Genomic DNA, 60,948 nt, shown 5'->3' with positions numbered 1-60,948 from the left:
TTTCATTTGCCATCTCTCACACAAATTATTTTTCTTTGTTGTTTCTCTTTTGCTGTTTTTGTTGTTGTTTTATTGTTCTTGTGTGGTTGGGTTGGTTTTTATTTTTGAAGTGCTAGAGCTTGATCTTAATGCCATGGCCATGCTAAATCAGCACTCCACGAACTGAGCCATGTTTTGTGTCAATTTAAGTGTTTACCCAGATCATTTCAACAAAATGAAATCATTTGAGTCTTTTGAAATCAAATCATTTGAGTCACATCAACTTTAACACAGATCCCAAAATGTGTTGAACTGAATAAAAGTGAAAAACAAGCTACCAAATTCAGGTATGAGTGAAATTTCAGTAACAGACAGGAGGGAAAAGACAGATTTTTGAGAGCTGAGAATTTACTTGATGTCCCTGGTCTTAGGAAAAAAAACTCTTAGCTTGACCTATGTGTTTTTTTATAGCTGCTTTTATCTCTTTATTTCTCAGACTATAGATAATGGGATTGAAGAAGGGAGACAAAACTGCAAAGGCCAGGGCAATAGCTGTATCCCAGAACAAAGAATAGGTGGCAGAGAAGCGTAGGTACATGAGGGCCACACTGCCAAAGAACAACAAAAAGACGGTGAGGTGGGACACACATGTGGAAAAGGCTTTGCGGCGGCCTTCAGCTGAACGAATACGTAGAATCACAGCCACAATGCCAACGTAGGACATGAAAATGAGCATCACTGCTGTAATAATTTCCACAGCATGGACAATATCCACTACCTGGATCATGATGATGGTATGTGTGTCTGTGCAGGCCAGGCGCAGCACTGGGAGGAAGTCACAGAAGATATGCTCCAGGTGATTGGAGCCGCAGAATGGCAGTGTGGCGATCCAGGCAATCTCAGGGAGGGGTGTGATAAAGCCACAAATGCAGCAACCTAAAGTCAGTTGGACACATAGCTTAGGGGTCATGATAGTAGGGTAATGAAGAGGGCTGCAGATGGCTAGATAGCGGTCAAAGGCCATAGCTGTCAAGAGACAAACTTCACTGATGCCTGTGGAATGGAAGAAATACATCTGCAGGAGACAACCGTTTAAGGAAATGCTTCGTCTTTTACTAAGCAGGCTAGCGAGCATGGCTGGGATGGTGGCTGTGGTGTACCAAATCTCCAGGAACGAAAGGGCACTGATAAACAAGTACATGGGCGTGTAGAGGTGAGAATTCAGCTGGACCACAGTGATGATAACAAGGTTTCCAACAATAATGAAAGAATAGATGAAGAGCAGCAGAATGAAGCAGATGACAGAATTTCCCCAGGAATCAGGGAAAGCTGAGAAGATGAACTCTTGAGCAGTAGTCCGATTGCAGTTCTCCATCTCCAAATGGGAAGTGAGGTTTTCTAGAAAGCATCTACTCTAGGTCTGAGAGGAATTACACTTACCAAAAGGCAGCCTTTTGTTAGACCCCTGAACTGGGGATGTAGAAGAAGAGAAATGAGAAATGAGATTTTCTGTATCCCATGTTGATGTAGAACTAAAGTCTGGTATGGGGGAGAATGCAGTCAGAAAATACAACTAATGTTTTGAACCAGTGATTCTCAAACAGGAGCATGAGTCAGAATCAGTAAGCGTGTTTGTTAAAATTGCTGAGATTTTCAAACTCAACATGTCTGAGAATATTTTAATGCTATTTTATCTTTTTTAAATGGAACATTCTACCTTCTTTTAGACTTTACCCACTTTCAAGGTAGAGTAATTTCAAAAGTACTTTCTACTAGAAACACTTGATCAAATGAAATAATTTATGGAAGAAATATGTTAAGCTATAACTGATGGGCTACACTAGTAGAATCATATGGCATGGCTTAGTGGGAGTTTAGAGATAGAGACTTTAACTGAGTACAATATAAATATCACATATAGCACTGTCCTATTCATTTATGCCCATTTCACAATTATTTGTTTCATTTTATTATCTTCTGCCACCAACTATATTTATATCTTATTTTGGAGAAAAACACATCTTTTTAGCATCTTTTTCTAATGCATAACACATATGAACTTTCTTAATTTCACCCTGAATTTCTTTAAATAAATTACTTACCCTCAACTTTCATTATTGCTTCCCCAAGCCTCAAAATTCTCTCTATCATTTCCTTTTCCATTTTCTACCTTCCAGCTATGAAGATAACTCAAATTCTGTTTTCATTTTTTGCTTCTCTTTCTATAGTTCCTTCTACACACAGAAGACTTGTTCATTTCAATATTACATTTATTCAAAACCATCCACTTCTATTGGCCTTTTATTAATCTGAGTTAATGTGACTCTAGAATTCCTTATTTTAGATCTCTTCCTTGAGTCTCACATTTTCTTCAGGACTCTCATACTTACAAGCTACATTTTGACCTAAACTTCCTATTATGACCTGACTAGAATCTTTGAAAAGATAATTCAGTTGAAATAGGGCATTAAGGTAAGCCCTACTTGTTCAGTATGACTGGTGTTCTTCTGAGAAGAGATTGGGATGCAACCAGCTTCAGAAGTAAGGCCATAGGGGCACACAGGAAGAAGATATAAGTCAGGGAGAAAGGCCCCAGGAGAAAACACCCAATCAAAACATTTATTTCAGGCTTCTAGTCCCCAGGATAATGAGGGCATAAATTTTGGTTGTTTAAGATACACAGTCTGAAGTACCATGTTATGTACCTTCTGCACTCAATGAGTTTACTGCCTTTCTGATTTTTATTCACTTATAAACTAATTTCCTCCTTTTTATGTCTACTGCCTCCTCAGTTTCAAACCAAATGCATCATCCAGGTTGTTTGAACTTAATTTTCTTGCTACATCAACAATATATTTTATCTACACTCTTTATCCTAATTGGATCTCTAGTCATAACACTAGTAGGGTGTTAATGCAAGCCCAAAAGTCTCTGCTTGAAAATCATTGTCTCTACACAAGCCTCCACTGCCTGCCTTAAGGTCAATCTTACAAATGCATCAGTTTTCTCCTTTGAGCCCCTTCCACAATTGTTTTTTTAATATATATTTTTCTTCGTAAAGATACTATACAGAGGGGTTACAGTTACATGAGCAAGGTAATGAGTCCATTTCCTATTGAGCATTGTTACACCCTCCTTTATATTTATATTTCCCCACCATCTCTTTCCTCCCCACTTCCCCAACTCCTCCCTCTCATCTACCCTCTCTCCCCCTCCCCCCACAAAGTTGTAAAGTTCATTTTCAACATACTGTCTTATACATCTCATTGTTACAATGGGTCTCCTGTAACCTTATTTCAGCATTTTGTTACTTCCCTTCCCCTTCCTAAATTAGAAAAAATGTATATACAAGATGCAGGGCACCAGAATCAAACACACTGACAACAGGGGTTGTACCATGGGGGAAGAACATACAAAAAAAACCAAAATATCACAAAATTTTACTTTCTTACCATTATCTTATTGCAGACTTAGAACACTCTCTCTCTCTCTCTCTCTCTCTCTCTCTCTCTCTCTCAAATTCTCTACTAACATTCTTTGCTTAACAATGTAGCCTTTTATTTATTTACAATCATCATCTTATTTTTTATGTGCTATAAAAGGATTTTGCTTGTTTATTTATATTTAGCTATGTGAACTTAGGGCCATATTTACTCATTTTTATGTCTGTTATCTTCTCAGTTTCCAAACCAAATGTATCATTTTTTCTTTATTTTTTCTTGCCAAATCAGTTTCTATTTCCACTATCTTCTTTATTTGTTAATTGACTATGTGATCAAGTCCCCATTACACTCTTTACTTACAAGCCATAGTAAGCAACATCTTTTAATATTATACTGGTTTTATTTGGCTACATTTTGTAGAAAACAAAGCCATCTCCGGTTGCTATGACAACATGCTACTTACCCATCCAGTTAAACAGAAGTGTTATTATTCCATGCCTGTAACTTACTTACTCTTTATTTCCCTTCCAAATTCTGCTTCCTAGTTCCTAAACAAGAACTATACATTTTTTTTAATTGTGAAAATACCGTACAGAGGGGTTACAATTACATGAGCAAGATATTGAGCACATTTCTTATCAAGCATTGTTGCCTCCTCCTTTGTTTCCCCTTCCTATCTCTTCCCATCTCCTCCCCCCCCCAATGTTGTAAAGTTCATTTTTTGACATAACTACATCTCATTGTTGCAATGGGTCCACCTGTATCCCTATTTAAATGATTTGTTTTTTTCCCTTCCCCTCCACAAATTATACCAACATCAAATACAGTGAAAGCAGGTGTTATGGAAGAAAGACAGTCTCTTCAGTAAATGGTGCTGGCAAAATTGGTTAATTACTTGTAGAAAACTAAAGCTAGATCCTTATATATCACCCTGCACCAGAATCAACTGCAAATGGGTCAAAGATCTCTGAGTCAAAACAGACACTCTGAAAACATTTCAGGATGGTGCCCTTTTTAATCTCTAGAGATGCCTTTAAGCCAAAGACAGAAGAAGGAAAATCTGAACTGAAAAATTAGCTTTGCCCATTGAAAGCGCTTTTTGTCTTCATCCAACATTAGCTAACGATAAGCTCAGTGAAATTGGAGCATGTGTTTCTAATCATTTCAGAAATCAGACTCAATGATAATTTGTGGTTTTCAAGCAACCCTTGGAGCTTTAACCAAAATCTTCCCAAGTAATACTTAGGCTATGTACAGATCTATTGTGACTGTCTGTTGGGTTATGATGCATATATATTGTTCTTTCTCCATTTACTTTTCTGCAGCTCACTGACCTTGCAGCTGTTGGGATCCAGAGCTGGAATGAACATGAGTGAAGACTCTACCTTCCCTAATGTAGGCTATAGAGCTGTTCTTCTGTTGTGTGTCTACCCTGATTCCTCTGTCTAAACTGAATTTCCTTCATCAACAGACAGGTTGTAGTCTCCTTGGACACACTTTTACTCTCCTCCTCTTGGTCTTTTAAAATATTTATTCATGTCTTTTCCTGAACATAAGGAGATTGCTAGAATGATACAATAGACTCTCTTGGGAATTCTACAGGAATGACTCAAGTAGAAAAATAACCATCCAATTAGGAAAAACATCTCAGATGAGTAATTAGGGAAACCCCAATCCCCAGAAACTCCAGTCCTGTCCAAATGAAATATCTTGGGACCTCTAGGCAACAGAATAACACTAGTTTTCATTGTTTGTTTTTATTTCTCTTTCTCTGGCACTTATGGTTGAATTGATTTTTTTTAATGAATGAAAATACAGAAGACCCAAGGGATGTTGGTATAGTGAAGGAGTAGAAACTCATAGATCAATGACAAGAGGGAGTTAGGCTTGCATTCTACTTCCTGAGTTATTCAGCTTACTTTGAAGAACATGATTGGTCTTTTGAATGATCTATTTGGTGTCATTGTAAGGTTTAGAAATAATACTTCAGCTAATGATGTTGATTTTTCACGCATTTTTAACCTTTTTTCCTGATTTACTACTGTTTTATTTCTTTGAGAAAAGATGTAATAAACGTTTGAGGAAGACAATCCTCAAACAAAGTGAATTAATAATTTTATGCCACTCCCATCAAGATTGTTTCTATATCACTCTCAACCTTTATTTAATTGACTTATAAGTATTATATCATTCTGAGTAAGTCAAATTGTGTGCGTTAATTATCTGGAATGAAAAAGTGGCTAAACAGAATTATTTTGGTTATTTTTATGAGCACACAGAATTCATGTTTATTTTTCAATTTTTAAAAATTCTCATTTATTCTTTCACATTTTGCTCTGAAACTTTTGAAAATGATTTTGTTTTCAAGCTGAAAGGTACCCTATTCTCCACTAGAATTTCCTTGACTGTGTGACATGAAATGATTTGCAAACTTATTCCAAAGTTTCTAGCTATTTTCTACCCAGTTGTAGTGTTAGGAGATCACCATACAGAAAAACAGCTGACATGGTACTCTGTTATTTTTTTAAAAAAAAGCAAAATTGGAAGATGTGGAAGGTAATTTTCTGATAATATCAATATTGTAAGTTAAAAAATGAATAGAACATGGAATTATTTCATTAAAGTTTGTTAGTTCAAAGATCTTGGTAATTTAAGAAAATGTCAAATCTTGTCTCTGAAAATATTCACAAGGGCTCTGTCCAAATCATGTTTAATGATTCTGCTGAAACTCTTGAAAATTTCTAATTTTTCACCACAAAGTAATGAAAGGTTGATTTTTTTCATCAAAGGTTGACAGTTTTTATGTTACTTTCTCCCATCTCCTTCTTAAACTTCTGTAATTGCTCCTGCTCCCCTGTCATTGATTCATGATCTTTGTCATCACATTAATTTTCCAGCAAATTTGAGTGATTTTGTGTGAGAAGATTTGTTATCATATACCATCATTTGTTCTTATATAACGCTGACAGTAAAGACTGCTTCTGAGGACTCTCATGAGAATTGGACTGGAGGCCATTTTGGCAAAAGACTTGCCTGCAGGTTATCTGTGCCCTTGGTGAGAGGATGAGTTAAAAAATGATACATGAATGGAAAGATCTGGAAACTCTTAAGTTTGGGCAAAAATAGCACATTGAACATTATAGTGTTATATTTTACAAGGTAATTTTTACAAAGAGTGTTATATTTTACAAAGAACACCATGAAAAAAGAAACCAAGTAATTGGCTTTGGGACAACAGAGAAAATGCTTTGCAAACACTTTATGAACCAGTGTGAACCTTTCCAATGCAGGGCCAAGGCTGAGAAGGTATAAATTTATTGAAAAGGTTTTCTCTTAAGAAGAATGTGTCACTGAGGCAGCCCACTATCATAGGGCTCCCCTAAGGATTATTTACCCATGGTAAAACGTTTAGACGTTCAAAGACTATGGGAGTTGCTGTCTAAGGAGGCACAGCTACTGCTTGAGTTGGCAGCCAGATGTGGAGCATATTAGCATGATCCATGTGATTGATGATGGTTTTGAAGCAACGCAGAGTACATGGAGGCTTTGGCCCAGATTTCAAAGCAAAACCTAGAATGCCAAGGTGTGTGTATGAGTGCAGGAATCCTTGGAAGATGTTCCTGAAAGGATAAAGTGTGAAGCTGTGAATGTGAATCTAAAACTATAGGAAGGGGGAAGATGCCAGGAACATGGAATAAATGTTCTGTGTCTGCTGAGGAAAGCCATAAGCAATGAGCAGAGCCTGCCCCAAAGAGAGAAGACCCATGAGGGCTACAATTGGAAAGGCTAAGAGTGGGACTTCTCAAACCTTTTGTAGCTCCATCCTGCCATGATGTACCCCAGATGGCAGACAATGGATATACAAGATTTTTGTCCATCATAACAAGTTTCAGGCTTGTTTTGGTCTCATATCTCCTTTCTATACCATCATTCTTCTCTAGTGTGATGGGAAGATGAACTCTATCCCACCATTGTATTATAGAGGAACTTAGCTTCTTTTCTCATTTTACAGGGATTTGTAGATAAGAGTTTTCCTTCAGCCTCAGAGGAGACTTTGAGCTTGGATTTTGGGTCAATACTGCAATGTTGGGACTCTGGGAAAGGAATTAACAGGTTTTCAGTTGTATGCAGCACAGTTACCTATCATGTTAGGTAGAATCATGACCTTGTCATTTATTTGGAGATTAACCAGAAAACATGTTTGAATGTCAGACTAAAACAAGGGTGAACTTGTGGCAGTTGATTTTAAGTGACAACTTGATTAGATTGAATGGTATCTAGAACATTAGCAATTTATACCTCTGGGAATACCTGTGAGGTAATTTTTAGAGACAAGAGGGAGAGAATTACCATAAATGTAGGCAATATTTTATTAGTCTAATAGGTTTAAGGCCCAGATGACTGAAACCTAAAAGGGAAAAGAAGAAGCTGGATAACAAAAACACACTTGCTCTCTGTGCCAGGCCAGGCTTTCCTAAGGTAAACAGCTTTGATCTCCTATGTCTTCTCCACTATGAAACTCTGCCTCACTACAGGTACACAGAATGGGGCCAAGTAATCAAGGATTGAAAATTTGAAAATATGCACCAAAATAAATCCTTTCTCCTTCAGTTGTTTCTCTGAAATAATTCACTCAGATATTTGTCACAATGTTAGCAAAATGGACTGAAACAGTTCCTATAGTTTTACTTGCCTCAAAATACTTTTATCTAATTTTGTTTTACGTTTTTTATGTAAAAATGCTATACAGAGGGGTTACAGTTACACGAGCAAGGTAATGAGTACATTTCCTATTGAGCAATGCTGTCTTCTCCTTTGTTTTCCCATTACCATACTTTCCCTCCCACCTCCATGACTACCCCCCCCCTCACTGAGGGTGTAAAGTTCATTTTCAACATAGTGTTTTCTACATGTCATTGTTAAAATGGGTCAACCTATATCCTTATTTAAGCATTTTGTTTTTTCCATTCCCCTCCCCAAATTAGAGGAGTGTATACCCAAGATGCAGGGCAGCAATATCAAATACAGTGAAAGCAGGGGTTATATCGGGGGGGGGGGGGTGAGGGGACAAACAATGAAACAAAAAAATCACATGGTACATTAAAAATAGGTTAGAAACAATAGCAAGAAAGGAAAAAGATATTTGTGTCCCTATCTTGGGGTTCATTTTGCTTAACATCATCTTATCTGGTCATATGTACATAGCTTTTGCCCTTTTCTGCTTGTCCTATACATGTATTAGTTATTGCAAATAAGGGAAACCATAGACCTATGTTTCTTTGGGCCTGGCTTACTTTACGTAATATAATTTTCTCCAAGTCTTTCCATTTCCTAACAAATGGGGCAATGTCATTCTTTCTGATGGAGGAATAGAATTCCAATACATATATATATATATATATATATGTATATATATTATATAGATATGAATTCTATATATATACATATATCACATTTTTCTTGATCCATTCATCTAATGAGGGGCATCTGGATTGGTTCCATATCTTAGCTATGGTAATTAATGCTGCAATAAACTTAGTTGTGCTGGTAGCCTTAGTATGGTCTTGTATGGTCCAAAAGTGGGATTGCTGGGTCATAGGGGAGCTCTATGTGGTCTTTTGAGGAACCTCCATACTGCTTTCCAAAGTGGCTGAACAAGTTTACACTCCCACCAACAATGAAGTAAGGCCACCTTCCCTCCAGCATCTGTTGTTATTAGAGTTCTTGATTATAGCCATTCTAACTGGGGTAAGGTGGTATCTCACTGTTGTTTTGATTTGCATTTCTTTTATGGCTAGGGAGGTTGAGCATTTCTTCATATGTTTTTTGGCCATTCGTATTTCCTTTGCAGAGAAGTTTCTCTTTAAGTCTTTAGCACACTTATTTATTGGGCAGTTTTTTCTTTGAGGATTTGTTGTTGGGGGATTTAATTTTTTGAGTCCCAAGTATATTTTAGATATGAGACCCTTATCCGTTATATGGCTAGTTAAGATCTTCTCCCAATCCATGGACTTTCTATTGATCTTGCTAGCTATGTCCTTTGCCATGTAGAAGCTCTGCAGCTTCATGCAATCCATGAAGCTTTGATTTATGTGTTTCTTGGTCTATATTAAGGATATTTTGGCCTGTGCCAAGGAGACCTAAGGTTTCTCCTATTCTGTCCTGTAATGTTTTCAGGGTATCTGCTTTGACTCCGAAGTCTTTGATCCATTTGGACTTGATTCTGGTACAGGGTGATATAGAAGGATCTAGCTTTAGTTTTCTACAGGTGATTAACCAATTTTGCCAGCACCATTTACTGAAGAGGCTGTCTCTCTTCTATTCTCTTTTTTAACTCCCTTATTGAAGATTAGGTGGCTATAGGTCTGTGGACGCATTTCTGGGTTTTCAATTCAATTCCATTAATCCTCAGGTTTGTTCTTGTGCCAGTACTAAGCTGTTTTGATTACCATGGCTTTGTAGTAGAATTTGAAATTTGGTATTGATATTCCTCCAGCACTGTTCTTTCTGTTAAGGATAATTTTTGCTATTTTGGGACTTTTATTGGTCCATATGAATTTTTGGATTGCCTCTTCTAGTTCTTTGAAGAATGAGGTTGGAAAATTGATAGCTATTGCATTGAATTTGTAGATAGCCTTTTGAAGTATTGCTATTTTCACGATGTTGATCCTTTGAATTCAGGAGCATGGGAGGTTTTTCTACTTCCTAAGTTCTGCTTTGATTTCCTTTTTCAGGTTTTTAAAATCTTCATCTTAGAGGTCCTTCACTTCTTTAATTAACTCCTAGGTATATTTTATATTTTGTGGGGCTATTAAAAAAGAAGTTGCTTTCCTGATTTCAGACACACGCTTCTCATTGTTGGCATACAGAAAAGCCACTATTGAGGGTTAATTTTATACCTTGCTAATTTGCCAAAGTTTTGACTCAACTTGAGTAATTTGGGAGTGGAGTCTGTGGGAATCTTTAAATAAAAGATCATATCATCTCCAAAGAGGGAGAGTTTTACTTCATCTTTCCCTATTTGGATCCCCTTTATGTTTGCATCTTGTCTTATTGCTGTAGCTAGACATTCTAATACTAAATTGAAGAGAAGTGGAAAGAGTGGACATCTTGTCTCATTCCTGAGTTTAGAGGAAATGGCTTTTCACTGTTAAGTATAATTCTGGCTGTGCGATTGTCATATACAGCCTTTATTATATTGAGGGATGTTCTATGGATTCTTAGTTTTTCCAGACCCTTCATCATAAAGGGGTGTTGGATCTTGTCAAATGCTTTTTCTGCATCTATTGATAATCATGTGGTTCTTATCCTTGCTCTTGTTGATGTGATGAATTATATTAATTGATTTACGTATATTGAGTCAGCTTTGTATCCCTGAAATGAATCCTTTTTGATCGTGGTGTATGATTTTTTCCATTAGTTGTTGAAGTCAATTGACCAAAATTTTGTTGAGAACTTTTGCATCGACGTTCATCAAAGAAATGGGTCTATAGTTCTCTTTCTTTAATGAGTCCTTGCCTTGTTTTGGGATGAGGGTTTTGGTGGCTTCATAGAAGGAATTCAGTAGTGAACTTTCTCTTTCAATTCCATTGAAGAGTTGGAGAAGTATTGGTGTGAGTTCTTCTTTGAAGGTCTTGTAGAATTCCATTGTAAATCTATCCAGTCCTGAGCTTTTCTTAGATGGGAGGTCTCTTATTGGTGTTTCTATTTCGATGCTTGATATGGGTCTGTTAAGTTGGTTTAATTCATCTTGGTTTAGTTTTGGCATGTTGATATTTGCTAGGAAATTGTCCATTTCTTCCAGATTCTCAAACTTATTAGCATAAAGGTTTGAGAAGTATTTCTTTATGTTCTGAATCTTGGTTGTTTCTGTGGTGATGTTACCATTCTCATCTCTGAGTTTATTTATTTGACTATGTTCTCTTTTTCTGATAAGATTTGCTAAGGGTCTGTCAATTTTGTTAATTTTTTCAAAGAACCAACTCTTTGTTTTGTTGAATCTTTCTATGGTATTTTTGGATTCTAATTCATTCAATTTTGATTTAATTTTAATTATTTGTTTCTGTCTACTGGATTGGGGTTTAGCTTGTTGCTCTTTTCCAGGGAGCTTCAGATGTCTCATTATTAACCTAATTTGTTGATGTAGGAACTCAGAGCTGTAAACTTGTGTCTGAGTACTGCCTTTGCTGTGTCCCAGAGGAGCTGGTAATTTGTGTGTTCATTTTTGTTGAATATCATGAACATTTGAATTTCCTTTCTAATCTCTTCCCTGACCCACTTGTGGTTCAACAGTGTGTTTTTCAGCCTCTATATGTTACAGGACTTTCTTTGGTGGCTTTTGGTGTTGAGTTCTAATTTTCTTCCCTTCTGGTCTGAGAGAATGCAGGGCATAACTTCAATGTTTCTTAATTTGGACAAGTTTGCTTTGTGACCTAAAATGTGGTCTATTTTGGAAAATGCTCCCTGCACTACTGAGAAGAATGTGTATTCTGATGCTGCTGGGTGAAATATTCTGTAGATGTCTGTTAAATCTAGTTGATCTATGCAGTTGTTTAGATCTACGGTTTCTGTCTTGAGTTTTTGGTGGGTTAATCTATCTAGTGGGGATAGTGGTGTGTTAAAGTCCCCAACAATTAATGTCTTTGGATCTATGTGAGATTTGAGGGAAAGTGATGTTTCTTGGATAAATTTGGGTGCCCCATTATTTGGTGAATAGATATTTAGAATTGTAATATCCTTCTGAAAGAGAGATTCCTTAATTAGTATGTAGCAACCTTCTTTATCTCTTCTCACTAATTTTAAATTGAAGTCTATTTTATCTGATATTAGGATTGCAACTCCCACCTGTTTATGGGGGCCTTTGCTTGGTAGATTTTATTCCAGCCATTCACTTTCAGAGTATGTTTGTTTTTATGGGAAAGGTGTGACTCTTGAAAGCAGCAGATAGAAGCATCTTGCTTTTTAATCCAACTAGACAGTCTATGTCGCTAAATTGGAAAGTTAAATCCATTAATATTGAGAGTGAGGACTGAGAGCTATTTGGTAGTTCCTGCCATGTTATTCACCTTCTTGGGGGCTGTGACAACTGGGTTCTTCCTATGGTTCTTGGATTCTCAGTTTGGGTGCAGTTTTTTGGCCTTTATTGTGGTCTTGTTGGTTTTCTATGTGTAGGACATCTTTAAGTATCATTTGTAGGGCTGGTTTGGTGGAGATATATTGTTTCACTTTTTCTTTGCTATGGAGGGTTTTTATTTGACCATCCATTATAAAGGAGAGTTTAGCTGGGTACAGTATTCTTGGTTGATAGTTGTTTGTCTTTAGGGTGTGGCATATATTATTCCAGGCTCTTCTTGCTTTAATTGTCTCTGCTGAGAAATCTGAGGCTATTCTAATTGGTTTCCCTTTATAGGTGATTGATCTTTTCTCCTTGATAGCTTTAAGGATCCTTTCCTTGGTCTGAATTAGTCCTGTGTGGATTATAATATGATGGTAGGATGTCCTGTTCTGGTCTGGTCTATTTGGGGTTCTAAAAGATTCTTGTATCTGAATAGGCCTATCTTTTTGCATGTTTGGGAAGTTCTCTGCTAGGATCCTGTTAAATAAATTTCCTAGACCATTGACTTCTGTCTCTAGGTGCTCCTCTACACCCATCATCCTCAGATTAGGCCTTCTGATGGTCTTCCAAATGTTGAATAGATCTATCATATTTCTTGGATTTGTCTTGGATAGTTGTATGTTCTTTCTCTATAATATCTAGGCTGTCTTCAATCTCCGAGATTCGATCTTTGCATGGTTTAACTACTGTCAAGACTTTCTACTTTGTTTTTTATTTCCTTTCCTTCTAATTGGTCAGCTTTGATGGCTTCAAATTCTTTGTTGGAGCTTTATTTTAGATCTTGTATGGACTTCTTTACTTCCTTAATTTCATTTTCTGTGTTCAATCTCAAATCCCTTAGTTGATTGGTTATGGTTTCATTGGATTCCCTTTCCTTCTGACAGGCTCCATTCAGCATTCCCTTTGTGGCTTCCCTGGATTCCTTCAGCTGTCTGTTTATGGATTCCATGAATGCCTTCATTGATCTTTGTCTCTTCTCATCCCACTCACACAATTCCTGCAATACTTGTTTAGCTTCCTCACACTCACCCAATTCCTGTATTACTCTTCAACTATTAGCCTTCTCATGCAATTACTATATTAATCTTTGATTAGCTTCCTCAAGCTCATGAGATTCCTGTATTAACTTTTGATTAGCCTCATTATGCATGCAAAGTTCCTGTATTAATCTCTGGTTTGTTTCCATCTTGCTCCCTATCACGCTCACACTTAGTCCTTTATAGGTTTTCAATCTTTTCATTCACCATGTTTACCAGTAGTGTTTGTAGAGCTTTTTGGGAACTCTCCTCTGGATTATTCATTAAGTGTTCTCTCACCTGATTATCATGAGTGGGAATTGAGATGCCTGGGACTTGCCATTTTTCTTGTGTTTCTCCAGCTTGTCCTGCTCATTTAGTATGAAAGTAACACCAATTTCACAATAGAACACTATTTTAAGGCAAGTATCAACCAGAGTCCTGTTCTTGCACAGATTGATTGACACTGTCAAAATGACCGCAGATACAACTTATTTCAACAGATACATTCTAATTCAACATTAAAAAAACAACTCTAGATTAATGGGCAAAGAAAAAAAAAAGGACCAAAAAGTTAAAAAGAGATTTAAAAAAACAAAAATAAAAACAACCCCCCCACATACATCTAAATTAAAAATTGTGAAAGAAAAGACAAAAATAGAAAACAATTCTTTAAAAAAATTTAAAAATTAGGTAGAAAAAAGAGTTCTTTGATTTTTTTTTTTGGGGGGGGGAAATCTTGTATCTCCCCTGTGTCCATAACCAGCCTCTTGGTGGAGTCTCTGGTTTGCTTGTAGTGTTTAGTTTTCCTGTGGCTTGATTGTTTTCTTTTTCTTTTCTTTTTTTTGGTCCGGTCGTGGGGCCTGAACTCTGGGCCTGGACACTGTCCCTCAGCTCTTCAGCTCAAGGCTAGCACTCTACCACTTGAGCCACAACGCCACTTCTGGCTTTTTCATTTTGCTTATGTGGTGCTGAGGAATCAAACCCAGGGCCTCAGGCATGCAAGGCAAGCGCTCTACCACTGAGCCACCTTCCCAGCCCTTGATTGTTTTCTTAAGTCAGTTTGTTTGAGCAGGCAAAGGCCTGCCTTACCCAGGACTTTGTGATCCTCCTCCCAGGCTAGTTCAGTGGGAGGGAGATCTGCTTTGAGTATCACAAAAGAGGGAGATGGCTGCTTCCTCTGGCTTGGAGTTGCTGTGATGAGGCTAGGTTGTGGATAAGGTTGAAGACTATCAGCAATCAGTAGCTTTTAGGGAAAAGCTACTGGAGCCATTCTCAGGATTTATTTTTACTGAGTTTCAATTGTTTTTCTTTTACCCCTCCTGCTGCTGAGTCTGCAGCTTAGGTTGCAGTGGGGAGGGCAGCCTCTGGCTCTGTTTACCCAGTGAAGAAAGTCATTCCTCCAGGATGGAGCTTTCTCTGCCTGGGAAGGGCAACTTCTCCTGGGTATAAGTGAGCAGAGCAGGTCAGGTTCCTGTGACCTGTTGAATGGCTCTTATTGTTGTCTTCCAAAGCCTGAATTGGAGCTAGTTGCTCAGGCCAGACCTTTGTCAGTATCAAAGATAGAGTTCTTCTCTGGTGGTGGGGGAAGGGCTACCTTCCCACCACTGCTCCTTGAGAAAGAGTGAGAATGTCTTGGGTATACTCCCACCAGTCTCTTGGTTTCTGGGTTGCCCATGATCTGTGATCAGCAGGATTTCTGCTCCTTGTCAGTTCTTGCTGGCAGTGAGTAGAATCTGCTCGCACCCAACATCTGGCACCTTTGACCTGGACTTACTCTGTTGATATGGTGCTGTTGTGGCAGACAACAACAAGTGATCAGATCTGTCTTCTTAACCAAGCTGCCTGGATTTTTCCTCTCTGGCCAAACTCTCTGTACTGTGATGGCACACTTGGTGCGATTCCCTAGCCTAGGACTGTTCACTGGAATACTAAAACTGCTTTCTATGGGAGAGTTGGTTTAGCCTCTAGCTTCTCCTCCACCATCTTCCTCTGGATCACCTTATCTTATAATTTTTAATAGAAATATGTTCAGCCAGGTGCTGGTGGTTCACATCTATAATCTCAGCTATTCAGGAGGTTAATGAGATCTGAGGATTGTGATTCAAAGGCAACTAAGGCATGAAAGTCCATGAAATTCTACTTTTTATTAACCACCAAAAAAACAAAACATTAAAAACAAAAGAAACAAAGCTGGAAGTGGAGCTGTGGCTTAAGTGGTAGAGCACTAGCCTTGAACAAAAAAATTATATTAAGTAAGCCAAGCCCAAAGAAACATAGGTCCCATAGTTTCCCTTATTTGCAGTAACTAGTACATGTGTAGGGCAAGCAGAAAAGGCCAAAAGCTATGTACATATGACTATATAAGATGACATTAAGCAAAATTAACCCCAAGATAGGGACACAACTATCTTTTTTCTTTCTTGCTATTGTTTCTAACATTTTAATGTACCATGTGATTTTTTTTGTTTCATTGTATGTTTCGCTCCCATGGTATAAGCCTTGTTTTCACTGTATTTGATGTTGTTGCTTTGCGTCTTGTATATATACTTCTCTAATTCAGGGAGGGGAAGGGAAATAGCAAAATGCCAAAATAAGGATATAGGTTGACCCGTTGTAACAATGAGATGTACAAGACACTATGTTGAAAACAAACTTTACAACTTTGAGGCGGTGAGAGGAGGGAGAAGTTGGGGAGGTGGGAAGGAAAGAATGGTAAGGGAAAAACAATGCTTGATAGGAAATGTACTCATTACCTTACTCATATAACTGTAACCCCTCTGTACAGTATTTTTACAATAAAAAACATATTAAAAGAAAGCTAAGGGACAATGCTTAGATCCTGAGTTTAAGCCCCAGTAATGGCACGCGCACACACACACACACACACACACACATAAAATTAGTTCATGGAGTATTCAAATTTATGTTGTGAGTTATTTTCTTTTAGCATTTTAAACAGGTTTTCCTGTGTCTTCTGGATTTATTATTTCTACTTGTAAATCAACTCAGTGCTACTTTAAAAATAATATATCTTGCCTGATATGGTGTCTTATACCTATAACCTCAGCTATTTGGGAGGCCAAAATAGGAGGATCACAATTTAAGGTCAGCCGAGGAATAAAGTTAATGAGACTTATCTCAAAGAATAATCTGGAAGTAGTGAGTCACATTTGTGATTTCAGCTATACAGGAGGCATACATTGCAAGAACGAGGTCCAAGGCTGTTGTGTGCAAAAAGGATATTATTTGAAACACAATTAAAGAATAAAGGGCTAGGGATGAAACTAAACTGGTAGAGTACTTGACTATGAGACCAGAAGTCCTAAATTAAAACCCTAGGATTGCCATAAAAAAGTAGATTTTGGGCTGGGAAGGTGGCTCAGCGGTAGAGCACTTGCCTTGCATGCCTGAGGCCTTGGGTTCGATTCCTCAGCACCACATAAGCAAAAAGAAAAAAGCCGGAAGTGGCGTTGTGGCTCAAGTGGTAGAGCGCTAGCCTTGAGCTGAAGAGCTGAGGGACAGCGTCCAGGCCCAGAGTTCAGGCCCCACAACCAGACCCAAAAAAAAAAAAACAAAAAAAGTAGATTTCATACCATAATCACTGCCCCTTCAGTGATTTCACAATTGTATCTTGAATGATTTTTTTTTTAAGGTTAACCCATAAAATGTTTCCTTCATCCTTTCTGAATATTTTTAAGGCTTCTTGAATTTGTAGTTCATGCCCTGTTTGGATTACCTTATGATGGTTCTAAAATGTTTGTAAATGAATTACCTAGGATTCTCAAAGGCAAATGACCCATGGATTAGTCTTTTAATAAATACTGAGAAATTGGAGCACCAAGGAAAAGCACGTATACTTTCTCCATCCATCTCAGGGAACAGAAGGCACACATTGCCACACGCTCCCCACTTTTGGAGTGCTTTTTTTTTTTTTAAGACTTACTCAACATATCTAAGATCATTCTGTATCCTAATTATTTATTCTGGTTTGTAATAATACCACCTCCAAACTGTATATTTTTAAATTAGATCTTCAAGTTCGTAATTATTACATACGGAGGAGTATTCTGTTTGAATTATGCAGAATTGTGCATGCCTTCCTTAACATCTTCTAGTAATAAAAGAAACAGGTTTTTGCTCCTCTTCTCTCTTCCCCCTTCCCATCTCCTCCCCATTCTCCTACCTCTCTTCCCTTTCCCCGCTTCCTGTCCTTTTTTTTCTTTCTACCCCTCTTTCTTCTTTTCCTTTTCTCCTCTCTCCTTTTTTCTCTTTTCTCTTCTGCTGTCTATTGGTCTGTCTGCCTGAGTCTCTCTTTCTCAACTATTTGGATTTTTGTATAGGTCCTACAGTTGTGCATTCTAGCAAATACTGAATTGCATGATTACTCTGTAGGTAGGTCCATTCCAACTCAGGTTGCTGAAAACTCAGGAATGCTGGCATATTGGTGTTCATTTATGGCTGCCCATAGGAAAAATACTGATTTCCTGAGGAGGTTACCATGAGGCCATGGAGCTCAGCTCTTGGTCAAGTATAATAAGGGGTAGGGCCAGATAGGATTTTTGTTTCTTGTCTATTTTTGTAATTATCAAAATCAATTTAGTCTAGAAACAGCTTAAAATACTATACAGGAATTAAATTTATAGTCATATCGAAGGTTCCCCATTCCCAACTTTGTTTATTATTATTCATTTCATTCTCATGCTTTTCTCATAAGATTAGAGGTCTCATTCTTATGTTAAAAATGAGTGCAGTCAAAGCCTATAGTCCCTGAGCAATCATGAATGTGTCTTTTGATCTGTTGGTTGTGGGATCCTAAGGTAGAACTTCTGAAGCTAGGGTATCTTAATTTTACTTAGCATGTCTTTCACTAAATGAAAACTAGGAAAGGAATATGTAGGCTAGCTAATTTCTAGGTCAGTGATATTCTAGAGTTCTATTAATTATTGCTCCCTTCTCTTCAAAATGTTTCCAAACAGTAAGTTTCATTCAACAGTATTTGTTTCCTTCTTTTCTTATACTGCTCATTTTCTCAGAAATGGCCATCTGGTTTGGGGTTATTTTTGTTGTTTTGATTTTTTTGGGGGGGGGGTCCAGTCGTGGGGCCTGAACTCTGGGCCTGGGCGCTGTCCCTCAGCTCTTCAGCTCAAGGCTAGCGCTCTACCACTTGAGCCACAGCGCCACTTCCGGCTTTTTTCTTTTTGCTTATGTGGTGCTGAGGAATCAAACCCAGGGCCTCATGCATGCAAGGCAAACACTCTACCACTGACCACCTTCCCACCTTCCCCAGTTGTTTTGATTTTTTTCTTTGGTAATACAAAGATTTGAAAACAGGGCCTCTCATTTGATAGGCAGGCCCTCTATCACTTGAACTAGATACAACCAGTCCTTTTTACATTAGTTACTTTTTAATAGGGTCATACTTCCCCCCTCCCCCCAGGCTGGACAGAACTGCGATCCTCCTTATATACCTCCCACATTGCTGGAATAATATATGTGTGACACTGTACCCAGTCTTTTCTTGGTTGATGTGGGATTTTGACAACTTTTTGCCTGGTTTAGCCTTGATTCTTGATCCTCTTGATCTCTGTCTCGTAAGTAGCTAGAATCACAGACATGAGCCACCATGCCTAATTCACTAGTATTTTATAGAGACAATTGTAATGGTTATGCATATTATACTAGAAAATTAAATTAAAATAATAGACATGGTAGTAGATACGGAAAGATCAGGAAGGTGTTTAGACTATGTAGCTAGAAAATTAAATGAATCATAAATTTTGAAAGCTGTTTTTCAAAATTAACATATGGAAGACTTGTAATTATAAATAGGTAAGTGAAGCTGTATAGCCCAGGAAGGCAAACAATAACTAAAATTCCTATCAGTGTATACTAAATGGTATTGCCTATTCTATATTATAAACACTTTTATATTGTTATTCTTGACTGCATCTGGCAATCTTAATAATCTTACTAAGTATGCTTGTTTATTGCCATATTGAAGGGTTAACTTAATAACTGCAAATGAAATTATAATTCAATTAAATATTATTTTAGATTTTTCTTTGCTGTCTACTTCTGGGTGTACTTAATCAGGTTAATCTTTGATCCATAATTAAACAGAATATTTTCCATGACCTGTTGCCTTAATGAAATATATGACCTCAGAGCACAAGGTTATTTCTAAAGAACCAGCTCTGCTGTTATAGTCCCCAAAATGGTGAGCCATGTTTCTTTAACTACAATATTCCAGAGGAAAGAAACAACAGTCACTTAAACACAAAATAAGGTTGCTAATGATACACACAGCAAGTTTCCAAATGATAACACAGAGGGTATTAATAGATTTTTTTCTTTTTTGCTGATCACGGGGCTTATACTCAGATAATAGATCAAGAGGACAAAAGTTTCAATGTGATAAAAGGCTAGTTACAGACAAATGTCCTGCTATACCCTGTGAAAGAAATATGTGAATAAGGAAAGGGAAGCTGTGGCTCAGAATTAATCTCTGGCTGTGCTCAACACTCTTCAAACACTGAAGAGTCTTTTAATTGCATTTTTCATGTCCTTGTTTCTCAGACTGTAAATGATGGGATTGAAAAATGGGGCGCACACGCTAAACATGACTGCAATGGCTGTATCTAAAACTGGGGGATAGGTGGCACTGAAGCGCAGATACATGAGGCACACACTGCCAAAGAATATCAGGAAGACTGTGAGATGACCAGCGCATGTAGAAAAAGCCTTCTGCCTCCCCTCAGCAGAGGGAATTCTCAGGATCACAGAGACAATTTTCATGTAAGATAGAGCAATTATGAGAAACGTAATGATAATAACTACAGCGTGGGTCACGTCCTCAATCAGAATCATGGAAGTGTCCGTACAGGCTAACCTTAGCACAGGAACCAAGTCACAGAATATCTGATGGATTTGGTTGGACCCACAGAAGGGCAGTGTGGAAATGATCACGATCTCAGGAAGCAGGACGAGGAAGCCAACGACGCAAGAGCCAGCAGAGAGCTGAGCACATAGCTTAGGGGTCATGATCATTGGATAGCGAAGAGGTTTGCAGATGGCAAGGTATCTGTCAATAGCCATGATGGTCAGAAAAAGCCCCTCTGTGTTTCCCAGTGAGTGGAAGAAATACATCTGCAGGAGGCAGCCGGTCATGGAGATGGCCTTCTTTTCATTGACGAGGTTGAACAGCATCTTGGGAATGGTGGCAGTAGTGTACCATATCTCCAGAAAGGAAAAGATACTGATAAAGTTGTACATGGGGCTGTGGAGATGTGTATCCAGCCGGACGGCAAAGAAGATCAATAGATTCCCAATGACGACAAAAATATAGATGAAAAGTAGAGGGAAGAAGTAGAGGAGACTCACTTCTTTGTGCTGTGGGAACCCAGTGAAGATGAACTCAGTCACTGCTGAGAGGCTTCCATTTTCCATGTCCCTCCAACAGCTACCTGTGTATGAAGTAGAGGACTCACTCCCTCCAGCTCATGGCAGGTGGAGGAGAAAATAAATCATATGCACATTCAATACCTTGAAATAACAGGGAGAAACCTGGAGGTTTCCCTCCCTAACTATTTGTACATATTTATTATCATTTGGTCATTTTCTTCCTCTCTTACTCATCAGAAGCCCAACTATAGAATTAGAGGTTTCCAGATGTTTTATCGGTACAAAAATTACATTATTTTAGTTTAATCACTAGTCATCTGTAGTTGTTGTGCATGCTAATGTTATAATATCTGTACCACAATGATATATAATAAGAAGTATGATAATAAACAATAAGAATTATAAGCAACTGTATGACATAATAATTATTGCATGATAATAATAAAATTTTAAACTAAAGGCATAAAACAGAAATGGTAAAATAAATGTTTTGTTTGTTGACTGCCCAATTGGACTGTCTCTTTGATGCATAGGTTCAAGGGAATTGGAATATAAACCTGGAACTGAAATTAAAATCCTGGACCAGTCTCTCAGCCATCTAGATGTCTTTTGGAGAATTACTTAATTTCTCCAAATTGCCATCACTTTAAAAAAGTGTGTGTGTGTGGGATTTAAAACAGCACGGAGGGAGTTGAACTGTGTTTGTTTCAGCTTTGGGTCTTTTTGCTTCTCTATATGCAGCCACAGCTGACTTGGGACTCTCTAAGGAGGCCAAGCTGTTCTTGGATTTCAGATCTTCTTGCCTCTCTAGTGATGAGATTACAGATGTACACCACCACACCCAGCAGTTTGAATAGGACTCGAAAGGAAACTTCTCCAAGGAGTGTTAAAATCAACTCACCCTGTTTCTCATTTTCCTTTCATGCTTTGTTCTGTACTCTCTCCCCTGACATTCCACTGATAGTACTTTGATGCTTTTCTTCTCAGCCCTGACACTGGATGCAGTTCATTCTTCTCCTATGTTGCCACATCTCCATTTTCAAATGGTGTGGTATCCTGATGGTTTTCTGAAGTAGATCTGTCTTTGGCTTTGACTCTTGTTTTACTTATTTTTATTTATATCTCATTTCCTACTCTTTCTTATATTAAATTATGTCCTTCTCTTAAACTCTACTTAAAAAGCATATTTTCCCTGGGATCCTACTGCATTGCTACTCTCATAATTTTATATTCTCCATTGGTATGTCATTCATTTCCCAGATTTTAAGTAGTAACATGTCTAAACTTCTTTGTTGTTCTTGTCACAGGGCTTGAAGTCAAGGACTGGACACTGTCCCTGAGCATTTTTGCTCAAGGCTAGTGCTCTACCGCTTTGAAGCTACAGCTCCACGTCCTCTAAATGGTTTTTCTACAACTTACCCCACCCCCAGCCGACTTTAAAAAACTTAAATGTCCCTAGCATCACCTCTTAGCATTCCTGACTGCACATTCTCCTGCAATCCCATTACTTACAGAGCTTTTGGTGTGCTACTTCTGCTGGTTTCAGTATGGCATAGCTTTCCTGCTCTGCCCTCTCTCCTTACAAAAGCAAGATATAGTACTGGATAAAAGTCTGATGTTAGGAAAAACTGCCAGCCTTTGCATCCTCTCTGCTACCTTCACGTTCTATGGCTTATCAAATTACTCTGCCTTAAATTCTCTATTTATACGTGGAGAAAAAATCAGTATGAGCTCATGAAGTTTTTGATAATGAGGGAACATTTCATAACAATAGTAGTGCTGATACTTAGTACATTAGATAGTATAGTAATTTTTGTTTCACTGCTATGGACACTATCCTAAGTATTAGAATATATTGCTCACCTAATGCACATAATGCTCTAATGAGATAAAATTGCTATCATCATTTTACAGATGAGCACATTTAGACAAACAGGTTAGGTAACTTGTTTGGTAATCCTTAGCCAGAAAAGTACCAAATTAGAATTTAAATCTATGCACTACCCTTCTAGAAGAACACTTCCACCTTCAGACACTCAGCTGCTCTAACCATATGTATGAAAGTGTGTGGTGTTTAAAATAATGTTAGGAATATAGTAACACTCAAAAATTTAGTACTGTCATGCTTGATTTGCTATATGACTACTGTTTATCACACTCCATTCTCAGCTTACTTGTTTTGCCTTCCATAAATTCAGACTTCCTCTTTCAAGGAAATACTTGTCACAGTCTTGTGGAAGAAATGGTCAGTGTCAAATAACTTAGAATTGGGTATAGATATAACTAATGTAGGACACTCTCACGTATCTATAAATAATGTTAGAAACAGATTGCATGGCACTTCATTTTAATGATCGTCCTAACCAAGTATAGACTAAATGACCTAAATGTCAGAAGATGGGCTCATAAATGTGGTATCTTGTTTCATATATGTCCAAATTATCTTTGCACATGATAAGTATAGTAATAGGAACATCAGTCATCCACACTTACCTCTGTCAAAGAGACTCCTCAGTGTGTGGGATTCTGCATCCTTGATTTCCCTTCAGCTTCTCCAAAGGGGGATTTATAGTCACCTCACAGGTAACCCAGGAAAAGCAGGAAGGGGAAGTAGGTTCTATAGGGGATTCTTCTCCTATACTCTGATGGGGAAGTTCATCTCTCCTGAGACTAATTAATTCTTTCTCCTCTCATTGTAATTCTTTCTCCCCTCATTGTAATTCCAGATCAACACCTAGTAAATCCAGCACCCCGGAGGCAAAAGGACTGTCTGGGCTACATTTTGAGGCTTGATTTCAACAAAATTAAACAAACATAAAAATAACATCAACAAAAAGATTTTTCTGGTCAAAGTTTAATATCTAATTTTCCTCATTGTGTTCATCTTCTTACATACAGTAAATTCCTTTCTTTGGTATTTTCAGTATTGTCCCTGTGGTTCCTGAGCTGACTTGAGCTTATTTAAAGAATTCCTGCTCATCTAACATGAACACACAGCTATGGAAAGACTTCAACAGTGTAAATTGATTATGCAAAGACGTTTCATTGTGGTATTACCATAAATACATATGTAATTGGCTTTGACCACATTCATTCCCTCAAGTACTACTTCATACCTCTGTTCTTCTTATTCTATTTTTGAAATTATAATTGGTTTTATTATAACATTTTCAACTGTGCATAGCATATAATGTAATTTGATTCTTTTCAACTTCCCTATATCACCCTTACTTTCCTTCTTTCACTTTCTGCTGGCCAACCCTCATTTATTTTTATATAAACTCTTTATATTTATGTCCTTCTTCATCTTTAGGTCAAGATTCCATATAGGACAGAAAAGCAGTATTTGTCTTTCTGAATCTGGCTGATTTCACTTAAAATGTTCATATCCAGTCAATAGTTGGTAAAGATGTTCCTCCCAGTCTATGGGTTCTCTTTTAGTGCTGTTAATTATTTCTGTACTCTTTGCTGTAAGAAACTCTTTAATTTGGTGTAATCTCATTTGTTTCCTGAACTGTTGGGTCTCATTTAGAAACTCATTGCCTATGCCTGTGTCTACAAGTGATTTACCTATGTTCTTCTCTAGTAGTTTTAAAGACGTAGGTCTTCCATTAAGGTCTTTCATCATGGATTTTTGTAAGGGTGAGAGTTAGTGATCTAGTTTTAATTTTCTACTTACTCAGTTTTCACAGTACTGTTTGTTGACATCATATCTTTTCTTCAGTATAAATTCTTGCCATGTTTATTGAGAACCAGATGATTGTATCTGAATGGGGTCATTTGTGTTCCTTTTGTTCCATGAATCTTCTTCCATTCATCCATCTGTTTCTATGACTCAGTAGTGTAATTTGATCAGGTATTGTCATACACCCAGCATTTGCTCTGTCAATATTGCCTTGGCAATTTGTGGTCTTCTATGTTCTCAAGTGTATTTTAGAATTTTTTTTCTTTGAACATCATTTAGATTTTGGTGGGGATTGAATACGGTTGTAAGATCACTCAGTAATCTAGTCATTTATTTTCATCGTGTTAATTTTGCAATCCATGAACATGGGAAGTCTTTTTCCTAATTTTTATTCAATTTATTTCCTCAGTGTTTTATGATTTACATTGTAGAGATCTTTCACCTCCATAGTTAAGTTTATTCTCTTGGGGATTTTCTTAGGCTACTGTGAAAGGGATTGTTTCTCTAGCTTATTTCTTAGCATAGTCATTATTGGTAAATAGATAAGCTACCAATTTGTAAATTGATTTTTGTATCCTGTTACATTGCTAAAAGTGTCTATCATATCCCATATGGTGCGGTGTTAGGGTCTTTTAGATATAAGAGTATACCACCTTCAAGCATTGGTAATTTGACTTCTTCCTTTCCTTTTTGTATCTCTTTTATTTCTTTCTCTTGTCTTACTGCTCTGGCTAAGAATCTTAACACTATATTGAATAAGAAAGGAGAATAAAGAGAGGAAGAACGAGAGTAGAGTCATGATAATCAACTATATATGTGCAAATGGAACTAGGAAAATGGAGGGAGTAGATGGGGTTGTGAGAGATGAGGAAGAATGAGGGACAGGGTGACACTGATCAAAATTCATTGTATTCATAAACTGATATGTTGAATTGAAACTCCATTGTACAACTACTTAATGATGTTAAAATTATAATAATATGTTAAAAAGAATGGAGAGAGTGGGCATGTTTGTCTCATTTCTGATAATAAAATTAATATTTTCTTTTTTCCCCATGTGTGCTATAGATATAGCATACATACCTATTGTTATGTTGAGAAAGGATCTTTCTATGTCAAGTTTATTCAAGATATCTATCATGACAGGATGGTGCTTTTTCAAGCTTTATCTATATATATTGAGATGAATTCTATTTATGTGCTGTGTTCTCAGAACAAAGCTGATTCCCAGCATCGGCTGGGAAATTCACCAGGTACTTTGGCTACATTCTCTATATCCTGAGTTCCTAAGTAGATCATAACTTTTCCAGACTTGGCCTATTTCCTCCACAATTCATAGGCAAAATTTCACCCAGTTAGTTAGGTTCTCCTCTCTTCTTTCCTCTTGCAATATCTGGTAGATAACTACTTCCCTCATTGACTCTCAATAGCATTCCTACTTAAGAAATGTTTTAGCTTTGGGAATCAACTGAGACAACTCCTTTTATCCCCCAAGACAAATAACGTTTTGCCTTCTGTCTTTGTTTCTTTGCTCTCCAATTGCTGATAATTTTTAAACATATGTCTTTGGTGCCCTGTGGACTCAACTGTAGGCAGATGTAAATGGTGCTTAGATACTATAGGCATACAGGAACCTTGTTACATTTTTCCTGTACTTGAGAAGAGTGTGATACATGATACTGAGGTATTAAAAACATTATCCTTGAAGTCTCTGGGAAATCTTATACATATTTTATTCTTCATTGTAATATTCTTAATAATTTTCACTAAAGTACCTAAGAGTTTATATGGTCTTAAGTTTATGGAACAAAAATTTAAATAGGTAAGTTTCAACTCCATTGTTACATACAGGTATCTACATTTGAAATTGATAGGTTAATTGTGACAATGCACAGAATACTTCTCAAAGGTCATAGCAATGAAAGCAAGAGTTATCTATGTATCTGTCTCTCTATCTGTCTGTCTTTCTGTCTGTCTGTCTATCTATCTATCTTTTCTGAATGTATTTGAGACTGCTTTTACCCAAATAGTTTAATTCAATTAGGTTTGATGAATTTAGATAAAATGGTCAAAATAAAATGAAGACTATGTTCTATTTGGCAGAAAGAATAGTAGAAACCCCATTATGAATTATAATCACATGTACATAGTCTTAATTGTATGATTTTATTTTTAATATATTACTGTAGCAAATAAGGGAAACCATGGGACCTATGTTTCTTTGGGCCTGGCTTACTTCACTTAATATAATTTTCTGCAAGTCTTTCCATTTCCTAACAAATGGGGCAATGTTATTCTTTCTGATGGAGGCATAGAATTCCATTGTTTATATATACCACATTTTCTTGATCCATTCATCTACTGAGGGGCATCTGGGTTGGTTCCATATCTTAGCTATGATAAATAATGCTGTGATAAACATAGTTTGGCTGATAGCTTTAGTATGGTCTTGTTTGGGATCATTTGGGTAAACGCCCCAAAGTGGGATTGCTGGGTCATAGGGGAGCTCTATGTGGAGTCTTTTGAGGAACCTCCATACTGCTTTCCAAAGTGGTTGAACAAGTTTATACTCACACCAACAATGCAGTAGGGTTCCCTTCTGTCCACATCCCCTCCAGCATCTGCTGTTATTAGAGTTCTTGATGATAGGCATTCTAACTGGGGTGAGGTGGGATCTCAATGTTGTTTTGATTTGCATTTCTTTTATGGCTAGGGAGATTGAGCATATCTTCATGTGTGTCTATTGACCATTCTTATTTCCTCTTCAGAGAAGTTTCTCTTTAAGTCTTTAGCCCACTTACTTATTGCGCAGTTGTTTCTTTGAGGATTTGTTTTTGGGGATTTCATTTTTTGAGTTCCAAGTATATTTTAAATATGAGACCCTTATCCATTGTATGGCTAGTGAAGATCTTCTAATCCGTGGGCTTTCTATTGGTCTTGCTAGCTATGTCCTTTGCCATGCAGAAGCTCTGCAACTTCATGCAGTCCCATTTATCCAACCTTCTTTTGATTTATTGTGTTTCTGGGTCTCTTTTAAGAAAATTTTGGCCTGGGCCAAGGAGAACTAGGGTTTCTCCTATTCCATCTTGTAATGTTTTCAGAGTGTCTGCTTTGACTCTGAGGTCTTTGATCCATTTGAACTTGAATCTGTTGCAGGGTGATATATAAGGATCTAGCTTTAGTTTTCTATAAGTGATTAACCAATTTTTCCAGCACCATTTACTGAAGAGGCTGTCTTTCTTCGATTCTATTTTTTAGCTCCCTTATCAAAGATTAGGTGGCTATAGGTCTGTGGGTTCATTTCTGGGTTTTCAATTCTATTCCATTGGTCCTAAGGTCTGTTCTTGTACCTGTACCAAGCTGTTTTGATTACTATGGCTTTGTAGTAAAGTTTAAAATTTGGTATTGTATTGATATTCCTCCAGCATTGTTATTTCTGTTAAGGATCATTTTTGCTATTTAGGGTCTTTTATTGTTCCATATGAATTTTTGGATTGCCTCTTCTATTTCCTTGAAGAATTAGGTTGGAATATTGATAGGCATCACATTGAATTTGTAGATAGCCTTGGGAAGTATTGGCATTTTCACGATGTTGATCTTTCCAATCCAGGAGCATGGGAGGTTTTAGCAGCTAAGATTTATATTGAACTTGTTTTGTATTATTCATAGAACTTAAGATTTAAATAACTTATTCACAGAAGTTATTTGAATAACCTATTTCTGTGTAATTTTCTAGGCTCAGAATAGAGTAATCCATTTTATATTTATATTAACGTATGAGTAACATACTAAACTTATTTTAAATTATATGACTTTTTAGACTATAGAAAGATACAGACAATTTGATTGATAACTTATACAATGTCACAAAGTTATTATATAGCACCACTGTAATACATATCTAATCGCTTCTACATTGTAATTTTTGGAACCACTATATTTTATTTTAATTTTTTTGCAGATGACATGATCTTGTATTTTTTTTATTTGTAATTTTTTATTGTAAAAATGTTGTACAGAGAGGTTACAGTTACATGAGTAGGGTAATGAGGACATTTCATAGCCAGCATTGTTACCTCCTCCTTTATTTTCCCCTACCATCACTTCCCTCCCTGCCTCCCCAACTCGTCCTACTCCCCTGAACTTTGTAACATTCGTTTTCAATATAGTGTCCTATACATCTTGGCATCTCAATGGGTCAGCCTACATTCCCATTTAAGCATTCTGCAATATCCCTTTCCCTCTTCAAATTTCAAAAATGTATATACAAGATGCAGAACACAGGCATCAAATCCAGGGAAAACAGAAGAACCTACAATAGAAACAAAAGAATCGCTTAATACATTTTAAATACATTAAAAACACTAGCAGGGAATTGTTCAGGGACAGCTCCCAGGCCTAGAGCTCAAGCCCCACAACTGACAAAAAAAAAAGAGAGAGAGAGAGATCTTTCATACGATTGTTTCTCACATATTTATAAGATTATGTCTTTGTTGCCTTGTATGTCCCTCTCCTGTGGTATAACCCCTGCTTTCACTATATATGATGTTGGTATATGTGGAGGGGAAGGGAAAAAACAAATGGTTAAAACAGGGATACAGGGGGACCCATTGCAACAATGAGATATACAAGTCGTTATGTGGAAAAACGAACTTTACAACTTTGGTGGGGGAGATGGGCGGGGGTGGGGGGAGGATACGAAGGGATGGGAAGGGGAAACAAAGCAGGAGGCTACAATGCTTGATAAAAAATGTGCTCATTATCTTACCCATGTAATTGTAACCCCTCTGTACAGTATTTTCACAATAAAATATATATATTAAAAAAACACTAGCAGGAAAAAAACAAAAAAAAACTCTTGTGTCCTTGTCTTGGGGTACATTTTGCTTAACATTATCTCATGTGGTTGTATGCACATGGCCTTTGACCTTCTCTGCTTGTCCTAAACATGTATTAGTCACTGCAAAGAAGGGAAACCATGGGACCCATGGGATCTATGTTTCTTTGGGCCTGGCTTATTTCACTCAATATAATTTTTTCTAAGACTTTCCATTTCCTAACAAAAGAGGCAATGTCATTCTTTCTGATGGAAGCATAGAATATATATATATATATATATATATATATATATATATATATATATATATTACATTTTCTTGATCCATTCATCCTCTGAGGGGCATCTGGGTTGGCTCCATATCTTAGCTTTGGTAAATAATGCTGCAATAAACATGGCTGTGCTGGTAGCTTTGTATGGCCTTGTTTGTGATCATTTGGGTAAATGCCCAAAAGTGGGTTGCTAGGTCATAAGGGGAGATCTATGTGGAGTCTTTTGAGGAACTTCCATACTGCTTTCCAGAGTGGGAACCACCATATTTTATAATCTGTAGTTGCTACTAATGTTTATGTAATACCTAAGACATAAAACTTTTGTGAAAAGCTAATTAAATAAAATCTCACAAAAATACATTTTATGGATGTAATCATTTTATCTCCTTTCTACATTTTGTACACATGTCTAAGACTAGACAGGTATTACATATTATCTTAAAAACATGCGTAAGCAGAATAAATATGTGTATGAAAACAAGAACTGTGATAGTCAAAATATCATTGTAAGAATGAATGAATTATATGCAAATATGATTTAGAATGCTAGAGGAGCATCTACAGTGAGAAATATTCATGAATTGGCATTAGCTTGATGATGTAAGTATTTTTTGAGGGAAGAAAAGTTTCTTAATTGCAGTTTTCATGTCCTTATTTCTCAAACTATAGATGATGGGGTTGAAAAATGGAGCAAGAACAGCAAACATTAGTGCAATGGCTGTGTCCAAAATTGGTGGAAAAATGGCAGAGAAACGCAGGTACATGAGACTCACACTGCCGTAGAACATCAGAAAGACGCCAAGATGAGCTGCACAGGTGGAAAAAGCCTTCTGACGACCTTCAACAGAGGGAATCCTCAAGATCACAGTGATAACTCTGATATAAGAGATGGAAATAATCAAGACAGAGAAGATGATGGCCACAGCATGGATCACATCTTCAACCAGAATCATGGATGTGTCTGTACAGGCCAAGCGCAGTACAGGTTCAAAGTCACAGAAGATCTGCTGGATTTGGTTGGGGCCACAGAAGGGCAATGTAGAAATCCATACAATCTCTGGGAGCAACACAAGAAAGCCAAAGATACAGGAACCCGCAGAGAGCTGAGCACACAAGCGTGGTGTCATGATGGTTGGGTACCTGAGAGGGTTACAGATAGCTACATACCTGTCAATAGCCATGGTCGTAAGCAAAATCCCCTCTGAATTTCCTAGGGAGTGGAAGAAGTACATCTGCAAGAGGCAGCCAATCATGGAGATGGTCCTCTGCTCACTGATGAGGTTGGAGAGCATCTTGGGAATTGTGGCAGTGGTGTACCAGATCTCCAGAAATGAGAAAATACTGATGAAATTATACATGGGATTGTGGAGATGAGTATCCATCCTGACTGCAAAAAACACAATGAGATTCCCAACAACAATGAACACGTAAATGAAGAACAAAGGAATGAAGAAGATGCTACCATCTTCAAGTCGGGGGAATCCAGAGAAGAGAAACTCTGTCACTGCTGTAGTGCGATTATTTTTCACCGTAGTCTCAGCAGTGTTGACCATTATGGGAGAAAAGATAGTGCACTTTTTAGCTGAAAGGTAAAAAATTAAGATGTATTGGTTTGTATGAGAATCAGATGAAGAAGAGTCTTTACATAATACCCATTCCCAAAACCAATAGAGATCCATCCAAGAAAGAGAACTACAGACTGATCTCCTTGATGACTGTTGTTGCAAAACTTCCCAATAGGTGATTAAGTAAGTTTTCTCAATAACATTCCTCAATATATTGAGGAATAAAGGCTGTATATGACAAACCTACAGCCACTGTTATATTTAATGGTGATAATCTAACATCATTTCCTCTAAAATCAGGAATGAGACAAGGATGTTCCCTCTCTCCTCTCCTCTTCCAAATAGTATTGGAATTCCTAGCAATATCAATAGGCAAGAGAAACACATAAAGGTGAAGAAGTAATTGCAGGTGGCATGATCCTGTGCTTAAAGAGCCCTATAGATTGCTCCCCCAAGTTATTAAGCTGGTCTGAGACTTTGGCAAAGTAGTAGGGTGTAAAATCAACCCACAAAAATCAGTAGCTTTCTGTATGCCAGCAATAAAAAAAATTGAGACTGAAATCAGGAAAGCAACTCCATTTGTAATAGCCTCAAAAAATACCTAGGAATTAGCCAAAGAAGTGAAGAACCTGTATTTTGAAACCTAAAAATTTGAAAAAAGAAATTGATGCAGATTTAAGGAAATGTAAAAACCCTCCATGCTCCTGGATTGAAACAATTAACCTTGTGAAAATGACAATACTGCCTAAAGCTTTCTACAAATGCAATCCCCATCAAAATCCCAACATCGTTTTTTTCAGAGAGATAGATGAAGCAATCCAAACATTTATATGGAATAATAAAAGACCCCAAATAACAAAAACAATCCTTTATAGGAAGAACAGTGTTAGAAGAATATCAATACCAAACTTCAAACTCTTCTCACAAAGCCATAGTAATAAAACCAGCACAGAATAAGCCTGAGGACCAATGGAATAGAAGACCCAGAAATGAACTCACAGACCTATAGCCACCTAATATTTGATAAGGGAACTAAAAATACAGGTTGGAAAAAAGACAGCCTCTTCAACAAATGGTGCTGGCAGAATTGGCTATACATGTGCAGAAAACTGAAGCTAGATCTGTATATATCATCCTGCACCAGAATCAATTCTAAAGGATTAAAACCTCAATGTAAGGCCAGATACCATGACAATATTACAGGAAAGGGGTAGGAAAAACACTAGGGCTCTTAGACACAGATCAAACTTCATAAGATCCAGAATCACAATAAATCAAAGAAAGACTGGATAAATAGGATCACATGAAACTGAAGAGTATCTGCATGACAAAGGATATAGCTAGAAAGAATGGGAGAAGATTTTTACCAGCTATACTTCAGACAGGGGCCCCATATACTTCAGACAGCTAAAATATACTTAGAGCTTAAAAAGTTAACCCCCCTCCCCAAATAAACCTTCAAAAAAAAAAAACCCCCAACCACTCATTTAATAAATGGGCTAAAGATTTTTTTGTTTGTCAGTGGTGGGGCTTGAACTCTGGGCCTGGGTGCTGTCCCTGAGTTATTCAGCTCAAGGAGAACACTCTACCACTTGAGCCACAGCACCACTTCCAGTTTTCTAGTGGTTAATTAGAGATAAGTATCTCACAGATGTTCCTGCCCAGACTGGATTTGAACTTTGATCCTCAGATCTCAGCCTCCTGAGTAACTAGGATTACAGATGTGAGCCACCAGCACCTAGCTAGGCTGAAGATTTAGAGACTTCTCCAAAGAAGAAGTAAGAATGTCCAATAAATACAAAGAAGTATTCAACATCTCTGGCCATAAAAGAAATGCAAATCAGCTGGGCGCCAGTGGCTCAAGCCTATAATCTTAGCTACTCAGGAGGCTGAGATCTGAGGATCATGGTTCAAAGCCAGCCTAGGCAGGAAAAGTACATGAGACTCTTATCTCCATTAAACCACTCAGAAAATTGGAAGTGGCCCTGTGGCTCAAGAGGTAGAGCACTAGCCTTGAGCTGAAGAGTTGAAGGACAGTGCTCAGGCCCAGAGTTCACGCCCAACAACTGACAAAAAAAAAAAAAGAAATGCAATCAAACCAACATTGAGATCCTACCTTCCCCAGTTAGAATGGCCATTATCAATAAAACTAGCAATAACAAATGTTGGTAGGAATGTGGCCAAAATGGAATGTTACTTCACTGTTGGTGAGTATGTAAACTCATTCAACCCACTCTGGAAAGCAGTATAGAGGTTCCTCAAAAGACTTAGCAATTCCACCCCTGGGCGTTTATCCAATAGATCACAAAGAAGGATACACTAAAGCCACCAACACAATCATTTTCATTGCAACATTATTTACCATAGCCAATATATGGAATCAACCCAGATGCCCCTCAGCAAATGAATGGCTCAAGACAATGTAATGTATATATGTATATGTATATAATGGAATTCTATACATCCATCAGAAAGAATGACATTGTACCAGTCATGAGGAAAAATTATATTAAGTGAAGTAAACCAGACCCCCAAGAAGCATAGGTTGTATGATTTCCTTCATTTGTCTTTTTTTTATGATTTCTTTTTTTCTTTATTTTGAGGATTTTTAAACAATTGTCTTAACTAGAATGTTCCTATAAATTGACAAGTAAACCCCCTAGGTAGTAGAACACAAACAATTACACCTGGATACAGTTAATTAAATAGCATTCTAATCATTCACACAGCGATACCAAAGGAGGATACTCTTAGGAGAGTATCTTGTTTCCAAGAGGAGGTCAGGGGAGGTACAGAAAGGGTGAGGCAAGGGTAAGCAATTGCAGCAGTGGTACTTACTAGACACTTGCTGAAAATGAACTATACAGCCTGTGGGTGGGGGTGAGGAGGGAAAAACTAGGAGAGAGTGAGGGAAGGGGTGACATTGTTCAAAAAGAAATGTATTCATTACCTGACCTATGTAAGTGTAACTCCTCTGTACATCACCTTCACAATAGCAATTACATATATATTATATATATATATTGAAAAGGAAAAACAGTCTTTAGAAAAAATCATGTATTTCTCTTATTCATGGGTTAATAAACAGGTATTTGTTTAGTGCCTATTTCATACTTAGCTCTCAGATGTGAGTTTGTTAATTTCAGTAGTGAAGAAAATGCTCTGCGTTCATGAAGTTTATCATAACAAAGGACTGGACTAAATTAGTAGGACTGAACTGGAAACTCGAAGACTGATGGTCACCTTGAAGGGAGGCTGCTGTAGGGCTTTGTAAACTTGACTACCAAATCCATGCATGGCTGTTTGGGTGCTTAGAGATTGTTAACTTCTCTCAGGGGACTTCACGTGGCACAACTCTAAGAGGAGCACAACTCTGGTGAGTGAACTGACCTGGAGGCATTTCAGAATCAAAGCAATCTCATGACAGACAGGGGAGTTGCACAGGAAGCCCTAAGGAGCCAGGCAGGTTAAAAAAAAGGTTCATATGGCATCTAAAGGAACGAGTGACCCAAATATGCTATCGGACATCTTTAGGAATCCTTTAGGATTCATACCTATACCCAGTCCTTAGAATGGCCATGGTAAACTGAGTTTAAGCCCAATTTTTGTCATGGCATCTCGAAGTCTGACCTACTGAGTTCTGTTATGATGCAGCACCTTTTCTTTTTGGCTCTTTGTCACTAGTAGGCTGTCCTCCACCAGTCAAACCACACTCTCTCCCTTTCAACTCTATCGAGTTCCTGAACTGCATATAAGAAGAGATTAAGAAGCCACAAAGACTTACATCAATATAGAGACATCTGCGAGTCATTTTTAAGAAAATTATTGTTATATTGTGTTCCTGATATTTTTGTTGTTGTTATTTTTTGTTATTTCCTCAAAGTGGTTGATTGAAATTAAGATTTTTTTTAAAAAATTGAGGTACCTGTGTTTTAGCAAAATTCCAGCATATCCTAATTAAAAATTTAGCTGTTAGACCCTGGAAGAAGAGACATAAACTGATCTAATCCCACTGGAATAAAAGGAAAGCATATGTATGATCAGTTTTAGGTATGGAGATTATTTTTCTTTGGGTCTGTATCTTAGGAAGTAATTCATCCCCTCGTTATTACAGGAATGATCTTACTGATTTGGCTGGGACTTAAACATCAGTATGTGAAGTGGTATCCTTCTGGATTAATTTAATTTGAGCAACTCTGAGGATGTATATCAATAAGCAAGAATTTACCATCCCATCTGCTATACTATTACAAATGTAATATTATCACTGATTTTTAAACCTACAAGTAATTCTCCTCCTCTTGAAGCCAAATTCCATTTGGCCATTCATGCACTCTCAACTATGTCTCTAAACGCTAGTTTCAGTTAAGGTAATGGTAGCTAATGTTCCCTTTTAAGTTGTCCATACACCTTCTCCTAGACACATGACAAGGCTGCACTTGGATCTGGGTAAATTCTCTTACCTTTAGCAGAGACAATGAGGTCCCCTCCCTTTCCTGGGTTTATGCAGTATAAGTCTTTGGGTTCAGATGGAAAGGCTTACAGGTTTCTTGGGGGAGCTGTCTCTACTAATGTCTTTCTCCCCTGATAGCTAGGGAAAATAACAACTGTTTCCCCATGGCTTAATTAATGGAAATCTTTTTTTAAACTTAATTTTCTCATTTGTTTACCTTGGTGTTTAAAATGCCAAGAGTTTTAGTGATATGTGGGCTTCGATATTTTAGCTCAAAGTCCAGAGGTTATCTGAACAGACATTCCTAGAAAGAATTGTATTCAACAGAATTGGGGACTTAAATTGGGTAGTTTAAGTGTTTCAAGGCTTACTGAGTTTTCCTACAGAAGATATAAAGAAAAGAAGGAAGAATTGTCTTGTAAAATGTTTTCCATGGGGCTGGGAAGGTGGCTCAGTGGTAGAGTACTTGCCTTGCATGCATGAGGCCCTGAGTTCAATTCCTCAGCACCACATAAGCAGAAAAAGCTGTAAGGGGTGCTGTAGCTCAAGTGGTAGATCCCTAGCCTTGAGCTGAAGAGCTCAGGGACACCAGGCCCCAGAGTTTGGCCCCATGACCGACAAAAAAAGTTTTCCTGTTATAAATAGAAATGTGAATGTATAAACATATGTATCTCCATTCTTAATTGTGATTTAGAATTTAATCTTTGAGTCATAATCAACAAAATACTTTGGAGATTCTACTTAATCTATATTACTTTACTTCTCTAGTTAGCTTTTTAAATTCCATTAAAGAGGCATTTATTCTTGAAATTTCCAATTTTCCTTTATCTCCTTTTTAACTTCTCCAATGAGGCTTTTGCCATCATCCCTTCCTACAGACTTCTCTTTCTCAAGGTTATAATGACCAGTGGTCAATTTTTAGTTCTTTCTGGATCAATAGAAAAATCTGACAAAGTTAGACTTCATTGAAATATATATTTTGGCACGATTTTGGGGGTATTTGCTTTTCTTTGTGTCTTATTGTTTATCCCTCTGAGTTACATTTTCTGATTCCTCCTGTTTTCCCCTAATCCACCAAATCCACACCCCAAAACTCAGACCCTTGGTAGACTCACCCAGTCTCATGGCTTCAATATATAATATATGCTCATGATTTATACATATACTTTATTCCAGCCTTGACTCCTCAGTATTTAACTCATCTATATAAGAAGCAGCTCAGTATTCAGTGTTTAATAGTCTACTTAAACTGAAATATGAAACACTAAATTTTACCATCCTTCCTCTTAACAGTGCTCTCTCTCTCCATTAATGGCAGGTCCTTCACCTTAGTTGATTCCCCTTTTTCTTTTATACTCTCTTTTCAGTCTATCAGGACATTCTGTTGGGCTTTGTTGTCAAACTATGATTAGAACTCAACCACATTTCTCCATCTCTGTTGCCACCATATATATTCAAATTCCCTTCATCTCTTACCAGATTTTTTGCAATAGCTCTATTAGGATTCCAGCTTCCCCTGGAACTTCCTTTGTTGGCTTTTCAACACAGAAGCAGGTATGATTCTGACAAACTTTAAACCAGATTATGTCTCTCCTATGGTCCACATTCTCCAAAGGTTTCATTCTCAGAATAGATTAAAAAAGTCTAAATCTTACCAAGGCCCTCGTGGCTCTATGATACATCTCCCTTTTATTGCCTTGAGCTCATGTTCTCATTTTCTATATCCCCCTTCATTTCAGGCACAAGAACTACTTGATTCCTTAAACAGCTTTTACAGCTGCTTGAATCATTTTCCCTCTGTATTTCATATGGCTATCCATTTTTTGGCACAAATCTGATTTTTTTTCTCTCTCTTCCCTCCCTACACGCCTCCCCCTCTCTCTTCTTCTTTTCTCTCTTTCTTTGTTTTGTTTGTTTTTGCTGTCAGTCTTGGAGTTTGAACTCAAGCCTGGGCATTGTTGTTGAGCTTTTTTGCTCATTGTTACAAATATTACTTCTTGAGTCACAGCTCCACTTCTGGAATTTTTGGTGATTAATTGAAGATAAGATTCCACTGATTTTCCTGCACCAGTTGCCTTCAAACCTCAACCCTCAGTTCTTAGTCTCTTAAGTAGCTAGGATTACAGGCATGTGCCATCAATGCTAGGATCAAATATGATTTTTAAATGAGCTTGAAATTTGGTATTGATATTCAACTTGATGAATCTATTTTAAATTATGGTTTCCTAACAGTCTATTGTATTTTCTTTTCTGCTTTCCACAGAACACCTAGTTTCATTTAATGATTCATCTTTTATTTTTGCCTATTTTAATATGTGTTTAAAATACCCTTTCCCCTCTTCTAAAGTATTAGGTACATGAAGGTTGGGAATTTCTTGCTCAGAATAGACTATCCATCAGGCAATGATGACTTTTTTATCCTGATTAGTGATGACAATGATAATAACTTCTCTGAGAACTGTCCCCAAAGAAAGACTGAAATAATGACCAACTCGGTAGGCTCAATTTGTGACTGAAATTCTTTTAATTATACATACCTTTCAGCCCCTGCTCTTAGTTCCCTATCCATTTAAGAATGACTGCAGTTTTACTGAAGTGCAATCTCCCTGTGATTGCCATGTAATACATTTCCCAGGATCCCAGGGTTTATATGTTTGACTGATGAAAGCTAATTGGGGTCCAGATTATGCTGTGTTCTTGTTTCTCTTTCCCTAACAGCTAGGCAGAATCACTTTTTGTGGAAAATTTACTCAGTCCCTGGAAAAAGCTACTAGTATAATTTTGTAGGTGGGAGGTAGACACATTCATTCCAGATAATAATTGCGTGTAAACATTTTAATGAGTAAGGGTAAGTTCTGAATCAAAGAAGAAGGAAAGAGGCACATTTCAAAACAGAAAAACAATGAGAATAAAGACAGTGAGGTGTGAAATTGCCATGGAATTTTCACATTATATAAAATGACATAACATGGTGACACAGAACATTTTACTGTCACTGATATTACTTTAAAAAGACTAAATTATAATTGCATACCTTTGTTTGAGTTATAACTTATGTTTTCGAAGGATCCAAGACTATTTGATCTTCAAGATACTAAAAATATTTGTGCTTATATCTTCAAGAGAATGTAAAAATAAACTCAAAACAGAATTGAAAACAACAGCAGGAGACAAGCATCACAGAGTCAGTGTGCGTATGTACCACACGATCATTGTAATGTTCAGAAGGCAAACTTTGGGAAAGGGATCATAAACATTTCTGGACTGAACTTTAGGAAATCAGGCTTCTGTCTCAAGTCAAGAATCACCTAATTGCTATATGTGTCTGGTTAATCTGTTTTAGAGGAAAAATAACCAATAAAAATGCATTGTGAATATAATATGAAATATTGCACAAAGACAATATTATAAAAGTACAGATTATATCGTGATTATAGGTTAGACCAGGATTCTTGATTGGTGAAGGAAAGGCGGGTACCACATTAATTAAAATTGCAAAGTAGAGAAAATATTTCTTTGCCATCTTGTGAATAATGTAATACAAACTTCCTCTATTAGAATAAATATTACTTCTGAGATTAGAAAGAAAGAACATCCCATCAGCAACCTGAAAACAAGCATACGCACTAGTGTTAGGAACTGATTTGTTAGGATTTGAAGCTTGTGAAGTTCTTGGGAACAGATACAAGTGAACTCTCACTAACTCCCAGAGACATCCAATGTCTTCGGAGAAAAGAAAATCTTCTTAATGGCATCTTTCATGTCTTTGTTCCTCAGACTATAGATTATTGGGTTGAAAAATGGAGCAAGTACAGCAAACATCAATGCAATGGCTTTGTCCAGAAGTGGTTGGAAAGTGACAGAGAAGCGTAGGTACATGAGTGACACACTGCCAAAAAATAACAAGAAAATAGTGATATGAGCTGCACAAGTGGAGAAGGCCTTCTGACGGCTTTCACCAGAGGGAATCCTCAGGATCACAGTGATGATTCTTAGATAGGAAAGGGTGATAATAGAGACGGAGGTCAGAATTGAGATGGCATGGATCACGTCTTCAACTAGAATCATGGATGTGTCTGTACAGGCCAAGTGCAGTACTGGTTCGAAGTCACAGAAGAGTTGGTGGATTTGGTTAGGGCCACAGAAGGGAAGAGTAGAAATCCACACAATCTCTGGCAATAACACAAGGAAGCCAAAAATGCAGGAGCTGGTGGACAGCTGGGTGCACAGCTGAGGGGTCATAATGACTGCATAGCGAAGGGGGTTACAGATGGCTATGTATCGGTCAATGGCCATCACTGTGAGGACGAAGGCTTCTGTGACCCCGAGTGAATGGAAAAAATACATCTGCAGTAGGCAATCAATGAAAGAGATGGTCTTCCGTTCACTGACCAGGTTGGAGAGCATTTTGGGAATGGTCACCGTGGTGTACCAAATCTCCAGAAAGGAGAACATGCTGATGAAACTGTACATGGGGTTGTGAAGTCTGGAGTCCAGCTGGACAGCAAAGAAGATCAGAGAATTTCCCACAACAATGAACATGTAAATGAAAAGCAGAGGAATGAAGAGCAAGAGGCTGCTGTTCTCAAATTGAGGGAAGTCAGAGAAAAAAAATTCAGTCACTGTTGTCTGGTTTTCCTGGTCCATATTTTCAATAATCTCCCTTATCAGTTAATGGAATGAAATACAATAAAAATTATAGGTCTATTCAATGAACAAATACAAACATTTTTTTTCAGATTGATTTTAAAAAAAATGAAATGAATTGCTTTGCAAATTATAACTTACCTTGTCAAATTTGCAAAAGGTTTTCAGTAAAGTACACTTTATATTATTATAGACTAGTCTGTTAAATGAGGAAACAGAGTGTCATAACTTGTTACACATACTCCTGAACAGCAATACGGTGATTTTTATGGAGAGCTTTAAAACTGTTTAGAACCTGCCTTTCACTGTGCAGTCTAAGAAAAAAATACAAAAATAATGCACAAAGGTATTCAATTGGGATATTCATTGCAATAATAAATTAGAAACAATGTAAGTAGACATACTTATTTTTGAAATGTGATATTAGAGACACAAAATGACAAAATGAACCTTCTCTATGGTTAAGCACAAGGCCATTTTCAAGTAAGCAACTTAGAAATTTAGCATGAAGGCCAATTTTGCAATTTAGAAAATGTAACACAAAGATCAATTTCCCTTTGGTCCCCTCCTGATTGATAATTCAGTAAAATGAGCGAGACAGATATTAGACTGAGTAGAATTTACTTAAAACACAACCATTTGGAACCCTGTGATATATCTGTGAGCACAAGTTAATCTAATTTGAATTGTAATTGAGGTTACTGAATAGTTGAAGTATACCAATCTTAAAATCACATTCTAAGAGTATTGTGGTGACATCCAAAAGACTTTAATCAGCCGTACACAGCCAGGGGTAAGTTTGGCAAGAATTTCAAATATCCTTATCTGCCTCTATACACTAAAGTTCATTAAATAGCATAAAACAGGTTCTCTTAAGTCTGCAGTATTGATACTTCAGACCAGATAAATCTTTGCTGGAGAGAAGACTGTTCTGTGCGATGCAGAATGATGAGGGGTACCCTTCATTTCAGCTTGCTAGATGTCAGCAGCTCAACACCCCCCAGTCCAGGACAACCAAAATGGTTTTGCAAATTACCAAATGTCCCCAAAACAGATGAAGTGAGTAGAAAATCATGGCAGTTGAGAACCATGAGCATATACAAAACAATATTTGATGAAAAAACATATGATTAAGATACATATAGAAATATAGCTAGCCCCTTGTTTGAAGAGTATTAAGATATGACTAACCAAACAAGCCTAAAAAGCATGGATGAAAGCATAGACAGATGACTCATTCATTCCTGTGTTCCTCCCTTAATAGGGGATTCATCCCCTGATTTTACTAGAAACTTGGCTTTTCTATCTATAAGGATTCTGTCTTCTGTCTCTATAAGGATTTTGTCTTTGACAGAAACTTTTATTCATTCTGGTCATCAAAAAAGCCTAAAAAGTAGGCAGTTGGGATTTCCATGAGCTTCCAAAAATGGGTTCAATAGTATTTTTGTGTCTGTTTGCTAATAAATGTTTGCATGACAGAATCCTGAGTCTTGCATTAAACTTCTTATTAGTGAAGTTACTGGAGATGGGGACTCTAAGTGGAGAAAACTACTGATATTTACCAAGAAGAGTAAGTTAATTGTAGATATAATAAACACGTGTCATTATTTGAAACTATAATAAAAACTGCTATATACGAAGGGAGTTCCATGTGGAGCAAAGGAATCAAAGACTTCTATGCATATGGGAGAGTATTAATCTTGTTTTTAAACAGGAAAAAAGTTAGAGACAAAATCCTCAGTGTGTGTGTGTGTGTGTGTGTGTGTGTGTGTGTGTGTGTGTGTGTGTGTGTGTGGTGTGTGTGTGTTTGTCAGTCATGGAGCCTGAACTCTGGGCCTAGGCACCGTCCCTCAGCTCTTTAGCTCAAGGCTAGCGCTCTACCACTTGAGCCACAGCGCCACTTCCAGCTTTTTCTGCTTATGTGGTGCTGAGGAATCGAACCCAGGGCCTCATGCGTGCGAGGCAAGCACTCTACCACTGAGCCACCTTCCCGGCCCCCTCAATGTGTTTTTGTAAGAAAAATTTTACTTTGAAAATAGAGGTTCACAAGGCAAAGTAATTTACGCTGTGATTATTTCTTATTGAACTCACTGTTTCCAAAATAATCTCACTCCAGCTCACTTTCATACAGGTATATAGTAATATTTTTTCAATGAAAAGTAGTCAATTTTCTGTCTAAAAAATGCTAAAAAGTGTTTATAGGTGGGATTAGGTTTTTTAAAGGCTTTCAATTCAACTATGAATTCAAGTATGAATTCATGTGATAATTCAAAAATAATCTTGACATCTCTGTATCATTTGAATTCATTATTTGTAATATACTTCCAAAAATACCTCTATGTAGGTTTACAAAAGGGCTTCAATTCCACAAGCCAGATTAGGAGTACAATGTAGTTTGATCACTGTCTCCTTTCTCATCATTCTCCTCCATCTTTCCCAATGAATTTATTTTTATGTGTGACAGAAAGTAATACTCTTCACAGTTTGGTTTTCCTTTTTCAAAGACTGTTAGGAAATAGGAAAGCCAGCTACTAATATTCTGCTCTATCATTTGTATGTATCAGAACTGAATAGTGCAACTTGGAAAAAGGAGAACTTGGAAAGATTTTTATGGATTTATCTATCTCAGAGAGAAAAGGCATCAAATGGGAATGTATTCCTGATATACTTAGCAACAAAATTATATCTACTATCTAACAAAACTCCAACATTTTCTGAGGGAATGAATAGCCCAGAATCTTAATCAGTAATCACCACTAGCTCAGATTCCTTTAATCTTAGCAGCCTTTCCTGATTTCAGTATGCAAAACATAAGCATCCTATATTCGAATTTAACCCAGATATTAGTAGAGGCAAGAAAAGTCATAGAGCTAGTGGCTAAGATGACATGTAATAATTTCTCCTAATATTATGACTCTAATCTTGACACTAACTCAACAAAGTTCTCTTTCCCTGAGCTCTTGTCTTTCCACGGAGTCTTGCGTTTTCAAAGCCTCATCAGTCTCTGCAGGTCTTTTCATCCCATACCCACCTCTTTCAGAGACCTGGTTCCTAATGTCTGCATCTTAGCTGCAGCCCAAAGGAACGGTTATAATCATAACCACAACCCTAGGTTTTTCTGGGAATGCCCAAATGGAGGAAGACTCTTTTTCTGATACATTCTCCCCCAGTGCCTAGGGGAAAGCAACTCATGTCTCAAGTGACTAATTAGCGGGGGGGGGGGGGGGGGGGGGTGCATTTGTTATCTCACTCTCTTTTCTCCACATCTCTACATATAAGGGAAACTAGTGTGTCATAAAGAAGTTGGCTACAAAGTTCAATAACTTCTTCAGAAGGATCTAGGGGACCACAAAGGACAACGGGAGTTAAGGGACTCCTATGTGATTTCATAGGCTTCAGTGAACCAAGGAAGACATTACCAAAGGGCTAGGCTCAGGAAAGGACTTGAAGACAATCTTTCCTGTTATAAGAAACCACTATTGATGAGAATATGTAAGCCAGCCTTTGGAGAAAGCTTGGGTTGGAAATTTTTTGTATATAATATTTAAGGATAAGTTGAGTGCTACCTTTCTTTTATCTTCTGTCTGTTTTAAAGCTGAAATGTGACCTAACATTTACCTCCAAGTTGGAAAGGCCAGAGGAAAAGCAAATACATGATACATAAGATACTTTTTTTCTTCTCTTACAAAATGAAAATATACCAAAAAGTATGAAATGCTAACTATCAAATGACTGTTCACAGGAGAGATGGAAAGAAATTGAAAACAAAATTGAGATAAGAAAAGTTGTAGGATCTGGATATACATAGCAAAAGTAAGAGTTGTGGTGGGGATTCTTTGACTCTAAATGACTCAAGTTTACTAAGGAGATCTTACAAAAAATAATCAATTAAGGGCTAAATGAACTAAGTTTAAGACTTTGCAGGGATTCAAAGGCAGACTTGTTACCTCACACGTTTTACCTTCTTTATTCTGGTTTTACTCAGTCTTACCATCTGTTTGACAAAAATGCCTCCCTTGTGTTCTGAATTGCCATGTCTCATCTCATGCAGAGACCTCATTTCTTCAGCAATCCTGCTATGTATCGATCCTTTTGTCTGCCATCTATTTTTGTTGCTGTTGTTCATTCAGCTTAGAAAAGCGTATGCTCTTCCCCTACTCATTGTTGCTTTAGGCCTACTATACTGCCTTTTACTTTTTCTTCCTTATTTTCTAAAGAGTAATTTATTCATTTATCTCAATTTTCTGTTTCTACTTGTTTATTTTTTTTTTCCTCTGCTAGTATCAGGAATTAAATTCACTTGATTTTCTTGATCACAGCTGATGCTCCCCCAGCTGAGCCATGCTTTCAGGCTACTTTTCATTCTTTGTTCTGAAAGATTAAAAATTAACCATTACCAACAAAGGAGGAGGCTGCAATGCTTGGTAAGAAATGTATGCATTATCCTGCCCATGTAATTGTAACCCCTCTGTACAGTATGCTCTCAAATAAAATAAAATAAAATTTAAAAAAAAAATCAAAAAAAAAATTAACCATTACCATTACTAACTTGCTAACTGCTGATTCTGCTTCTGTAAACTTGCTTACACTAGCATTGACCCTTCCCTTCCCAGAAATGAGTTAAGAAGTTTCAGGGACCAGATGCCAGCCCCAGGACAAGGTCAGTGGTCGTAGATAAAAAAACAGACCGTACGTGTTCCTCAGTTCCCATTTAGAAATTCCCCAGACAGGACCTTGAGATAACGACCACCTGGCAAGACCACAAGCTAAGCCAAATGTCAACCAATCATAGGCCTGTAACCATGTAAACCCCCCCCCCCCCCCTTAGACCAACCATGGGCCAGTAAAATTTCCCGCGTGGCAAAGTGATTGTTGGTGTATATGGTGACCTTTAAATGGACCAATCATGGGATGCTTTGTGTTATGCGTTAATCTTGTGGTTTTTGCCTTTAAATTAGCCTGTAATCTCTGCTCGGGGCTCCCTGTCTGCTCGGGACAGAGAGTCCATTTGCGCAAACGTCAAATAAACTCCTCTTGCTTATTGCATCTCCAGGCCTGGAGTCTGAGTTTTCTGGGGCGCCCTCCCATTGACAAAAGTATCCTAGGGGGCTAGGGTCTTTCAGTTCAGGTAAACCTAGACCCAATTTTAGAGAGAGAGAACATTACCAATAACTTTTAAGTCCTGAGCACTTGTGGTTCATGCCTAGCTACTCAAGAGACTGAGATCTGAAGGTCAAGGTTGATGGTCAGACCAGGCAGGAAAGACTGTGAATCTCTTATCTCCATTTAACCACCAAAAAACCAGAAGTGGAAATATGGCCCAAGTGGTAGAGTACCAGTCTTGAGCAAAAATGCTGAAGGGAAATGCCCAGGCCCTAATTTCAAACCCCATACTCGTGCATGTGCACAAACACAGATAACTTTAAACCCGACTCTATCGCTCTCTACAATGCATTTTTCCTCCCATATTGTATATAGCCATTAACCTTAATTGGCTACTTACTATCCCATCAAGCACATGTATACACGATCAAAAAAATATATTGCTTAGCTCTGTATACTTTTATATAGGAGCAAATACACTCAAAACTATGTTTCTGAGAACCATTCATGCCCATATATTTAGCTGCTGCTTTAAAAAGAGAATCATTTCTGCCTTGTATAAATGGGATGCTCTAAACATTCATGAGCCATAAACTTGTTGTGTTATAGGGTGTCATATCTTTATCAGATAGTGAAATCATTTTCAATTTCTATCTACGATCAACAATGAATGCATTTTGGCAGTTACACATCTCTGATATTCTGTGTAGTCACAGCGGTTGCTTTGGTTGTTACAAAATATAACACCATTGCTCTGACTTACATTTCCCTCTTCTAACTGAGGCTGAACACTTTCCATATGCATGTATACACTATATATATAATGCATGCATACACATACTCACTTTCATCTTGGTTGTTTAACTTTTTTTCTTACTTATCTGTAGGCATTCTTTATATGTTCTGAACATTCACTAGGTTATTTTTGAGATAAAGTCTCTCCCTCTCTCCCTCCCCTGCCTCTTTCTCTCTATATATGTATATATATTGATATTGATATAGCTGGAGGACAGGCATGACACCACGCCCAGTTTTTTCTGTTGAGATCTCATAAACTTTTTTGTTCAGGCTGGCCTAAAACCACATCTCTCAATGTTAGCCTCCTTTGTAACTGGGATGATAGGTATGTGCCACAACATGCCCCAGCTATTAGTTGAAATGGGGATCTCACAAACTTTTTACTAGGGCTGACTTCAAATCATAGTCTGCCAGCTTTCCACCTCCCACACATCTAAGATTGCAGGTTTAAGTCCCTATGCCTGGCTTTGAGTTCTTTTTATTATGTTTTGTATTAACTGTCTTCTGTACATTGAACAATTGCTAAATGTATTGGCTTGTATATATCTACTCCCTAATTCTTTTCTCAAATTTTTTTCTCTTATATAAGAAATCCAGGCCGTGTATAGAGATGTATGCTTGAAGTCCCAGCTATATGGGAGGCAAAGATGAGAGCATTTTTATTGATACAAGAAGTAATCCAAGCCAAAGAAACGGGTTTCATGGTTTTCCTCATTTATGGCAGCTAGAATGTGCCTATAAATCTACAATTAACACACTGAATGACTTAAACATGTATTATATATAATATAATAGTAAATAATATATACATTATATTATATAATATATAAAATACATATTATATATTTTAATACTAATATATAATATATAATATTTATGTAAATACATTTATATCTCTATATTTATTTATATGTGTATAAAGTGGCATGATAAATTATATAGGTCTTTAAGCGTTCACATTGAGGCCTAAGGAGGACATACATAGGAGTGGATGGCAAAGGCTCAATAGCTGTGTGCATATGATCATATAAACTAATAGTTTATGAAATGAACTCCAAGAAAAGGAAACAAGTTTTTTTTTTTTTAGTTGCTGCTGTTACCATTTCTATTGTCTTTGTTTTCCTTTCATCTTGTTAATTTGTTACTGTTTGGGAGGATAAGGGGCCACATAAAAGGTGATACAAAGGGTGAACAAATACAACAGTGGTTGTCACTAGACACTATATGGAAAATGAACAGTTCATATTGTGGGCAGGAACAGAAGAACAAGACTGGGAGAGAGTGAGGGAAGGGGAGACATGGTTCCAAAAGAATTGTACTCATTACCTGACTCATGTAACTGTAACCCCTCTGTATATTACCTCTAAAGTGACAATAAAAAATAATAAGAAAGAAAGAATACCTCAAACATTATAAAAATATACATTATGACGTACACTGCAATCTCAGACAAAAAGGAGGTTAAGGTAAGAGGATCGTAATCTGAGCCTGGAGCTAAGCAAAAAAGAAAGCAAAAAAATAAGCAAGTGGCTGGAAAATAGCTTGATTGCTATATGTTGAAAAAATATATATATATATTTTTGGGTCCGGTCGTGGGGCCTGAACTCTGGGCCTGGGCGCTGTCCCTCAGCTTTTCAGCTCAAGGCTAGCGCTCTACCACTTGAGCCACAGCGCCACTTCCGGCTTTTTTCTTTTTGCTTATGTGGTGCTGAGGAATCGAACCCAGGGCCTCAGGCATGCAAGGCAAGCGCTCTACCACTGAGCCACCTTCCCAGCCCTAAATATTGATTGGTCTTTAGCTAACCAAATTTTAGATCAATTTACCTTTTCCTTTGTAATTTAAATGATTTAGGGGTTGGAAGTATGGTTCAGTTGATAAAGCACTAGTCAATGAGCAAAAATGGCAGGTATATGCCAGAGTTTGAATCCTGGTCTCAGAACTAAAAAAGAAAAAGAAAAAAACTTTGATCTATGGTGAGACAAAGGACAAAGGATGACCAGTGCAGCAGTGATGCTCACTAGACACTATGTTGGACATGAACTTTCCAACTTGGGAGGCATGAGTGGGAGAAAAAGTGAGAGAAAAACAAGGAGGGGGTAACAGTGCTTGACAGACATGTACTCAATACCTCATGCATCTAACTAACACCTCTCTACATCACCTTGACAATAAAATCAAAATAAAAATAATTAACATATCAATTTAATGTATTAATGAATTTATTTAGTGTTTCTTTTATTCTCTATAAGTTATGCAGAAACCTTCCTGACTACCATGGGAATAGCTCTTCTATTGCATACCTCATATAAATCTTTCTTTGTTGTGGTAAATAAAAAGTAAATAACTAAATTTACCGTGTTAATTTTAAGCATAGAGTAACTGCTTTTTAAAAGATCAAGTGAGATTGTTTTTAACTTTTTCTTAGTATATATTTATTTTGTATGACAAGGTCTATTCTGAAGAGGTTTTGGGAATCATAAGGAGACCTACAGGTGCAAAGAGAAGAAGGAAGTGGGTTTCAGAGCTCTGTTCTCCTGACGATTGTGATCCTGCCCAATGTCTAGTCTCAACTCTGGCTCTTCTAGATGCCAGGGCTTAGCTTTATTCTCCTGTATGAGAGACAAGGCTTTGTATCCACAGGAAAACTTTTGATACTTGGCCCTGGGGAATGTCTTAATTACTATATGATACATTCCTCGTAATTTGCCCCTTGGAGGGGAAGAGATGAACCATTTGCTTTTAGATCCTGCATCTTCTAAAGAGAAACTCCCAAGAAAGACAATCTTCCCATCCTAAATACTCCCTGAAGAAGTTCCAGAGACATTTATATAATCATCAACAAGGGACCAGTGCCTTTAGAAGTTCTGAGGACTGTTTTCCTGCTCACAGAAGGGTGAGTGCTTTAGCTTGTTCTGAAAGAATATCATCCAGTGGAGAGTTATGACCAGCCTCTGCTCCTCTGATGCTTACCTAGTACTTTCCTTATGTTTGTAATTCTTCAGAACCCAGCTCTTGCCTTACAGGGTAAGCTTATATTTTTGGTACTTTAGGATATTTGTAAATAATTAGAATAAGGAGACATGAAATCTGGAAACTATGTTAGCCATGATACAATTCAGCTCACAGATGAAGGTACCTGTATGTAAGGCTTTTAGAAGCACTAAAATTCTCAAAAAATTCCAGGTTCCAGGGGTGTCATTGAAGAAGCTATTGCTCTTGGTCCCATGACTAGCATCTAAGTCAAGTCTCTTTTCATGAGACAAGAAGTATTTGTAGGCTGAGCTTCTTAGGCACTGCTAGTTATCTGTGATTCTGAACGTTTATGTCCTTTATGTATTTCAGCAGGAAAAATAATGTTTGTTGACCCTTGTATTTCCCTTGAAACTTTGGAACTGATGGGCACATAGCAGAGGATTAAAACGCGTGAGTGTTACATGAATACATCTATGAACGAGGAATCATGAGAAAGCCTCACGCAGGAGAATAGCTCCCGGCTTAGAACAACAAAGCTATTGCTCTGCTTGGCTTTTATTAGCTATTTGGCATAGGGCTTAGGGTTTTCTCACAGCTCTCTATGTTTCTAACTCTGTATAAGTATACTTTCCATAATAAATGCCCAGCGTGACCATTCTCTGGTATTTTAGACTGAGGAGAGACAATACAAACAGAACAGAGAAATTAATGCTCTAGTCAGAGACCTCTACTCCCATATGCCAATCCAATTGCAGGCTTTGTCCTTATTCTATGTCAAAGCATATCTCTTTGTCTTTCTCTCTTGATGCACAGGGTGAGAGGCATCTTCTACAATCCCTTGTCCTAATCCACAAAAAATCTTTTTGAATCTTCTTTTGAGGTCCTAAAAAGACCATATTAGCATTTTACCTTACATCAGGAGCAGGCCTTTGTTACCCAAAGTAGGAAACAAGATGATGGGTGAATATTTTCCTTAATTTACACTATAGGTATACAAAATGGCAGTGGATTTCCAAGGCAAAACAGACCTCGCCTCCATATCTATTTCTCTGAATCTGGCAATATTTAAGTTGAAAAAGTAATTTTTCCTCTTAGTTTCTCTATCTGTAACATGCATATTAACAATTTCTACAAAGATAGAAATAAAGTAAAATATGTGTATCAAGCATTATTTTCATTGCATAAGAACTATTCAGTAATGCCATTTGATTCCAGACGTGATTCTTCTTTTCTTTAAATTAAAAAAATCTTTAAGTAGTTGTACAAAGGGGTTGCCATTTTGTGAAGCAGCAAACTATGAATACAGTGTATCTTGATCCCTGTCACTTCTTTCCATATTCTCACTTTCCCACCTCTTCCCTTCTTAATTTTGTAGTATATGCAATGAATTTTTTTTTAGGGGGTAGGTCCGGTCATGGGGCCTGAACTCTGGGCCTGGGTGCTGTCCCTCAGCTCTTCAGCTCAAGGCTAGCGCTCTACCACTTGAGCCACAGTGCCACTTCTGGCTTTTTTCTTTTTGCTTATGTGGTGCTGAGTAATCAAACCCAGGGCCTCATGCATGCAAGGCAAGCGCTCTACCACTGAGCCACCTTCCCAGCCCTGCAGTGAATTCTTGGCTGCATTCTTTCTCCCTTCTGTTCACACATCTACCCTTTTCCCCTTGAACCTCCTACAAGTACTCATTTCCTGCTGCTGATTTTGTTGGGCTTTGACTTTGTCTTTCTTAGAAATTATACTATTTGAGTTCTCTCTAGAGTCTGCCATTTTTCAGTTAATACATTTGTAACCACTTGCACACCACCCAATGTATTTACTTATAGACTTATAGGCTAATTCTAGCTACCACAAATGAGGGAATGAATGCAACCTTTGTTTCTCTGGGTTTGACTTATTTCACTTAATATATGTTTCCAAGTATTTACATTTCCTTATGAATGGTATAATATCATTCTTTCTTTTTTTTATTGTGAAAATGCCATACAGAGAGGTTACAATTACATGAGCAAGGTAATGAGTACATTTCTTATCAAGCATTGTTGCCTCTTCCTTTGTTTCCCCTTACCATGTTTCTTATGGATGAGTAGAATTCCATTGTGTACGTATGTCATATTTTTTTTGGTACCTTTTGGGTCATTGAGGGGCATATTGTTCATTGATTCTGTATCTTGGCTATGGTGAATAGTGATACAATGAACATGGCTGTGCTGGTGGCTTTACTGTAACCATCTTTGTATGTGATCTTTTGGATAAAGGCCCAGGAGTGAAATTTCTGGATCACAGGGCAGTTTTATGTTTAGATTTTTTTTTTTTTTTTGTCGCTTGTGGGTCTTGAACTCTGGGGTTAGGAGCTCCACTGCTTGAGCCACAGCACCACTTCTGGTTTTCTGAGTGGTTTATTGGAGATAAGAGTCTCACGGACTTTCCTGTCTGGGCTGGCTTGGAAATGCAATCCTCAGATCTCAGCCTCCTGAGTAGCTAGGATTACAGCATGAGCCACTGGCGCCCGGCTTATGTTTAGATTTTTGAGGAACCTCTATACTGCTTCCCAGAGTGATCGCATAAGCTTACATTCCCTCAACTGTGATTCTTCTTAAGGAGTTTTCAGCCTACTAGGGAGAGATAATACTGATAGGTGAATATTTGAAATGCAAAGAAGAGTGTACCAGATGAGATGTTACCAAAATAAAGAAAAATAAAGCATCTTAGGGGTCAATGGTTGTTGATTATTTTGACAGTAAGATTTATATTACAATGGGGCATTTAGAGGACATTGGTACCCAGGATATCAACAGAAGGAGAATAAAAAAAATAGAAGGAAGTCATAACAGGAGCAAAAATAGAAATAGTACTATTGACTACTGAGCTGTTGCTTATGCAGAATATTTAGCTCCAAAATTTGATTAGAATCACATTAAAATGGAAAGATTACCTTTTGAAAAGTTCTAAGTTTATTCTTTGAATGCTTTGAAAATGAAAAGGAAGGAAGGCTATGCTTAGACTGTTCATTGGTACAATATTCTTATCTTTGTAGTAATAATGCCAGTGAAAACAATGCTAAAGCAGTCAAGGAGAGAGATAAGGTGCATTGCTGTCACATTAGTCTTCCAACAGTTTAGTTGTCATCTTTCTCAAACAGATACTGTCTTGATTGCTATTAAAGCTGCTGGTGTTTAGATATCTATAGCCCAAATGTGCATTATTATAATGGAAATTACTGTTTATTCAGAATGATTTACTTTCTATGGCTCTTCCATATAGGAGAGGTTGGGGTGATGTCAGGAACTTGTCCTGAAATGGCCACTAATCAAGTATGAGATGATACTAGAGAGACTGAGTTTCAGCAGTCTCCATACCAGCCACTGACAGAACAGGATGGATAAGAAGGGAAAGTTACAGAGAAAGCACAACATCTGGGGAGGAATGCTTCTTTATCCCTGGATACTCACTATCTGATGAGAAACAGACCTGCCAATATAAAAACAAGACAAAAAGCAGGCAGGGTGATGAAGCTGAGTGCTCCTGCCAGCCTCAGGAGGAGATCAGGGCTAGAAAGATGAGCAAGGCAGCATGGAGAATCACAGGGAGAAAGACAGCTGACAGTGTCCTTATATTTTCTGAAGGGCAGCAGTAGAGAATATTTGAAAACAAAGGTACAAGATTGAAAGCTAAAACACAGAAGAATAAGAGGGGGATGAACAGAGGAACTCTGAAATCAACCAAGACAATGAATTTCTAGCAAACATTTGATTCCAGAGAATCAAACTTTTGTGCTGATCCATATTTTCTCCATATCTAATGAAGTTGTTTAATCGAAGGACACATATTCTACACATTTCTGTCATTGAGAAATATTTCTAAGGGGCTTCATTTGGATCCTACTTTTAGCTCAAGTAAAATGACTACAGAAGGGAGTGGAACAGTTTTCAATGCATAATGAACATTCCAATTCTTGGAGACTCCTTATGTCTTTTCTTCCCTCTTCAGCTGACCCAGTTGATGACCAGTGAGAATCAAACGATGGTGACTGAGTTCCTCTTCTCTATGTTCCCACAGCTGCAAGAAGGTGGTCTCTTATTATTCATCCCTTTGCTTCTCGTCTATGCATTCATCCTAACTGGGAACTTAATGATATTCATTGTTGTCCAGTTGGATGTAGCCCTACACACGCCCATGTATTTCTTCATTAGTGTCCTCTCCTTCCTGGAGATCTGGTACACCACAACCACCATCCCCAAGATGCTCGCCAGCCTCATCAGTGAAAAGAAGACCATATCCCTGACTGGCTGCCTCCTGCAGATGTACTTCTTCCACTCACTGGGTATCACAGAGGGCTGTGTCCTGACAGCAATGGCCATTGACAGGTTCATTGCTATCTGCTATCCTCTCCATTACCCCACCATCATGACTCCCAAACTTTGTATCCAGCTGACAACTGGATCCTGCCTCTGTGGCTTTCTCCTTGTGCTTCCTGAGATTGCATGGATTGCCACTCTGCCCTTCTGTGGTTCCAACCAGATCCACCAGATCTTCTGTGACTTCACCCCTGTGCTGAGCTTGGCCTGCACAGACACATCCCTGGTGGTCATTGTGGATGCCATCCATGCTGTGGAGATCCTGGCCTCCTTCCTGGTAATCGCCCTGTCCTACCTCCGGATCATTATGGTGATTCTGGGGATGCCCTCCTCGGAGAGTCGGCGCAAGGCCTTTTCCACTTGTTCGGCCCACCTGGCTGTGTTCTTGCTGTTTTTTGGCAGTGTGGCTGTCATGTATTTGAGATTCTCAGCGACATACTCAGTATTCTGGGACACAACAATTGCTGTCACTTTTGTTGTCCTGGCTCCTTTTCTCAACCCCATCATCTATAGCCTGAGAAACAAGGACATGAAAGATGCCATTGGGAGACTTCTCAGCCAGCAAAGGGGGACTAGGGGCGCTGGGAGATAGATCCCCATCCTGCAGACAGACTAGCCTTCTGAAATTTCAGAGCTTTGCTGTTACTTGTCCATGATTATGTTCTGTTTAGACTGCCATCACAACTTGTTCTTGTTTATTTTTATTTTCTGGGGCTGGTACTGGTGCTTGAATACAGGGCTTTGTGCTCTCACTTGGCTTTTTTGCTCAAAGCTGGTGCTACCACTTGAGCCACACCCTATTTTCAGCTTTTTGCTGGTTAATTGGAGACCAAGAGTCCCTTGGGATTTGTCAGCTCAGGCTATCTTTGAAACTCTGATCCTCAGATCTCAGCCTCCTGAGTAGCTGGGATTATAAGCATGAGCCACTGGTGCCTGGCTTGTTCTACTGTTATTAATATGAATGATCAGCTGCTGGCTACAGGATATTTTTTTTATTATGAGAATACTGTATGAAGGAGTTACATTTACATGGGCAAGATAATGAGTACATTTCTTATCAAGCATTGTTGCCTCCTCTTTTGTTTCCCCTTCCTATCCCTTCCAATCTTCCCCACAACCCCCCCATCTCCTCCCCACCCACCCCCCGCCACCAAAGTTCAGATAAGTTGATGTTAGGTGAAATGAACCCCAAGATAAGTATTCAAATGTTTTTTCTTTCATGCGATTGTTTCTAATCTAACATATTTATAAGATGATTTCTTTGTTGCTTTGTATGTCCCTCCCCCATGATATAACCCCTGCTTTCACTGTATTTGATGCTGGTATAATTTGGGGAGGGGAAGGGAAAAAACAAATCGTTTAAATAGGGATACAGGTGGACCCATTGCAACAATGAGATGTACAAGTCGTTATGTCGAAAACGAACTTTACAACTTTGGCTACAGGATATTGATGAAAACTGGAAAGTCTGTTTTTATCCCCAACAAGCTGGTGAGAGCAGAGATAGTCGTTCTACCAGCTGGGCTTCTGTCCTTCTGCCCTGTGGTCTTTGTGAGACCACAGGGCAGGATCGAAGCAGAATAGAAGAGACAACAGATAACATAGTTCTGAAGCTCACTACTGTCCACTTTGCCCCTGTTGCCTGTACAGCAATGAATTTCCCCTGCCATTCAACATGCCATGTAAATAAAGAGCTTTCTGATGCAAAGGAGAAGTTTTCTCTGCTTTGGACTTAGTTCATACACAAACTCAGTTCAGCAATCATGGTTAATTGGCAATGAACCTATATACATAGTGTGTTACAGGATTTTAGACCCAAAGGTGTTGTACAGATTTAATTACACAAAGAGTCTGCTTTCCTCTGCATCACACATTACTATTTAAGGTATTTTAATTTATGTGACTCATCATGGAATTTAAAACATCCTGAAGTTAATCTATCAGATAGCACTATTACATTAAGTGTAGAAATCAAGTAGCATTTGAAACTGAAGGTCAAAGAAGATGGGCGATTTGCCTAAGGGCATCTAGCAGAACCAGGATGTAACCTCAGATCCTCTACCACATTCTCAGTCTCCAATGAATACATAATTTTACTTAATCTACCAGAAGTCAAAGAAAATAAGTTGAACACACTTTCTTTTTTCTTTCCGAAACCAGAAACAGCACCACCCACGCCCCACCTGTGCTGGCTGAAGGCATGGAGTGGCAATGTTACCGTTTTTATTTGTGCCTGTGCTTTGTCTTGAAAATACCTTCTCCCTCTCCCCAAAACAGGTGGGGAAGGGGCAGCAAAAATAGAAGACGTTCCTCCCTATTGCACACGGACCCTATGTCCACACCCAGTCGGCAGAGGCCGGGCGGACTCCTGGCACATTCCTGGATCCCTGCTCGGAGGGGTGCTGGGTGGCGTTACACGTGCAGTGGGACCCGGTGGCCGCGGGTCTTGGCAAGTGATCCCCGGGCTGCTTGATCCTAGCTTCCTCCTGGTCCCTTCTCTGGCCCCCCACCCCATCTCCTTTTGGCAACATCCGCCTACCTGGCTCAGCCCCGCCTCCCTTCTGGCCTGGGTCCCTTTGGCTCCTAGCCTCTGTGCTTCCCATTGGGTCCTGAGGTCCCCAGAGGGGGTTATGGCTTCTCAGGGGGGTCCCCCGGAGCCGGTCACTCGTGGTCACGGGGGCAGGGTGCATGTGCACCGGATCTATGCAGCTGCTTCTAACATATTTCTTTTCTTAAAATAATTGTTTTCCCAGTTGTTAAGCTTCCACTGTGAACCTTAGCAGTTTCTAATGAATCCTGGAGTGACAGGCTCTTTCTTTTTTTTAAAATTTTTTTGGTCCAGTCGTGGGGCCTGAACTCTGGGCCTGGGCGCTGTCCCTCAGCTCTTCAGCTCAAGGCTAGCGCTCTACCACTTGAGCCACAGCGCCACTTCCGGCTTTTTTCTTTTTGCTTATGTGGTACTGAGGAATCGAACCCAGGGCCTCATGCATGCAAGGCAAGCACTCTACCACTGAGCCACCTTCCCAGCCCAGTGACAGGCTCTTTCCTCTGTGGTTTTTCCAGTCCTAGGTTATTGTGGGATGTGGAAATACTACTGAACCAGGAGATTCAAGGGCCAGAATCTCTACCTTTCTTTGATGTTACATTGTGCCATTTTTAGTACTGTGTATTTAATTTTACAATCTTCACTCTCCCATTCTATAATTATGTGGTTGGATTAGATCAGTGATTCCCCAAATGGAGTCATCTTCAGAATTTATACAGAAAATCTAACTGTGAAACCTAGGCAGTTGTATTTCTGGAAATCTTGCAAGAAAATTCTAACTATGGGTAGGATTTAGGAACAGATGGGTTAGGCAATTACAAGAACATTTCTAGCATGAGGGCTTTTCAATATTCATAAGATCAACATGTTTCGTAACATTGGAGGCTATGCTAAGGACTTTGTGTTTTCTTACTTGTTATTACAACGACCTTATGAAAAAGATCTTTTTTTTTTTTCAAATGAGAGGCATGAAATGCTCAGTTTCAATAATTAGGCCAAGTACTGAATAATACTGAATAAGATCCCCTGTATATTTCTTTCATATTCTTTTTGCCCTTTCATGCATGGATAGATACCTAGGGTAATTTTATATTTTGTCTGTTGTGAATAGTTCTGCCATAAATGTGAGGCTACAACTATTTCTTTCACTTAATTCTTCAGTTTCTTTGTAATATACTCCCACTAATGAGATTGCTACATTTTGTGGTAGTTCTATTTTTTTGTAAATTTTCAAATCTCCATACTATTTCTACAATGACTATACTAATTTACCACTGAGAAGGTAGTGTGTTTTGAAATCAGGTATTGTAATGCCTCTAGTTTTGTTCTTTTTGCTCTGGATTTAAAAAAGAAAATTTGCTGGGTGCTGGTGGCTCACACTTATAATCCTAGCTACTCAAGAGGCTGATATCTGAGGATCACAGTTTGAAGTCAGCCCAGGCAGAAAAAATCCCCATGAAACTCATCTCCAATTAACCACTCAAAAACCAGAAGTGTTGTTGTTACTCAAGTGGTAAAGTGCTAGCCTTCAGCACAAAGAGCCTCAGGAACAGTGCCCAGGTCCTGAGTTCAAGCCCAACAACCGACAAAAAAAAAAACTCTTCAGTGTTTTTTTTTTTGGGGGGGGGGTCCGGTCGTGGGGCCTGAACTCTGGGCCTGGGCACTGTCCCTCAGCTCTTAAGCTCAAGGCTAGCACTCTACCACTTGAGCTACAGTGCCACTTCCGGCTTTTTTCTTTTTTGCTTATGTGGTGCTGAGGAATCGAACCCAGGGCCTTAGGCATGCAAGGCAAGCGCTCTACCACTGAGCCACCTTCCCAGCCCATCTTCAGTGTTTTTTATAATTCCATATGAATAATAAGATTTTTTTTTATGCTTGTAAAAGACATCGTTCATATTTTCATATAGATAGCATTTAAACAATATTAATTCTACATAATTATGTGTTGAGTTGAAAGTAAAAAAAGATGGATCATTGGTTATATTTTAGTTGGTCAAAATAAAATTGCTTGGGGATCTTCTAAAATTCTATAGAAATGAAAGTCTTCTTATAAGTCAAGGCTTGGGTGTTCTACTCACAAAAAATATTCAGATACATAACAGTCCTACATAAGGGTTAATAATTAAATCCTCCAGTTTCTTATTTACTTACTTTTAAGACTTCTTAAAGGCTTATTTTTCACATATTTTTATATGATAGAGAAAATAAATTGACAAAATTGAAGAAGCAGTTCAATCTCAAAAACAATCTTGTTTCCTGCCAATGTCTCATCTACTATATGTTGGTACTTTATATGAGCATAGGACATCAGGACCACTGGGGGTAATAATTCAGGCATCTCACCAGGACAGACCTAGGACAAACACATCCTTCCACAAGTGCCTCTGACTGGTTTCCTCCTGTTCTTCCAGAAAGAAGACTTAGGAAGTGATTTTGTTCATTCGTATGTTTCCAGATGTTGTTCTAAGACTTTGAATCATGATAAGGGAACTGAATGAAATGAGATAAATAAAAATAAATATAACTTTTGAAACAAAATCTATATGTCTGACACTGTGTACTATGGTTTACAAGTCTGTCCATATTGTCAAAAGAATCTTAAAATATATTGCTGTGGAATGATGAAGTTAAGACTGAAAGAGACTGACTTATATTTTAAATATCAAGTACTTGAAAGCTGACTAATTAAATCCATATAATTAAGAAAACACATTCTTTAATATGCTACAGTTTTCCACATGGAATGATTAAGTGATACATGAAAAGATCATTTATTTTTGCTCTGATTTTATTTGACAAATATTGTGTAGCACATAGCCAAATGATTTATATTAAAGCAAATAATTTGCACACACATACACATATAGACCCACATACACACAGTGTAAGTAAGACAAAATGTTGACAAGAATCCTAGTATTGTATATAAACCGCTGAGCTCTCTGCAGTCTATCACAGTGCCAGAAGGTGTGTTTTTTCCAGTCTCCCATGTCAAGCCAAAAGTGACCCCAGCAGACAGTAAACCTAATGCTGTAACATAAAGCTTGAGCAGCTTTCTCCCTCGCTGCACTATTCCATACAGAAAAGCAGGGAATGTGTGACTGCCCATCTGTGACCCCCGATGATAGTCATAACCACTCTGTCCTTACCCCACGTTGGAGATGCCCCCTCCTTTCACTCAGCCCAGGATCCATGTTCGCTTTAGCTGCCTCTTCATGGCCATCTTGATCTCCTTGTTACGAAGGCTGTAGATGAAGGGGTTGAGGAAGGGGGTAATCACTGAGTAGACCACTGCAAGGGCCCGGTCATAGTCCAGGGAGTAGCTCTTCTTCAGCCGCACGTACATGAAGAGGATGCTCCCATAGAAAACGAGAACCACTGTGAGATGAGAGGCACATGTGGAAAAGGCCTTCCTCTTGCCTGCCGCTGAGGGAATCCTGAGCACTGTGCAGATTATCTGCACATAGGAGCTGAGGATTAGTAGGAAAGTGGCCAAAATCTTGCAGGAGTTTATAATGAAATCCACTAAGACATTAGTAGATGTGTCCGTGCAAGCCAGGCTCAGCACAGGAGGGAAATCACAGAAGATATGTTGAATACGATTGGGGCCACAGAAAGGTAGGCGGGACACTAAGGAAATTTCAGCCACAGGCCCAGCTAAGCCTCCCAACCAACATCCGACAGCAATCTTGGTACAAAGTGTTGGGGTCATGAGGGTGGAATAGTGGAGGGGCTTGCAGATGGCTAAATACCTATCATAAGCCATAGCTGTCAGGAGATAGCACTCAGTAGCCCCCAGAGAGTGGAAGAAATAGATCTGCAGGAGGCAGCCGGAGAATGAAATGGTTTTCTTCTCACTGAGCAAGTTTGCCAGCATCTTGGGGATGGTGGCAGCTGTGTAGCCCAGCTCCAAGAAGGAGAGAATGCTGACAAACTGATACATGGGTGTGTGGAGTCGGGAGTCCAGGCGAACCACCAGGAAAATCAGCAGGTTTCCAAATACAGTAGTGAGGTACACCACAAGTAGTAAGAAGAAGAGGAAAGTCTGCACACCTTGCAGGTGGGGGAAGCCCAAAATGATAAATTCTGTCACCTGGCTCCAGTTTCCAGTGTCCATGGCTCACCATTCATGTCCCTGTAAGGTGAAGTATGGGAACATCAGGAAGAAAAAGGAGTCATAGAAATCCTAACAAGAATATTCTGGCCTGGCACCGGTGGCTCACACCTGTAATCCTAGCTACTCAGGAGGCTGAGATCTGAGGATCGCAGTTCAAAGCCAGCCTAGGCAGGAAAAGTCCATGAGACTCTTATCTCCAATAAACCACTAGAAAACCTGAAGTGGCGCTGTGGCTCAAGTGGTAGAGCACTCACCTTGAGCTGAAGAGCACAAGCACAGTGCCCAAGCCCAGAGTCCAAGCCCCACGACTGACAAAAAAGAGAATATTCTGAAAGTGCTAAAGTCTCCCTGGCCTCTCCTGAGTAAAATCCTCCCAGTAAATGCTTTGAGAGTCAAACACTTCAATTCCAGCCCTCCAGATTCCTCCAGAGTATAAAGTCAGGGCAGACTCTTCCCTCCTCTTGGCTAAGTCTCCTCAGTACCTGTGACACCTAGGTAACTGGCACACATGGAAGCAGTCACCTCTCTCTCCTCTGAGGTTACATCCTGGGCAGCCCCATCTTGCCCCCCATCTGACAGAGGGAGGGTCCCAGGCCCTGAAGTCACATCTGCATCTGGTGGTGCCACATCTTCCTTATCTGGC

At 38.3% G+C, this 60,948-nt stretch overlaps 6 protein-coding genes across 6 annotated transcripts; 1 reads left to right on the top strand and 5 right to left on the bottom strand.

Annotated features, from left to right (window-relative positions):
* Positions 1-406: 406 nt before the first annotated feature.
* Positions 407-1,371, bottom strand: LOC122109666 (olfactory receptor 6K2). The gene has a single exon (XM_042682196.1). It carries the CDS (start codon positions 1,352-1,354, stop codon positions 407-409), a length of 948 nt encoding a protein of 315 aa, XP_042538130.1. The 5' UTR covers positions 1,355-1,371.
* An 18,710-nt stretch (positions 1,372-20,081) lies between these two features.
* On the bottom strand, positions 20,082-21,002 carry LOC122109678 (olfactory receptor 6K3-like). Its single transcript, XM_042682225.1, has one exon. It carries the CDS (start codon positions 21,000-21,002, stop codon positions 20,082-20,084), a length of 921 nt encoding a protein of 306 aa, XP_042538159.1.
* A 9,336-nt stretch (positions 21,003-30,338) lies between these two features.
* LOC122109217 (olfactory receptor 6K3-like) lies at positions 30,339-31,304 on the bottom strand. Its single transcript, XM_042681472.1, has one exon. The coding sequence runs from the start codon at positions 31,302-31,304 to the stop codon at positions 30,339-30,341; it is 966 nt and encodes a 321-aa protein (XP_042537406.1).
* Positions 31,305-39,468: 8,164 nt separating this feature from the next.
* Positions 39,469-40,416, bottom strand: LOC122109679 (olfactory receptor 6K3-like). The gene has a single exon (XM_042682226.1). The coding sequence runs from the start codon at positions 40,414-40,416 to the stop codon at positions 39,469-39,471; it is 948 nt and encodes a 315-aa protein (XP_042538160.1).
* Positions 40,417-53,272: 12,856 nt separating this feature from the next.
* LOC122109655 (olfactory receptor 6K6) lies at positions 53,273-54,235 on the top strand. Its single transcript, XM_042682187.1, has one exon. The coding sequence runs from the start codon at positions 53,288-53,290 to the stop codon at positions 54,233-54,235; it is 948 nt and encodes a 315-aa protein (XP_042538121.1). The 5' UTR covers positions 53,273-53,287.
* A 5,131-nt stretch (positions 54,236-59,366) lies between these two features.
* Positions 59,367-60,305, bottom strand: LOC122109723 (olfactory receptor 6N1). Its single transcript, XM_042682301.1, has one exon. The coding sequence runs from the start codon at positions 60,303-60,305 to the stop codon at positions 59,367-59,369; it is 939 nt and encodes a 312-aa protein (XP_042538235.1).
* Positions 60,306-60,948: the final 643 nt, after the last annotated feature.

Source organism: Dipodomys spectabilis, unplaced genomic scaffold (genome assembly GCF_019054845.1).
Source record: "Dipodomys spectabilis isolate Male_0828 unplaced genomic scaffold, ASM1905484v1 ptg000069l, whole genome shotgun sequence".
NCBI lineage: Eukaryota > Metazoa > Chordata > Mammalia > Rodentia > Heteromyidae > Dipodomys > Dipodomys spectabilis.
Note: the sequence above shows the minus strand (reverse complement) of the source record. Positions and strands in the feature narration are given on the sequence as shown.

Bases quoted from the DNA above. Each gene is read 5' to 3' on its own strand.
- LOC122109723 (XM_042682301.1), bottom strand. From the start codon at position 60,305: ATGGACACTGGAAACTGGAGCCAGGTGACAGAATTTATCATTTTGGGC.
- LOC122109655 (XM_042682187.1), top strand. From the start codon at position 53,288: ATGACCAGTGAGAATCAAACGATGGTGACTGAGTTCCTCTTCTCTATG.
- LOC122109679 (XM_042682226.1), bottom strand. From the start codon at position 40,416: ATGGACCAGGAAAACCAGACAACAGTGACTGAATTTTTTTTCTCTGAC.
- LOC122109666 (XM_042682196.1), bottom strand. From the start codon at position 1,354: ATGGAGAACTGCAATCGGACTACTGCTCAAGAGTTCATCTTCTCAGCT.
- LOC122109678 (XM_042682225.1), bottom strand. From the start codon at position 21,002: ATGGAAAATGGAAGCCTCTCAGCAGTGACTGAGTTCATCTTCACTGGG.
- LOC122109217 (XM_042681472.1), bottom strand. From the start codon at position 31,304: ATGGTCAACACTGCTGAGACTACGGTGAAAAATAATCGCACTACAGCA.